The sequence below is a fragment of the Magnolia sinica genome, chromosome 16 (genome assembly GCF_029962835.1).
Source record: "Magnolia sinica isolate HGM2019 chromosome 16, MsV1, whole genome shotgun sequence".
Classification (NCBI taxonomy): Eukaryota; Viridiplantae; Streptophyta; class Magnoliopsida; order Magnoliales; family Magnoliaceae; genus Magnolia; species Magnolia sinica.
The window spans coordinates 58253703-58325791 of record NC_080588.1 but is presented as its reverse complement, the minus strand read 5'-3'; the positions used below and the strand labels follow the sequence as shown (position 1 = coordinate 58325791).

Genomic DNA, 72089 nt, shown 5'->3' with positions numbered 1-72089 from the left:
TGAAAGTTGATCTTCCTACTTCAATAGGCAACTTCATATTGAGGATTTTCTCGATTAGCTTTCTGAAGTTAAGTGATTCTTCAACTATATGGAGATTCCTGAGAAAAAAATGGTCAAGCTTATTGCTTGCAAGTCGAATGGCGGAACTTCAGCTTGGTAGGAACAACTTTAGCTCATGTGGATGAGACAGATGAAAGCGTCAATCCGCACATGGTTGTGGATGAAGCAATTGTTGCACGCACGATTCCTGAGTCGGATTGTCTAGTAGAAAGTAAGGGTTTTAGGTGTGTTTTCTGAGTCGGATTGTCTATACCTTTCACCATCAGGGGTGCCCTTTTTATAGTTAAGAGAGGATGGTGGCATATATGGCGATCTCCATGTTTAGTAGGTGCATATTATAGAGGGATTTGGATCTCGAGCATGTCACGGGTATCTCCCAAGATCCTTCGAGAAAATCTCAGGATGATCCGTGTTGCAATCGTCTTTCGAGATCCTCAGGTAGGATCTCGGGTAGTTACAGTCAAAACCAGGTCAGAACTAGTAGAGGCACGTGGTAAGAGTCTGAGGTGGACGATCATTCCGAAGAGAGAGTTTTGTCAACCTGAATTTTCTAGTTAGTTGTGGTCGAGTTTTCCCTTGGCATCAAGCAGCTTACCGACCTGCCGACCAGCCCTTAGGAGTCGTGTCATAAGGTCATGACCGAGCTCGTTTCCTTAGTAAAATATGGATAGATGAGCATCCTCTTCATTTTGTCATGCAGCCTAGGGTCGTACTTTAGGATCCTTTTTCAGGAGATGTTCAAAGCATCAGCTCGAAAATGTATGGGTCCGTGGAAGGGCTCGGTGTCTGACGAATACTGGGAGACTCCATCTCCTGATGGCCGAACTCGAGGTCGTTCAGTGAAGTACAACAGAGTGTTTTTTATGGCCGTTAAGGAGCTCCTTGGTCATGACTAGCATTAGTCGACCTCCTTGCATTGTGCATATATGTCCGAGTTGGTTTTTCCTTAGTGTCTAGTCCATTTTTACCCATAATAGATTGAATAATTAATTGGTTGGTACTGAAAAAAATGAGCATAACATGCTTAAATAACCCTAAACAAACCCTAAAACGTAATCAAAAGAGTCATAATCAAATAATGAAACAAATTTTGGAAAACATGCAATTTTCCACCATCTGTCAACCTATCGAAATTGCTCAAAAATGTCTAGAGACAAACTAAAAATTACATGATTTTTGACCTATCGACCCAATATGTCGACATGTCAAATAGTATTTCAATCTATCGAATAGTATTTTGACCTGTTGGCAGATTTGTCAACCTATCTAAACTACTAGAAATCAACCAGCAAGCAATCTAGAATTTCTAGCAAAATTTCGACCTATCAACTAGTCAAACTATGCTGAATTTTGTCAATTTCTCCTTAGACTTCTTCCGGTCCATGTGTGTTATGAACGTGCTTGATCCACGTCTTACATCATAGGTCCATATATCATTTCTTAGGATAGACATTGTTTGGCTAGTGACCCCAACACTAGCCAGCTATGTTGTCAAAGCTCTATGGGCCACATCATGATGTATGCATTTTATCCATGTTGCAATTCTCCATATAGGAGATTTCCAATTGAGAAGATCCATGACCCGCGACGAAAAGAAAGATCTATTTATTTTATTTAGTTATTTAGTTAAAAGGAAATGGATGACAATTCGGCACAACATGACTTCAAATTGAAGTATATCCAAAGTTCAAGTGGACCACACCATAGAATTGGTGGGGATAGTGACGTCTACCATTGAAAGCTTCCTTAGGCTCACATTGATATTTATTTGTCATCCAGCCTATTCATAAGGTCACGTAGACCAAGATGAAGGAAATACATAAATATCGGCTTGATCCAAAACTTCGGTGGACCCCAAGAAGTTTTTAACAGTAAGAATTCAATCCCCACTATTTCACATGGTGTTGTTCACTTGAGCTTTGGATCTCCCTCAAGCTTATTCTCTAAAATGAGATGGCAAAATGGATGGATAACGAGGATAAAAGCACATACATCATGTTAGGGGCCATGGATCTTTGACACTGGTGCCCATCAAGTCTTTGAACATGGGTCTTCAGTCAGGTCCAGGTTGGGTCCATGTTAAATAAGGGAATTTACATTGTTGGTCTCACCTAAATGGGTGGATTAGATCACACACATGTGACACATGTATGACATAAACTTTTTGTTGCTAGAATAATTAGTATAATATTTAATAATATTATTAAAATTAACCAGACCCCAATTAAGCTATTTTTAATTGGGTCCAAAATGGTGGATCCAAGTCCAAATCAATTTCTTGATGGACCATGGCACATTAAAATCATGTTTGGTACATCTAGTAGCCACGTGTCTCTTAAGCATGAGGGCCCTGAGAGCATGTTTGATTTTCCAAACCATAAGTAAATATATTGCAAATGGGTAATAATTATTTCCTTCTATAATTATGGCATTGTTAGCAATGTTAGATTTTACGCTTACTTATTGACTCTAAAACCGAGGACATTGTCAAATTATATATAGGCCCCACTTGATGTTTATGGCTTATCCACACCGTCCATCCGTTATGCTAGCTGAATTTAGGACTTGACCAAAAAATGAGGCTGATCAAAACTCAAGTGGACCACACCGCAAGATTTAGGGAATCAAATATTTACCATTAAAATTTTATCGGTGCCACTGTTTCCTTTGGTGTGGGCCACTTAAGTGCCTCATTTTTTGGTCAATGCCTTAAAATGTTACGCTAAAATGGATGAACAGCGCGGATACATCATATATATCATAGTGGAGCCCATAATTTAAACCAATTCTTTTGAATTGATTTTTGAAACAGAAATACGAGTGCATTTTCAAATAGGATGGAGGAATAATAATTACTTAATTCACTAAGCATTTACATAGGATTTAGAAAATCAAACAGGCCCTAATTGTAAACCATCTAAGAATGATGTTTGGCAAGCTGAATGTGGACTACATCCATTATTCCCTTTTACTCGTCTGCTCCTAGTGGTCCTATTTCATGTAATACTCGGGCCTACAACACTGAAATTGGAACCCACAATTTGAATGGCTTGGATTGAGGAACACAAATTGATGAACTAGTAACTACACGTTTACAATCTTTTTAGGGATATTTATTGCAAAACTTTTGAGAAATATGTATTTTACCAAATAATTCCTAATAACAAAAATGCCCTCATTTATTTATTTATTTTTCTTTTAAAAGTAGTGAAACTCAAGACTTACATAAAGATGGAAGAGGGAGAGAAATATTTGATTGAATTGTGGTTTATTTCGTATTGAGCTTTACAAATAAATAGATGTACAATGAGCTATGTATGGAAAAATATACATAAGGCAAGTGGACTAATTTAATTGAGTTCTAAAAATAATCTAATTACAGATTTTGTTCAAGTCTTGATTTTGTGCATGTATGCTAAGAAATCTGTCAATACTCTCCCTCAAGTTGGCGCATGAAAATCCGTAATGCCCAACTTGCATGAAAAATGATGAAAAAGTTCATGTCCCAAAGCTTTGGTGAAGATATCAGCAACTTGCTCACTGGAAGAAGTGTGGACAGCTTTGAGGAGGCCTGAGCGAATTTTGTTGTGAATAATATGGCAATCAACCTCAATGTGTTTGGTACGCTCATGAAACATAGGATTGTGTGCAATATATAGTGCAGATTGATTGTCATAATGTAGAGAGAATGGCTCGGAATGAGAGACATCAAGATCAGTGAGAAGTTGTTTTAACCAAGAGAGTTCACAGGTTGTGACGGCCATGGCTCGATATTCAGCTTTAGCGAAAGAGCGAGCAACTGTATTCTGCTTCTTGGTACGCCATGAGATTGGACTGGTGCCTAATTGAATAAAGTAGCCGGTGGTGGAGCGGCGGGTGGTGGGACAGCTGGCCCAATCAAAATCTGTATAAGTTGTGACATGTGTACTGTTGGATGAAGATGCCTTGGTCGGGGCAGCCTTTGATGTAGCGGAGAACTCTAGTAGCTGCAGTCATGTGGGGGACCCGAGGAGCATGCATGAATTGATTGAGTGTGTTGCTTGCATAAACAATGTCTGGTCTGGTGATGGTCAAATAGATGAGACGGCCAACAAGGCGACGGTAAAGGCCAGGATCAGGGAGAAAGTCACCATTTTGAGTATTAAGCTTCAAAAGTTACTCCATAGGAAAAAAATAGTCTGTGCACCAAGTTGTCCACTATCAGAGAGAATGTCGAGAGCATATTTGCGCTGATTAAGAAATATGCCTTTGGGAGAGTGAGCAAATTCGAGTCCAAGAAAGTACTTCAAGGAACCAAGGTCCTTTGTCTTGAAGTGAGTGGAAAGAATTTTCTTAAAAAACTCGATTTGAGAGATGTCGTTACTAGTAACCAGGATGTCATCAACGTAAACAATGACAAAAGTGATGCTAGTGGAAGTGATGAGAGTGAACAAAGAATGATCCGCCTAAGACTAATGAAAACCTGCATCAAGAAGCACAGAGGTTAGTTTAAAAAACTAGTTTCGAGAGGCTTGTTTGAGGCCATAGAGGGATTTTCTAAGGCGATAGACACCAGTCTCCCCTTGAGGACAATATTCAGGTGGTGGTGTCATGTAGACTTCTTCATCAAGATCGTCGTGCAAGAAGGCATCGTTGACGTCAAGCTGATGAATAATCCAATTTTTGATAGCTGCAACTGCCAGTAAGCAGCGGCCTGTGGTCATTTTGGCGACTGGAGCAAGAGTCTTATGGTAGTCAAGTCCTTCAACCTGAGTGTATCCTTTGGAAACGAGCTGAGCTTTATACCTCTCGATGGATCCGTCGGCTTTGAGTTTGGTTTTGAAAATCCATTTACGCCCAATGGGTTTCTTACCAAGAGGAAGAGGCTCAAGAGTCTAAGTGGAATTATCCTCTAAAGCATGAATCTCAGCAGACATTGCCTCGCGCTAGTGAGAGTGGCGAATAGCATCAGAATAGCATGGAGGGTCAGTACAGGAGGTAAGAGCAATCAAATAAGTAATATGTGAGGAGAAAAATGGAAATATGAAAGAAAAGCAGATAAAGGGTGAGCAGTACCTGAAGCCAGTGAAGTAGGTGTAGATGTCGTGGGCTCCGCATGTAAGGTGGAACAGATATAGTCATGAAGGTAGGCAAGTAGAGTAATGGTGCGGTGAGGGCGAGGAGCTGGTGGAGAGGTGTTGGATAAGGTTGTGGGAGTCGAGGAATCAGGAGAGTCAGGGGAGTCAGGAGAGTTAGGAGAGGTCGGGGGATCAGGAGAAGGAGACATAATAGGTTCAGTGACGGGAAGAGGGATGATAGGAGCGGGAAGGGAAGGAGTATCATGAAGATCTTGGAAAGGAAATGTTTGTTCGTGGAAGGTGACATCTCGAGAGTAGAAGACGGATTGAATATTGAGGTTGTAGAGCTCGTGGGCTTTATGTGTGCTTGGATAGCAAAGAAAGACACATTTTGTGGCACGGGGAGAAAATTTGTTACGGTGAGCGCTGAGAGTTTGGCATAACAAAGGCATCCGAATACCCGAAGATGATCATAGTTTAGAGGTTTACTGAACAAAATTTCAAAAGGTGATTTATTTTGGAGAGTGCAACTAGGGGTGTGGTTGATGAGGTAGGCTGTGGTGAGGACACAATCACCCCAAAAAGGTAGAGGTAAGTGTGCTTGAAAATGAAGACTGTAGGCAACATTTAAAAGGTGCCGGTGTTTACGCTTCACAACGCCATTTTGTTGAGGAGTTTCGACACAGGTACGTTCATGAATGATGCCGTGATTATATAAGTATGTTTGAAATTGATGGGAAAGAAATTCTTGTCCATTATTGGTTCTAATAATTTTGATTGTGGTGTTAAACTGATTGTGGACAAGAGCGAAGAAGTGCGTTAAATGGGTGTAAGCCTTAGATTTAAAACGCATAAGATATACCCATGTGGTGCGAGAAAAATCATCAACAATTGTGAGAAAATAATGAGCTCCACATAAAGATGCGGTACGATAACCACCCAAAATATCACAAAAGATACGATTAAAACAAGAATCACTTTTATTGACATAATTGGAAAAAGGTAATCTTGTATGCTCAGAACGAGCATAAACATCACATTCAGAAAGAGTACAAGGAGAATTAAAAATACTGGAATAGTAAAACTGGAGGGATGTCTTAGATGTTGATGTCATAGGGTCTTATTAGCAGTATATTGAGCAGCAAAAATGACGAGAGGGTCGGGGTGGTACACGTAAAGCCCGTCGCATAGATCACCTGCTCCAATCGGCTTAATCGATTGAGGGTCCTAAAATAAATAAGTGTTAGAGGAAAATGAGATAACACAAGAATTATGAAGGGCAATTTGAAAAACTGAGAGTAAATTGAATGACAAAAGGAGAACATAGAAAACGTGTTTTAATTTGAGAGAAGGAGAGAGAATATAAGAACCCAGCCCTTCGGCTGGGATATCTTGTCCTTTTGGAAGCCGAATGTGGTAAAGGGAAGCAAGGGGCTTTAAATCGGCAAAAACATCGCGTTAGTGACAGATGTGGTGGCTTGCACCACTGTCCACCACCGAATGGAGGCGCCGATTGAAGGAGAAATCAGATGGGGAGAAGAGGTTACCAGTGAAATTTGTAGGGGATGGATCATTTGGAAGTTGCAACGGTGCGAGGAGGCTGAGCAACTTCTAATACAGCTCCGGTGACAATCCATGGACCGGACTTGAAGTGGATGGAGTGAGAGAGACCAGATTCGCAATCGACGGAGGTTGTCCTAAAATGGACGGCCGCGATTTGTTGGTGCGAGGCTCTCGGCCTGGAGGGTACCCGATGATGGTCCAGCAACGTTCACGAGTGTGGCCATCTTTGCCACATGTTGTGCACTTCAGAGGGGGTCGTGGGCGAGCAGTGGTACGAGTAGCCATTGCCATTGTTTCGGAGGATGATGGTTGAAGGTTGAGAAGTCTCTATTGTTCTTCTTGAAACAAGAATGAGAAGACTTTGCTTATGGAGGGAAGTGGATCCATGGCCAGGATTTGGGTGCGAAGAGGAGCAAAAGAATCATTAAACCCGAGATGAAATTGGAAAACACATTCATCATCAACCTGTTTTTGCAGATCTTTGAGGCTAGTTGTGGTTTGGAGATGGCCAAGTTCATCCCAAATATGTTTGATTTGATTGTAATAATCATGGACAGAATTTGTGATTTGTTGCAGGGAGGAGAGGGCTCATTTTAAGTGATAGATGCGGGCATTGTTTCCATAACAGAAACGAGAAGAGAGGTCGAGCCAAACATCGCGGGGATCTGTATGATATTCGAGGGAATTGGCGAGGGAAGGACTAATGGAGTTGAGGATCCAGGTAAGGACCATATCCTTCGTTTGGTTCCACTAAGTGTATTCTGGTTTGGTCGGTTTAGGGGGTGTGAGGGTGCCGTCGACAAAACCAAGTTTGTTATTGGCATTAAGGGCTCTTGTCATGACCTTTTGCCATTTGGGGAAGTTGTCCCCTGTGAGAAGGTTATTAACGAGAATTAAACTAGGAGAATTTAAGGGGTGAAGAATATAAGAGGAGGGGATGGATGGGGTGTTGTTGTTGGTCATGGCAGAATGGGTTGATCTTTTTAGGCTTTTATATCATGTAAAGATGGAAGAGGGAGAGAAATATTTGACTGAATTGTGGTTTATTTCGTATTGAGTTTTACAAATAAATAGATGTGCAATGAGTTATGTATGGAAAAATATACATAAGGCAAGTGGACTAATTTGATTGAGTTCTAAAAATAATCTAATTATAGAATTTGTGCAAGTCTTGATTTTGTGCATGTATGGTAAGAAATCTGTCAATAACTTATGAGCCTTAAGTGGTATGTGTATAATATCCAACACATTAAATTCATACACCACACCATAGCGAGAATACAAACAAAACATTAGGTCATATGGATGACACTTAAATTGAGTTATTTTGAATGGTGTATATTATTTTTATGAATTAGCCTACCTTATGATTGAATTTTCCATATTGTTTATTTATTTAATAATAATGTTGGTGTGCATCTGTTTATAATAAATTTTCACTTTGTTGGAAATAATTAGTAAGGAAGGGCAATAATGTAATTTATCATCTAAAAAGCACTGGTCTTTAACATTGGTTATTACATGACCATGGAGAAAAATTCATTTCCTTGAAGAAATTTGGGTAAAAAATTCCTAAGTTTTATTTGGGGATATGTAAGGGTAGAAGGGGTCCAGCCCAGCCAGGTATATGGGTTTAACTCAAACTCATTGCATTTATAAAACGGGTTGAAAATCTCAACCCCTATCCAACTTATACGTAAATTGGTCAACCCAACTAATCATATCAATTAATTGAAAAATATGTAATAAATAAATAATAATTATATATATTTAGCCAAATGCTCACCTGTGGTTCATGTTCCATGCGAACTTTTTAAGAACTCATCATACGCGATGTGATTCCAAAATCCTAATGGTCTATGTGATGCAACACCTCATGAAACCCTAGGGCGCAACTTTTACTTTAATCAAAAGCTTTGGTGGGCCATGGAAAAAGCAAAAAATTTTCTCCCTTCCATGACACATGTGCATGTGCAAAGGTGAGCACGTGCAAAAGTGCGTAGGTGAGCATGCCTCTTTTATATATATATATATATATATATATATATATATATATATATATATATATATATATATATATGAAACATATTTTTACAACTCTTAATTAATATAGAATCAAACACTTTTTATAATTAAATTGCAACCATCTAACTAAGTCGATATAATCTAAACCTAACCCGCATGGGTAATGAGTCAGTAGACCCAAACCCTGATTATCAGGGTTTGGGTCCGGTCAGCAGGTCAGGTCGAGTTTACCGGCCCAAGGACCTAGTCATGTCATATATGAATATGTAATTTCTGTAATGGGGTGGGGTCTGGACTTTAGCGTCCTTCGTGGACACAGCAAACTCGTTGTTCCTGATCAAATCTGTTGTACACGTTAATATACCAGGACAGTTCATTAGGTGGGCCCTTCTGCAACAAAAAAAAAAAAAAAGAAAAAAAAACAAGAAGGTCCATGGCTCAAAAATCCACAATCGAAAGGGCTATGTGCAGTGAATGAAGGACATGGGTCGTTTGCTGCCACACCTGTTGTAGGCTTGTAGGGCCGCATGTACAACCCAAGCTTGTGGGACTCACCGTTATTGGTGTGTGTGCAATCCAACCCGTCCATCAAAAGAAGACACTTTCTATAGATTGACTGTGAATAAAAAAAAGAAAACTGCATCCAAAGTGGCCCCACACTCAAACCTATGCTCAGCATCCTCTTTCTATTGTACCGGTAGTGGATTGCCTGGGCTGTTTGGGGTCCACAGAGATGTCCGTGACAAATCCACTCCATCTATCTGTTTTGAAAGACAGCAATAGGACATAATTCTTAAAATCAGGAAGATCTAAAACTCAGGTGGCCCACACCAATAAAACAGTGGGAACAACAACGTCCACAGTTGAAACCTCTGAGTTGACCAAGATGTTTATATGCCATCCAAACTGTTATAAACTAGGGCTAAAAGTTGAGTTGGGTTGGTGCTCAACCCTAACCCAACCCAAGGTTCCTATACCTCAATCTTGACCCAATTCAACCCAACCTCGGGTTAGGAATTCTCAACCCAAGTCCAACCCAGGCAAACTCGGTTGAGTTGGTCGGTGGATATATGTTAATATTTTTATTATTACATTAATCTATTATACTTGAATACACTTTTCGTGTGATATGGCTCACATGAGTTTTGGATCTGCCTAATTTTTATCAACATATCCTATTATTATCTTTCAAAACAAAGGGACGGAGTGGATTTATCGCGGACATCTCTATGGGCTGCACACAGCTCTAGGCTAAGAGACAACTTTGTGCTTTGGTCCAGGCAATCCACTCCCATTGTTTCCTGTCACCGTGTAAGGACATAAAAATCCAACGGTCCTAAATCAATGCCACACAGAAAGCAAAACCAATTTAGCCCAACATGTTTCAGCGATCAAACATAGACCCATTTATATTATGCACGGGGGACACCGAGAACTATTCACATTGGAATATTTCAAACCCTTTCACTATTGAACGATATTCATTTAAATATAAACTATCTACTCAACTGTTCATATATCCAGGTCCCAGGATCTTTCAATCTGGAAGATTTTCAAAGCATCTTCATCAGCTACATATGCTATCAGGTCAACCAATTGAATCACAGTACTATGGCCCACATCTACTAAATGGTCCACATAAGTAAAAACATACTCCAAAATCTTTCCTTATATTTTCACCCTTGAGTCTTTGACTTCCCGTAATACCCGTTCCTACAAACTATAATTAAAACGGTTTCTTTTTCATGGTCCATCTCACTCAAGATTGTTAAAATAACCACTAATCAAGGGCTTCCCCTAACTAACCAAACCATAAATATATCAACCCTCCATATTCAATTAACACACCAATCCAAGATTACTCAATCATAATCATATACCTCGCGTAATTATCGATCTGATGGCTACGAACCGCGTTGGGCTACTCATTGCAGGCCTTCTTGTGTGCATGTTAATTGTGCAATTGAATGCCGACGCAGTCAATGAAGCAGACTCGACCATTAGCTATGGAGCTGTTGGGGAAGACAGGAACCCGGGCTGTAGCAAAGACAAATCAAAGTGTATGAGCCAACCGGATCATCCATACGAGAGGCCTTGCAGTAAATCGAACGACTGCGAGCGGCAGAGTGAGGAGGCGACGAAAAAGCGTAGTTTGGGCGAATTCCCTGATGAAATGATGGAGAATCCGTTCGATTTGTCCTTCCCGAAAGTCGTTATGGGTCACTGAACTACCTTAATCTTATTTTTATTAGATTCTTAATAAGATGGAACACTTTGGAGAGATGACTACAAAGCAAGTTTTAAATTACCGAGAAGGCTGCAGTTTTTGCTTTTATTGAATTTATGTGGATTGCTTAGTTTATATGTGATTACGGTTTAATTTTGTGTGCGTGGTGCAGAGCAAGACAAGCTTTGTGTTCAAATCTACTATTGGTTGGTCACAAAGAAGCATTGAAATATGTGAGCTTTGCTGAGCCCATATGCACAGGCACATGTGTTAATGTGGACCTTTTTCTGGGTACACGTATAAACATGTGTGGTCGATATAATCCTAAAATCTCTTTAAGCTGTAATTAATTCTGTTTTTCTTATAATAAAGTGGAGGTAGAATTGATCATACAAACTTGCATTTGAATAAAGGATGATTCTTCCGGAATGAATGGAAAAGCTCAGGAAAATAAATAAATAAATTTAAAGGCATATCTTTGTGTAAAAGTTGTGGATAAAAAAAGAAATAATTAAAAAATAAAGAGGTGAGAGATCAAACAACCATTATGTGGAAATAATTGAAATGTATTTGATCCATAGCATCGCATCACCTTTTTTATTTTTTTCTCTAATTGGCTTGCATTTGCACAATGCCAATTTCAAACAGGGATCTTCAATTTTTGGGACATTCGAGTCATGCATTAGGTGGACCCCACCATCCAGGCAACCCGACTTTGAAATTAGGCCGGTGACGTGTTGAGTGCGGTCACACTTATTGGGAAACAATGGATGTATTTTAAAAAATGCCAATGACCCACATTCACTATGCTATTATGGATTATTTGACGAGTGGATTGAGATAAATTATTTATGTTAGTGCACTTATTTGTATATTTATTTGTCAATTACAAGAATTACTGTGCCTGTGAGTCCATCAAGCCCTTAAAAATTGAATGCCAAAAATGTATGAAAACATGAATCAACAATTAGTGAATAACACCTAAGTCATGAGGTGACTTGATAATCCTAACTTCAAGCCTAAAACAACTTAACCCGAACCCATTTTGAGCTGTAATTTCAGCCTATATATATTCGTTGCACTCGACTCAACTCGGTACTTGTGACCAGGTCAGACTCGGTCCGGATTAGTCCAGGCTAGACCCGGACTCGAATAAGGTCAGGCATGCTGGACTCAATATCAGTCCAGGCCAGACCCGGACTTGAATAAGGTCAGGCATGCTGACCCAGTATCGAGTCGGGTTGAGTTCGGGCCAGGTTTATTTCAAAACCCTATCGGGCAGGATCAGCCCCAACTTGGTCCGACTCGCCTCGATGCCCATGATTATTTCTCTCTCGTGAACACCCCCCTGCCCCCGAAGAGGCTCTTACGTGATTTTACATATAAAAGGAGGGCATTTTGGTAACTTCAACCTAGGGTTTTAGAGGGAAAACGAGCCCGGGTTATCATCATCCGCTCTCTCGCTCTCTCAGAACAACTCAAAAACCCCACCGTTTCCAGCCCAAAAAAAAAAAAGAAGGAAAAAAAGGCCCTGTTTTTTGAGATGGCTCTCCTAAAGCCTCATCCTCTTCCTGTCCGTCTAATCGCCACCCGCTTCTTCTACTCTTCGTCTCTCAAATCCCGCCCCTGCAATCTATCCCTCTCTCTTTCCCGCCCCTTCTTCAAGAGCAGGTCTTATTCTCCTCCTTCCCTTCTGCAATATCTCATTTCCTTATGTTTTCTTCAACATTCTAATTTCATGTAGCTCTTCTTTCGCTGTTTTTTTTTCCCTCACATTTAGGACGGATTTTAGGCTCGGTAGGGCTTTAAGTGGGTTCCCGTCTAAAAATCCGGGTGTTCTGAGGGCATTTATGTCATCTAGCACAGCGACTGAAGCTTTTCAGGAGAAGCCGAGCTCGACTGCTTACAATTCTGACCAGATTCAGGTATGGATAAATTGACCCGGACCCGGACCCGACTGATGGATTGGATCCAACATTGAAAGTAAAACCTGGTCATTAAACAAGTCGGGTCTGGAACTCCCTCTTCCGGCCCGACTGACCTGCAGCTTTAGTTGTTTCTGGGACAATGCGGGTTAATGGGGGCCTGGGCCCACCTTTGGTGGTTTGGAAAGTCTATTTTTACAGTGGATCATACATGATACAAAACGAGTCTGACCCGTCAGACTATTTGCTTTGTGCACTTGTGGATAATTAAGATGATTCAATCAGTGTTTTTTGCAATGTGAGCCGTCCATGGTGGGGCCCACAGGATGGGCATTTTGAAACACTTGAGTTTAGATGCCAAAAATGGTAGAGATCCTGCGAACTGGAATTTTGGGCTTCCCATGGATTGCTAGAGATTACACGCAAAACTAGCTGGACAATGGCGTTATCGTTAGACTACTGCCTAGATGTATACTAGTCAAAGTATGTATGAGAAAGGTTGTCCCACCATGAACAACACCTGATGCAATAACCGGATCGATCCACTCATCAAGTGGGACATGTCATAGAAAACAATGAACAACCACCAATATGTCCAAAGTACATTTGTGGTCCACCTGGGACGCAGTGTTGAACGTGATGAGGTCGATCACTGTCTTCCTCAAGAGGATAACTACTCCGAATCCACGGAGCTTCTCTGGACTCCTCACAGAGACTTCTCGAATCCATGAGGAAAGAAAGCAGAAAATAGAAATAAATTCTAATAAATTCGAAATTGATTAATGAATTTCAATAAACGAGTTCACAACCCTTTAAATAGGTATGCCAAGCAATGAGAGAGAAATCAGAAGCAAACTACAACTAAAACTCCTAGAATTCGCGACTTACTATAAATAGTAAACTTACTATTTATAGACGGTCATGATGTCTACTAGTGCGCAAGGTTTTCGGCCAAAAATAGTGTCTTATTTGGCTTCACCAAACCGTTCTCCCAATTATTCTAAGCTCTTTTCACGTTGGACGCAACTCCTATAGCCCTACGGATGAAGAGTTATAATCAAACTAAAACTTACTATTTATAGTAAAAACGAAATTAAAACAGGGAAACGATTGTCGATCCAGGGATATTTTGCAAATCCGGCTTGCGCAACTCAGCGTAGCGGGGTTGGTTGGCTAAAGTAGCTCGTTCTACCCCAAAATCATATATTTTACGCCCGATAACTCATTCCGGATTGTGAGATACGCCCGATCTAAGGTCCGACGGTCTGGATTACTTCTGTCATTGACCGGGCCTTTTCTGATCCATCTTGGCCATGAAACTGTCCATGACCCGCTCTACATCAACCTGATGAGTGGATCGGCCTTATTATTGTTCCAGGTGATCTTCATGGTGGCAACACACACACACATGAGAGAGAGAGAGAGAGAGAGAGAGAGAGAGAGAGGAATTCTCAGCTACACACCAGTTCTCACGAGTTCTTGTGACAACTTTTTGAGAACTCATTTATGGTGATATGAGCACAAAATATGAACCGTCCACCTAATGCAACATCCCATGAAATCCCTAGGGCTCAACTTTTACCCTGATCCAAAACTTTGGCAGGCCATGATGAAAGAGAGAGGCAAATCAAGGGAGGAAACTATTTCCTTTTGCCATGGCCCACCAGAGTTTTAGATTAGGGTAAAAGTTGGGCCCGAAGGTTTTATGGGGTGCTACATGAGGTGGACGGTTCAGATTTTGGGCTCATATCATCAGAAATGAGTTCTCAAAAAGTTCTTATGAGAACTCGTGAGAACTGGTGCGCAGCTGAGCATTCCTCTCTCTCTCTCTCTCTCTCTATATATATATATATATATATATATATATATATATATATATATATATATATATATATATATCATCAACAACTAATTGGGGTTGGCAACATGAATCCTGTTCCAACATACCACTCGATCAAGGGCCATACCTTCAGTATGCTGTGGAAATATTTTGCGTGCCTGCCGAAGCTGAATGTTACAAACTGAATTTCTCTTTCCTTTGTAAATATATTGGGTTTTATGTGATCAGAATGTGAATATTGTGATCATAGTGAGAGGTTATGGTTGTAGTAAGCATGCTTAGTGTTGAACTGACAGCAGCAAAAGATGGTACATAGTATTTAGGATCATTAATGCAATAAATAAATACTCAACCTGAGAATGTCTAGTACTCTAGTTTGCTAGGATTTTCAGTTTGTACAAGGAGCCTATGTGTGAGTGATCCAAACTGACATGGAAACTTCCAGATTGCAAGATGCTAGCCATCTAATCTTTGGCCTTTTTTTGGCTGAATGTGCACTGTTGCTGTATGTTCCTTTTCAACTGTCTATTCACTTGACTCCATTGGTAGCTTAAAATTTTCCCATCTAGGAGATTTTTGGTGGTTTTCTTGGTTACATACCATCCATAGCTGGGCCATCACATCAATGGTTTGGATAACTGAACCATGGTCTCCCTTGTAGAAACTGAATGGCCCAAGAAGCATGCATTCTTGGGTCATACTCATGCATTGTATAATACCTCAATGTTTTAATAGGAAAATTGCATGTTGAAGTAACTGATTTAGGTAGTGATTAGCTGGCTCTAAAATTGCTTTTATGGTCCACCATTCACTCATCTCCACAGATAATGACAATGAGAGATTCCCATTCCACCGCAGTAGGTCCTGAGAGAAACAAGATAGCTCTCAGTCTTTATAAGATAGTCACTGCCTTTGCATAGTTTGGATGTCCAATTCCTTTTAGCTTCCAGAAAAACCCACCCAAATCGTCCTGGAATGTACCACCGAAAAATGCACTTCTCAGATTTCACTCCACTTCTAAATGAAATGCAGTAATAAACATGAAGGCCGGTATATGCTGCAATATGATCGGGAATGAAATATATTTCGCATAAAAGCAACTTTTCCTGTTATCTTTTCTTTTCTTTTTTGAAAATGTACGTATACCATGTTTCACTAGTATGTTGTACAAATGGAATTTGCTTGCAATACTTTATTTTGGCCATCTTTGTTTTTGCAGTTCATTTTATGGAAAAAATTTCTCATCTGTTCTACGTTGTCATTGTGGTGTTTTGCTTTGTTCAGGTATTGGAAGGGTTAGATCCTGTCCGTAAAAGACCAGGAATGTATATTGGAAGTACAGGTCCTCGCGGTTTGCACCATTTGGTATCTATCTACATCCCTCTCTGGCTGTGGTAGTTAATATTGTTTGATTTGTTAACCTTTATATTTCATTCTTGCATCCAGGTTTATGAAATATTGGATAATGCTGTAGATGAAGCTCAGGCAGGATATGCTTCCAAGATAGATGTAGTTTTATGTGCAGATAATTCTGTGAGCATCACTGATAATGGACGTGGGGTATATGCCTTTTCTTTCTTCCTTTTCCATTTTTTTTTAAATTTCAACACTTAACAAGGAATTGAAGCGACATGTCCCTCCCAATGAATATTGGTGCTACCAAACTGGGATTCTGTTGCTGCTAGCTCTCACATCTTTTTCACACACTGCTTTATAAACCTCATTCTGAGAGTTCATGTTGCAACTATAGTTGTCGCCACCTCCTGCTCTGCACAGGTTTCCCACATTGCCTGCCCAAAAAAGTTAGTTTTGTGGATTTCCCTCACATAAGGAAAACGGACCATGTGGTGGGGCTCTGCCCTCCGCATATGAAGCAGATCGAAATCTCGCTAGTTCCATTTGTTAATTTTCTTTAAAAGTCATGGACAGACTTGGTTTAGGTTTTTTATTTAGTTGTTTCTTTTTGGTCATGTATCTTGAAGCGGTTCTTTCCTTAATAATAAAATGTTATTCTTGGACATTTAGGGGCTGTTTGGTTTTCCAATTACAATGGTAAATGGCTGTAAATGGGTAATGATTATTTACTCTTGTAATTGTGTACTCACATCACTTAACATTTGACTGTAATGATAATTTTGCTACATTGTTTGTTTCACCTCGAAATCACTGTAAAAATGGTTGTTTCATGGTGTGAAAATGTAATGGTTACAATTTACTTTACCCACTACCTTTACAGGTGTATTTGACTCTCGATTTATGAGCTATAATTTCTGTTTAAACAAACACCTGGAAATGATAATGATGGCTCATTTACTTTGCATTTCATAGGAATTTGGAAAACCAAACGGGCCCTTATGAAAAGGAAACATTTGCAACATATTTTCTTATTTCCTTAGTATCCTCTCATCTCCCCTCTCTGCATTTGGTATACTGTTGGTGAGTAATTACAAAATTAGCGTAGATAAAAGTATGTATGCACAGGAATATACATATAGAAATAAGCTCTATACATAATATAGATGTAATACATGTTATATGAATTTTTTCCCCCCATTTTAGTTATTAGGTGCATTCTGACAGGGCAGCTAGGCAATTTGGAGACCTTGGCTGCAACCTGAAATCGTATTGTGTCACTGCATCAAAGTCGCTTCTACTTGCTGTCATTGTATTGTGAAGTGTTGATACTTGTACCTGTTGATATCTGGTTGTTCCATGTGTATCCCATTTAACCAGACTTGATTTTTATTACCCGATAATTGATACGGACGCTAAGACCAGCTTCTCATAGATAAAAGTTTACAGTACACTGTAGACCTTTTCTTTTTTTCTTTCTTTAAAAAAAAAAATCTTTTTGTACTGTAAACCTTTTCTTTTCTTATCTTTTTATTTTTTATTCATGGTAAAGCTCTTCATACTACTATAACTTCTTTATTCCTTTTCAAGGAACTCATTTTGTTGTTCCTCTGCAGATTCCTACAGATTTACATCCCAGTACCAAAAAATCTTCTCTGGAGACAGTTTTGACGGTACTATTGCACAAATGATCTTTTTCTATTCCAACATTATGAAACAAATCATAAACTGTGTAGATGGAATTTGCCTTGTTATATCACTCTGTATTTTCCTTTTCTCCAAACAAAAGGAACATACATTTCTAAGTGTAATAAATTGCTTTGTTTATGTTGAGCTTTGTGCTTATTGCATCAAACTGGTGTGGTTCATTTGCCTTTATTGAAAGTTTTCAAAAATGAGGCAGGAAAGAGGTTACTTATGTGCTTAGGCATGAAGTTTACCTATGAAGAGCAATCTCATGTCAATTTCTTTCTGGTTTCTGCAAGACAAAAACTTTGATGCACAATGGACCAATAGATCGTCTTACAAAACATGGAAATACGTGAGTTTTAATTTCTTGTGGAACTCAAACTTGTAATTCGAATACCTGAAAACTTTGCTCAATTCCATGTCCATTAGTGTCAAGCCGAGTCAAAGACTAATTGAGTCTTTACTTAAAAAATAAAAATAAAAAATCAAGTCTTTACTTAACTTGACTTCATATTTAATTATTAAATGAAAATATTAGCAAGTAATAAATATTTAAAATAATCATTTTTACGATATAAATGTGCAGCGCGTGGCATGCTGCTCACAGACCTTTACTTCCCTTGCTCAGGTTGTGAATTCGAAACTCACTACTTCTATGTTCTAACTTTTATGAAAAAGGTTCAAACAGGCGAGTGGCTTGCCTCGAGTTACCATGAGTTGCATCTAGTCAACCGAGTCTGCAGACTGACTTGACGGGTCTTGTTGATTCCGGACCGAGCTACACTCACAAGCAAGTTTCCTAACAACTTGGCTAAGTTTCAAGTCTAGTTGCTTAGTGTAGGAGTTGCCTACGCTCCTGATCAGACAACTTTTAACTGTAGTGCCAAATCATGGATGTAAGGATGATGTGGGACAACTAACCACTTGCTCTAAAAGCTCGAACCGATAGGTTGTGGTGAATTAATCCCTTTATCTCATAGCCCAGGCCCCACGTCCCATGGGTTAGGTCCTCGGCCGAACCCTCCTCGTGGGCACCACATCACATAGGTTCCGCCTCACATGAGCCACTCACCTCACATGGGCCAGTCACCTCGAGTGTGCCCTTGCATCCCACAGGATACCCCACTTGAGCCCGGTGTGAAAATGCCCCTGCATTAATCACCCTCGGTGAGGAGTCTCGAACACGAGACCTCCATTTCTGATACCACTAGAGCTGGGTATGTCTGATCCAATCCGGTGGATCCGACCCGATCTGAATCGAACTGACGGCCTGGATCGGTGCGGATCGAGTTGGGCCATTCAGATCCGAATGTTTTTCGGATCAAGTTTGGATGGTGGTCAATCCGGACCGATTCGATCCGAAACCCGATCCGAATGGATCTGACTCGATCCGACTTGATCCGGAGCGGGTAGTCGGTAGTATAAAAATGTTTTTTAGTTCATCCACTGTGGGGTCGATAAGCTCAACAGCTCTGATCATTGGAGCATGGCCCACTTGTAAATTCAAAAACCTAAGATACTATACACTACATATTGTCCTTCATATCTCTTGGGCAAGATATGATTTTGACGAGGAATGCTCAGCTGCAAGCCAATTAGCACGAAAGTCCTACGAACTTTTTTGAGAACTCATCATGCGTGATGAGTCTCGAAAATCTGAACGGTCCACGTGAAGTAGAACCTCATGAAACCCCCTGGTACCAATTTTTACTTCGAACCAAAACTTTGGTGGGCTATGAAAAATGAAAACAGTTTCTTCCCTTGATTTGCATTTATCTTTTCTATGGCCCACCAGAATCTTAGATTAGGGTGAAAATTCGTCCCTTGAGGTTTCATGAGATTCCGCATCGTATGGACCGTTCGGATTAGACTCCCATGACACGTGTGCAAAGGTGCGCAGGTGCGCAGGTGAGCATGCCTCTGAATTCTGATTTTGTAATGGCGCCAGAATTAATGTGTCGTGCACAGCATGTCAACATAGGAGAAGCGGATTGCACAGTGAGGAACTCACTACGCTTAGCGTACTGAGTAAACTCTGTGAGGTCCACCATGATATATGTATCTGATCCGCTCCGTCCATCCATTTTACTAGACAATTTTAGGGCCTGAGCCCAAAAATAAAGTATGTATAATGTTCAAATGGACCACACCACAAGAAACAGTTGAATTGAAATTCTACCGTTGAAAAAATCTTGGGGGCCACAAAAGTTTTGGATCAAGCTTATATTTGTGTTTTCCATTCATCCATGTCTATATGATATTATGAACAGGTTGGATGATAAATAAACATCACTGTGGGGCCTAGAAAGATTTCAACGGTGGAAATCATCATTCCCACTGTTTACTGTGGTATGATCCATTTGATCTTTGGATGTTTTTCAATTTTGGGCTCAACCCCTTAAATTAGATGGAAGAACGGATAGACAATGTAGATAGACCACATACATTCAAGGTGGGCCCAACTGAATTTACTTAGTATGATAAGAGCTACTGAGTAACTCAATACGTAATCCAATTCCCAACACAGGCACAGCTGTGTCTGTGTAGATACGTGTCGTCCAAAGACGAGTGGAGACACGCCTCGAGCTCCGAGTTGTACGAACAGCTCGAATGAGATCAAAATTACATGGGCCCCACAATGATGTATTTATTATATCCATACCGTTTATCCATTTTTCATGATCATTTTAGAGCATTTGAAAAAAAACTGAATCATATCTAAAGCTCAAATGGACCACACCGAAAATAGCAGGGAGGATAATGATTTTCATCGTTAAAAAATTCGTAGGGCCCACCATAACGTTTATTTTCTAATCTGTTAATAAGGTTAAAAATACATGGATGAAGAGGAAAAACAAATTTCATATTAATCCGAAACTTCTGTGATCTCCAAAAGGGTTTTAATGGTAAATGTTCAATCCCCCACTGTTCTTTGCAGTGTGGTCCAACTGATATTTAGATTTGTCTTATTTTTTGGCTCAAGCCTTAAGACGAACTCTCCAAATGGATGGACGGTTTGGATATAGCGCATACCTCATATTTTGACCCATAGACCCAACCCAATCCGAACCATACCCAACCCGATCCAACTCGGTTTCCCTGACCGAGTCGGACTTGGTTCGGGTTAAGCCAACCATGCATCGGATCGGTTCGAGTCAGATGTCCTGGACTCGGTCCCGGATCGGATCGAGTTCAGGTTAGCCCATGTAGATTTTGGACCGAATTGATTTGGACCCAATCTGATCCGACTCGGTCCGATGTCCAGATCTAGATACCACTTTGATGCATGACATGTAACCACTTGCTCTAAGAGCTTGAATTAAAAAGCTTGAACTGATAGAGCGTGATGAATCAATCCCTTTATCTCATAGCCCAGGCCCCTACATCCCATGGTTTAGGTCCTTGGCCGAACCCCCCTCTTGGGGCCCACATCACATGGGGTTTTGCCTCACACGAGCCACCCGCCTCACGTGGGCCGCCCACCCTGAGTGTGCCCCTGCATCCCACAGGCCACCCCACTCGAGCCCGGTGTGAAAATGCCCCTGCATTAAAGGACTTCCCTAGCATAGTTCGTGCACTTGGCGTTTGGGGCGGCACGGAAAATGCAACCTGGATTAAGCAGTTATGTTTTTTCCACTTCACATTGTGGTTGAGATTAGAGTAGGATGGGGAGGGTCCCATTCTTTATCAATCATGAGTTGTGGCTATGAATCCTGTTGGCCTTGGGAATCATGAAACACAAGCATACCCTTAATGAAGACCTTCTTCCTTTCCTTTAGATATAAAATTTTGTGCTCTCAACATTGAGTGTTGATCTGGACATTTGCATGCAATAATTTTTTTTAAAAAGGTGTTATCACCTATGATCCTGTAACGGCCAACTGGTGTTACCCTTATATAACGGTGCCATTGGTAAACGAAAGAACAGGAAAAAAATGACAAAAACCGAAAATGTCCAATGCATGGGAAAATAACACCTTTTTAGCAAAAAATGATGCCTTTTTTTTTTTTATACTTGTAATGGCATTATAATCTTTTTTGTAATCCCACTATATTAAGGAAAACTCTTGTGTAAATAATGGCTCTTACTCAATAATATAACAGCAATTGCTGAGAAAATAAACAACTGATGAGTTAACAAAATAACTGCCATTATTTTCATTATATACCACAACATAGAGCAATTTCCCCATTACAAATGGTGTTATGACTTTTTCTATAAAAGAAGAAGAAGCCTTGTTTGCATGTTACCATTGTTTCATTCTGAATAGCATTATCCTGTTCAAGTCCTTTTGTTGGTTGATTATTCTTGTTGTACAGACCTTAAAAAAAAAAGACTATTGTTGTACAGTTCTGTAAAAATTGAGGAGAAATTACCAACCACAGTTCACAAGAAAGCAATTGAATGTGCTGTACTCACAATCATTTATCAGAAGTAGCTGACAATTATGTCCTATCCAAGATTGTTGCTTACAAAATTTCGAAGACCATTCTGGTCTAATTCTTGTGACTGAGGGAGGTGATGCAGAAGGATGGGTTAGTATTGGGAAACACACAAAAACATACGTTAGTACTCTCCTTGTTTTCTTGGGAGGATATTAGTTGATGATCTCTTTTTTGATAATTGACAAAGGGGAAAGCATAATTTTCTTTGTTTTCCACTGGCTGACTCCTTTTACTTGATCTGTGAGTATTCTTTTATGAAATATAGCATGCCTTTTTTGTGGTCTTTTGATCAAACTTGAAGTCAAATATTGAAATAATTTGTTATTTTGAGTTTTTTTTTTTTTGGAAATTATTTTAGTAAATTAATTGGTTGCATTCAAAATTGCATAGGTCTTACATGCGGGGGGCAAGTTTGGTGGTTCAAGCAGTGGCTACAGCGTCTCTGGGGGATTGCATGGTGTGGGCTTATCTGTTGTTAATGCCTTGTCTGAGGTGCTTAATTTATTCTTATGTTCAGTTAAATGATTTTTTTCCTTGCTAGTCAGATTTAAGGTGAGTTCTTTTTGATTGGCATGAAATGTATTGAGTTAAACAGGAAAGGAGAAGACGCATCCATTACAATAATGGATAGATACTACCAATACCTACGGAAAGCCTTGAAACTCTTTAAGGCCGCAGAACGTCCACTGCCGAGCTTGTTTCTTTAGTACATGTTAGAAAGTGATGTGGGGGCATAGTGTCAAGGCCTTATTCAGTTATTCTTGTGTATGATATCACGAAGCTTCCAAGGAACATCCACTAATATCATTTTATCCTGATTAAATTTTGAGTGAATTAACAGATGCTTGTGCACAGTGCATTATCTGTCATCATGCACTAGCAACGGCCTTACAAACAGTCTGTTTTCGTTTGTTTTTAAAATCTGTTTTTTTAGATATTTGTGAAGTAGGTAGATTAATGGGATTTCACATATAAGTATATGACCAAATGAAGAGAAACCTCATTTCTAATCAAGATATTGCATAATGGTGTTGGCCAGCTTGCTGGTTGATATGATACAGGCTGTATCGTCTTATATGGCCTTGTAACAGCCTAGTTCTTTTGGAAAAAAAATAAGTTATTTGTAAAATTTGAAAAAAATGTGAAAATCTCAAATATATATATATATATATATATATATATATATATATATATATATATAGTCTTTTTGGTGGTGGACATGTATTTGATGGTGTAACGGGCCATTCTTTGGTAAGAATGCTGTGCGTCATGCAATGTTAGCATGAACTGCTAAAGGTCGACCGAATAGGCCCTAAACGAAAACAAATCAAGCATGATTTAGTGGATTAGGGCGTGTTACATATAAATACAATGAGAAAATGATGGAAAAATGAAAAAAAAACTGATAGTTTACCTCTTCGTTTGATATTTCTCAAAATGGTTACTCTGCTTCAGTTCATCGAATTCCACTCTCTCTCTCTCTCTCTCTCTTTTCTTCTTCTTCTTCTTCTTCTTTTTTTTTTTTTTTTTTTTTTTTTTTTTCTGTTTTTTGTTTTAACCCTCTATAGGGTTATATCTAGTATAAAATTAGTTTCTAAGCTTCTTTCATGGTTGAAATGAATAAAGAAGTAGAAAATGAGAGAACAATTGAAAATAAAAATTTCAACATGGCCCCTCAATGTCCGTATTGGCCTATAACGGTCATATCTGCCTGGTAATGGTGCTGATACTGTGTGGATTGGCCCATATTGGCCAATACTGCCCTTTTAATAATGGACCTATTCACCCCTGTATTGCGTAATGGAAATTTTGTTACTAAGAGATTGAAATAATAGACAGATACAAAAGGGCCTGTGATTGCCTAATAGTGAGGACGGTCTACAACTCCCGCAAGCATGTCAGCTACCTTGTTAACTTCATTCAAACTAACTTTTATTTTGCTCGTGGACAAAATAATATGCAAACTGGCTGTCGTAGTTGCAATTCCCTGACTCCTTATCTCCTTACGTTGAGCAGAGCTGTAAAAATACTTGTCTTTTTGGCCAATTCAAGTGCCCGATATTTATCAAAACACACACACACACAAAAACAAATTGATGTCATTAGCCAGTAAAATGATGCTTGAGCACAAATGATATTTCAGCTAAAACCATGATGCCCGGTCATGTCACTCCCCAATACATGTTGAAATGTGTCAGGGGAAATGTAGCTTTTGTGATTTTTGTGTGTTTCTAATCTTTTCATGGTTGGTGCTTAGGCATTAGACGTTACTGTTTGGCGGGATGGAAAAGAATACCAGCAGAACTATTCCCGTGGAAAGCCAGTGACATCTCTTATATGTAAGAAGCTGCCTGCTGCATCAAGTGCTCAAGGAACTTGTATCAAGTTTTGGCCTGATAGAGAAGGTTTGTTTTATTTCTGCATACCCTACTCAATGCCCTTTCAAGGGTGAGTTGTTTGACTTTCTTGTCCAGTCATGTGAAAGATTGGTTGCATCTGAGGATATGCAGTCTATGTTTACTTTATTTGCAGTGTTCACCACGACAGTTGTGTTCGACTACAACACAATAGCTGGGCGTATTAGGGAGTTAGCTTTCTTGAATCCGGAGGTAAATTTATTGCAATGAGCAGGATATTCCAGTTCTGTAGTGTTTGCAGTGCAATATTATTATAACATTTAGTTGTCTCTGAGAAAGAAAAGAAGGTAACTGGGAGCTCCAAATGGTTTACCTGAATCCTGAAGACCTTTTCTGCAAATACTTTGGCTAAGGACCTTTATAGTTTACCTGTTTCTAAGAAAATACCATTGATGCTCTCCGCAAGTATTTTGGATATTCATTTTCTTTGATGATTCAAACAAGGTGGAAGATTATGTGGTGTGATTTATTCATTATAATTGTAAATAATAAGATTGATGAACAGCTGTGCTGAGCACTCTTGATGCGAATCATTGAAGGCAAGGAATGAAGCTACTATGGGGAACTTTATTCATTATCTTTTCCTTCTTAAAAGAACCGTATTCATTTGTCTTATTATCATCTATTAGTGTTCATCCCGAGGCCTTAACTAAGGTGCAAAATAATCGTCCATAAGTACTCATATTGGTGTTTAAATGTGGTTGGATTATTCTATTAAAGTAATGGATGCCAAATTACTGAGTTATTTTTTGTTTTTAAGGTTTTTCATATGGAAGTGCAAAATTAGTTTAATTTTGAAGTGTATGTGCTTCGTTCTGATAATGCCAAGGTGTATGTCTCTCAATTTTTAACTCGTACTAATCTGCAAATGGCATTTTACAGCAAACATCGATAGTCACACCCCATAGGAAAATGACATAGCAGAAAGGAAGAATTGTCATATTCGTGAGGTGACCCTGGTGTTACTAATTCATATGAGTGATTCAAAAGTCTTCCGGAGTGATGCTGTCCTAACTATGTGTTACTTCAATAGGATGTCTTCTGCGATCTTAGGAGGTTAGTCACTTCATGAAGTTTTGTTCCTTGGTTCTCCATTGTTTTCTTTGCCACCTAATGTTTTCGGGTGTGCGTGCTTTGTTCATTAGTTGGAGTTTGGTCATGATAAGTTGGATTCTCAAGCAATCAAGTATGCCTTTCTTGGGTATGTTAGAATGTAGAGGGGCTATAGATGTTATAGTTCCAGTCAGTGTTTGCAGTATCGATAGTTTGGCCGATACTATCGATATTGCTTGGGCCCGATACGAAACATGGGGGAAACTGTAAAATTCCATTGTTTGATAAAAAATATTGCATGTGTTGTTCGATATATTGTCAATAGATGGATATATTATCGCAATACTCCTTTACAAATATTCTTGATATCGTTGAACATAAAATATATAGTGATGATATCGAGGCCGTGCACCCCCTGATGTAGGCCTACAACTCACCGTAGGGCCCATCGTGTGGATTTCGGGCTGTTTGTTGCAAGATTTGGGGCCTAAAATTTAGAGATCACATTTACTTTTGTGGAAGAAGGGGGCTGATATGGAAAATATGATTGAAGATTTTTGGGGTACTTGATGGATTTGTTTTGCTATTTTAGGCCAAATCTTTGTTACTAGGTTTTATTTATTTATTTATTTATTTATTTTTTTTAATTTTTATTTTTATAAATAAACTATATATTGATTTGAAATCAATCTAGTGGATCTTCATTAAAGATTCATGGGGATTGTCTATAGGGTTTGTAAAGGGGAGGGGATAGGAGGTAGGGTGTTACACATTTTGTGAGTTTGTGAGTTTTCTTGAGTATTGTAAGAGAAGAAGTTTGAATATCAATGAAGTTATTTCTTCTTCTTTACTCAAACATTCTTGTTTATGTACTCTTCTCCCTTTATTTGCTATTTGGTTTTGAGATCCTCATTGACTCTATAATCGAGTTGCACCATTTTGGTATTAGAGTGGGTGATCGTTGGGGGATTTTTTACTTTGTATAATTTTCCAATGGCTTTGAAAGGAGTGAAGCAAGAAGAATTTGGCAAGTAACCCATCAAATCCGCACACTCACAAAACAAGTAGATCAACTCAGGCATATGAGAGGCAATCTAACTAATCAAGTGGGATAGATCCAGGGTGGAGGGAATCCAAAAACCGAAGTTGGAGCATGATGACATGTAAGTGGAGGTCCTAATGAACAATGGGTGGCTCCGACTGATGAAGACACCAATGATTGAATCTTTCAATTGTTGGAACGTGATAGAGAGCCCAAAATTAAGGTGGAATTCTCAGAACTCCGTGGTCTTTTGCATGTTGACAATTTCATCGTTGGCTAAGCAATGTGGAAAAGGTGAAGTAAATGAAATCGTGCACAATCGAAAAATTAAATTAGCAGTAATCAGTGTTCGAAATATCGGTATTGCGTTATCTATCTCATCCTTGGGATACATATACACATCGGTTATCGCACAGGATATATTGTTTGTATCGGGTAATTTATCGCACTTTTTGGGAAACATGGGGAAACATTGGGGAAATGGTTGGATTTTTCAATGAAACTTTAGGGATTTAAAAAAAGACCTTAATACACTCTTTAAATCATAACATCTCAAAAAAGAAGTGCGCATAATAGGTTTCCTTTGTATAGGGTCCTAAACTATGCATTGTCTAACTGAACTAATGCAACTATATTCAAATTGAATGCATAATATTTAGAGTGTATGTGATGATCATTTCATCAAACACTCCTAAAAACTTCGAAATTAGTTTTAATTGATAGTTGGTTGAAGGGAATTTTTTTTAAAAATAATTTTTATTAATTTTTAATTAGTAAATAATTTTTATTTTCTGAAAATTGACAAGGACTTAACAAATTAGTAGACCAGCCCTCATAGATGCTTGATTTTATGTTTGGAGTGCAAAATTTCAAGTAATTTGGGAGAAATTGGCAAAAATTTGAAAATTCCCCAAATTTCCCCAAATCGGACCACCTATACTCAAAATTTGAAATTAGAGTGTAGATCAAATACTCCTAAATACTTCAAAATTAGTCTCAATTGACAGCTGATTAAAGGAAAATTTCGAAAAAAACATAGAGAACATGAAGAACCAATGGATATCGAAATCAACGCTCCAACTCCATGATTTTTCATGAAAAACATGAATAACCAATGGTGGATTTGTAACCTTGTGACACCGATTTAACATAATTTCAACAAAAAAAGGGATCGAAAATTGAAAATGCTTACCGGATCGAACATGTGGGATATATCGGCACTACCTGTGCGTTTCGTATCGCACAGGTGGGATACAAGATATATCGGCCAATATCGTCGATATTTAAAACACTGGCAGTAATGAAGTTTTTCAGTCACGTCATCACGTGTTAGTATGGTGGGACGATCTCCAGATTGAATGAATCTGTCAAGCGAAGGAGAAAGGAAATTCTTTAGAAAAGATGAAAAAGAAATTGAAACGGAAGACTCGTGACTTATGTCCGTACAATCTACATCAAGGGAATAAATCGGTGAATGAATACACGGAGAAATTCCATGCCTTGACATCATGGGCATGGTTTCTGTCAAACAACCATTTACTCCAAAAGCTTAAGCTGTCAGAGTGTGGTGTATCAATGTATATCAAGGGACTTTATCACTTCAACACCCCCCCGCACGTGCGAGGTGGGAACTCCGCACGGGAACATATTGACGAAGGTGGAGGGACACTCACACCATAAATAGGCCGGGCTTAATTTCCCGATCCCTGGGCCGGACCTGATTTTCCTGACCCCCCGTGGGAGAATAATATATTAGCGAGGTATATTTGTTGCTCTCGAGATTCGAACATAGGACCTTCCGCTCTGATACCATGTCAAACAACCATTTACTCCAAAAGCTTAAGCTGTCAGAGTGTGGTGTATCAATGTATATCAAGGGACTTTATCACTTCAACAGTTTCATGAGTTCGAAGATCAAAAAAGATTTCAAGATATTTTGATGGTTTTAACCTAGATGAAATGAATTGTCTTTCAAAGATGTAATCAAGATGTTCGTTGCATATACACTTGCATTACAAATTGAGGAGATAATTAATTGGGGACTTGGAAGATGATTTGATAACTTACGAGGTCCGCCATTGGTGATTGGGCTAGCATGCTAACTTCCGAAGTAAGGCGCCCACGGGGCCTTCTAAAGGTTAAGGGATAATGGCTAATGTCCAACAATGAAGCTAAACCTCAACTCGGGGGAGGTGGCTATGGATGAGGGGCTAATGTACTCGAAAAGATGTAAAATGACAAGCATACCCCTCTCACTTAAAAGTTATTACAATGCAATAGCCCATGGGTCTAAAACTAAACCCATACACATGTTTAGGCCCAGAAATAAAACCCTAGTGTATGAGAACCAAGAATGATTCACATGGGCACACACATGACACGTGTGGACCCTACGTGTGATTTCAAAGGCCATCAACAAAGGTGAATTTGGTTGTAGAAGGAGAATATGTTGAAGATACTTTCGCCTGTATGAAAATCGAGGTGATTGAGAATATAAAGAACATGCATGTGAGGACGGGGTGCATGTTGGAGAAGATGTAGCAGGTGCGTATAGGGGTGAGTCGTTGGTTATTGAACTAACTATGCTATCGGTGCCTCGGGTGATTGATGAGGGTTGGTGGTTGCGACATAATATCTTCCGTACCACTTGCACTTCTGGTGGGAAGATATGGATAACTTTGGTAGACGGAGAGCAATGAGAACATTGTCTCATAAGAAATGATGGATTAAAACTCAAAGATCATAAGCATTCACGTCTAGGGTTGTCAATGGGATGGACTCAAGCTGGGCAAAAATCAAAATTTTGAATAGGCCTGGTTTGAGCAATTCAAAATCTAAGCCAAATGCAACCTTAGACATGGCCCATTGACAACTCTATTCATGTTCATACTAGATTTGTTGGTTCAAGAAAGGGTGAGAAGTTTATATTAATTCCAAATGCTCAGTTTCATTTTCTATTGTATCTAGGTGCAAGGACAAGGTGTAGTGTGACTTGGTACCCATGGATGCATGCCACATTTTGTTAGGGAGACCATGGTTATGGAAACCGAGATATGGTGCATTTGACTCGGTATAACATGTATTCCCTTGTCAAGGATGGTGTTAATATCACATTGCACACAATGAAATCCAACACCCAAATTTGATAAAGACAAGTGCAAAGATCGCTTATTATAGAAAAGTTTGAAGAAGAAAGTGTAGACATCTGCGTGTGGGTCTGTTGGGCTTTTGGTCCTTGGTTTTTTCTCTTTAGTTATTTAATTTTCCTACTTTGCCCTCTTTTCTCTCGTTAGTGCTAAGGGCATATTTGTAATTGTACATCTCATATAATATAAACAAGGGTTGGATGTCCAGCCCTAGTGTGCCTTTTCCTCTCTCAAATTCTTTTCTTCTCTGACATAGGATCAGAGCAAGGAAAGCTGTCTTCTTGATCTCTTACTCCTTTCCTTCTTCCTCCTCTCTCTCTCTCTCTCTCTCTCTCTCTCTCAGGAGTTTGGTTTGAGAGTCATTGCTGCCTATTTGGCGATGTGATCCAATTTTTTGAGGAGGGATCTTGCAGCTGCTTAGGAATTTGTGATAGGTTGTTGATTATTGGGTTGCGACTTTTTAGGTTTTTTTATTCAAAATTCGGGAGTGTTTCTTTGCCAGTTTTCTAAAAAAACTGGTTGCGGCAGATAGGTTTTGCTGGATTTCCAGGTTTGGACAGATTTTCCTCAAGGTTTCTTCCAGTTTTTTTAGAAACTGTTTTGCATTGGCTAGAGTTTGCTGGAATTTCTTATTAAGGCAAAGTTTTTAGGTTCTTTTCATCCTAATTTTCAGCAATCTATGTGAGGGCAGCAATCAGGTAATTAAGTCTTGTTTTTCTGCTAGAAGATGTCAAGATTTGTAAAGACAATCAAGCTTTGTTAGTCGTAAGATCCATTTCTCTTCTTTTCTGGACTAGTTTGGAGTTCTTTTGAAAATTTTTTAGAACTTTGCTTGTCATACTTCTGGTTATAGCCGATTATAGTAATGACTTAGTACTGGTTGGTGTGAGGCCATGCTAGTTGTTATTCTTCTATTTGTTTGAGATTTACTATGGTTTCATCTTCCACATCTAAGACCATTGATCCCATCAACTCCAAAATAGAGAGGTTAGTTATTCATTCTGAGAATCTTGGGTTGCAGATTACAACACAGAAACCAAAGTCCAATAATTTTCTTCAGTGGTTGAAAGCTATTGAGATGTTTGTTGGAGGAAATAGAAATTGGGACATATATGGATGGCAGTATATCAAAACCACCTAGGACTGATCCCTCACATGGTGAATGGAAATCAAACAATTTGTTGGTTATGTCCCAACTCTTAAATTCTATGGAACCAAAAGGTTTGAACCAAAAGGTTAGTGAAGGTCTTTTATTCCTATGCACTGCATGTGAGATATGGTTGATGGCTTGTGAATTGTATACTGATTAGAACAATATGGCCCGCATTTATAATATTTATCGTGTGATTAGTCATTTAAGATAGGAGGAGATTAATGTTTGATTATTATGCCAAGATGCGTGGTTTGTGGCAAGAATTGTCTTTCTTGGGTGATTTTCAATTTGGGCGTTCCATAAATGCAGAGGCATGTAAAATAAGTAATGAAAAGAAAAGGATTTTTGCATTATTGGCAGGTCTTAATCCTGAGTTTGAACCTGTTCGCGCTCAGATCCTTGGCTCACCCTCTTTATTGTCACATAATAGCGTATATGTCTTATTGTTACGTGATGAGAAGCGTCAGACTCAAGGTGTCTCATATCCGTTATGATACGACCGTAAAGGCCGATACGTATAGGTAACAGACATGACCGTTACGCGATACACGGGGGAAACGGGGCCGTTGGTTTTTTGGAACTATATCGGTTGTTTTGGGGGCCATAATGGCCGTTAGGGGCGTAATGACCATTACTCCCGTAACAGTCGAAAATGGCCACTTTTTATTTTTAATTTTCTATTTAAATCCGTTTTCTCCTCAATATATATATATATATATATATATATATTTTTTTTTTTTTTTCTTTCACTTTTCTCATTCCAAAAACTCTCGTAGATCATTCTAAAGTAGATTTCGACCACTCTTATTATAGTTTTTAGAATTAAAATTGTAGATTGAAGCTATTTAAGTGAATAGAAGCTCCAAGGGTCATTTTTTCAAAAATTTGAAAAAAAATAAGGTGTGGGAACCCTTTTTTAATTTCTAGTTTTAATGCTTATTGTAATGTGTAAACATTAAAGACGTATAACTATATTAATAAATTCACCAGGCAGCCTGATTCAAAACTCTCACCAAAGGGTGGACCATTATGCTACCATGAACATGTTTAAAATAAAAAATGAATACATATTTGGAATATTTAGATTATTCTTAATTTTCTAGATTTTTTTTTCTAAATTTTTCGGGCAATATTTTTTTCAATTGTTACGGGGTTCGTAACGATCGTTATGCCTTCGTATCAGCCGTTACGGTGCGACACCCGTATTGGTAATGGTAGCGACCGTTATGACCACCCTTACCGTTACGGACTCAGATTGCTATGGGAACAACTGTGGTTGAAAAATATGCTTTAGTGACATGATTCAGAAATCTTGATAATGCTGGTGCTAGTCGTGGTAAAGGTACGAGAAGAGGAGGTCGTGATGGTGGTCGAGATTGTGGCCGTGGTTGTGGCATGGATCGATTGTGTACTCATTGTGGGAGACATGGATTGTTGATTATTGTTGGATCATTCATGGTTGACCTTAGGGTTAAACAACCAATTCTGCAGCTTCATATGACACAGGTGTTGGGACATGATTCCTTACCAACTTCACCCGTGATTCTATCTTTAAAAAGCGAGTATGGTGCCTTGTTAAGGGATGCCACTCAAAATAAGGTCTCCTTGTCTTCTTTCTTGGATCAGACATGTAATACTATCATTGCTCTTCACACTACTTTTGTGTCCAATCTTTGGGTAATTGATTCGGGTGTCCATTGATCATATGACAAGCACATGTCTTTTTCTTCATTTATTCTCAATCCAAATTTAGTTCATCCAAACTTAGCATATGGTACCCTAACTCCTTTGGGGGAAAGGGTATTGTTTTTGTTTCTTCGATGTTCTCGTTGTCTTCTATTTTATTGGTTCCTAATATTTTGTCTAATTTATTATCTGTTGGTCAGATTACAAATGATCTAAATTGTAGTGTGACCTTTAATCCTGATCATTGTGTCTTTTAGGATATGTAGATGAAGAAGCTGCTTGGTGGTGGACATGAGAAGGATGGATTATATGTTCTTTATTTGAATAAGTCAAGGTAGATTAGTAAGTGTTAAGAAAGAGTATCTAAGTGTCTTCTTCCTTCGCATATATGGAGCGATCACTTGAGTTCGTTGCTTATGGGGAGTCTGTATGTTGGATAAGGCAATATATGGGTTGAAGCAATCTCACTGTGCATGGTTTGATAGGCTTAGCAAAGTATTTTTGACATATGGGCAGTGTTCGAAATATTAGTATCGCGTTACGTATCGTACCCTTAGGATACAGATACATATCGGTTATCGCATGGGATATATCGTTTGTATCATGTAATTTATCGCACTTTTTGGGAAACATGAGGAAACATTGGGGAAATGGTTGAATTTTTCAATGAAATTTCAAGGATTTTAAAAAGACCTTAATCCACACTTTTAAGTCATAACATGTCAAAAAAGAAGTGCAAATAATAGGTTTCCTTTGTATGGGTCCTAAGCCATGCGCTGTCTAACTAAACTAATGCAATTATATTCAAATTGAATGTATAACATTTAAAATGTATGTGATCAAACACTCTTAAATACTTCAAAATTGTTCTCAATTGACAATTGGTTGAAGGAAAATTTCGAAAAAAAATTAATATAAATATATATTTTATTTTTTATTAATTTTTAATTAAAAATGATTTTTTATTTTTCGAAAATTGACAAGGACCTAACAAATCAGTAGATCAGCCCTCATACATGCTTGATTTCATGTTTGGAGAGCAACATTGCAAGCAATTTGGGAGAAATTGGGGAATTTTCAAATTTTCTCCTATTTTCCCCAAATCGGACTACTTACACTCGAATTTCTAAATTAGAGTGTATGTGATGATCATTTCATCAAATACTCATGTTCTAAATACTTCAAAACTAGTCTCAATTAATAGTTGGTTGAAGTAAAATTTCTATTAAAAAAAAACATGGAGAACATGAAGAAGCAATGGATATCGAAATCAAAGCTACAACTCCATGACTTCTCATGCAAAACATGAAAAATCAATGAATTTGTAACCATTTGACATTGATTTAACATAGTTTCAACAAAAAAGGGATCGGAAATTGAAAATGCTCACTGAATCGAACGTTTGGGATATATCGACATTGCTTATGCGTTACGTATCGCACAGGTGGGATACAAGATATATCATGGGATATATCGAAGGATATCGTCGATATTTAAAACATTGCATATGGGTTGCAATGAAGTTGAGATGATCATTCCATTTTTGCAGAAGCGTGTTTGGGATAATTGTGTTGGTTGTACATGTGGATGATATTGTGGTTATGGGTAATGCCAGTAAGAGGGTTGAAGCAACATCTGTAAGACCACTTTCTAATAAAGGATTTGGGCCATCTTTAGTACTTCCATGGGATAGATGTTGCTAAATCAAGAGAAGGCATTGATCTATCATAAAGCTTGTATTTTTATGGATTTGCTTGAAGAAACAGGGGTCCTTGGTGCTAGACCAGTTGGGACACCAATGGATCCAAATTACAAGCTAGTTGGTGATCAAGGCGAGTTGTTTGAAGATCCAAGATGGTACAGAAGAATGGTGTGAAAACTCTTTTACTTGTGACTATCACTAGACAAGATATATCAAATGCGGTGGGTCTAGTCAATCAATTCATGAGTTCACCTAGAATCCCACATGTGGATGCAAGTGCTCAAATTCTTCGTTATCTCAAAGGAGCACCAGGCTAGGGAATATTGTATAAACCACACGATCATCTTCATATTACAGGATACTTTAATGCAGATTGGGCAAGTTCTCCTATTGATAGGTTTTACCTGGAAGAGTAAGAAGCAGATTGTGCTTGCATGGTCTTGAGCTGAAGTTGAGGAATGAGCAATGGCTCACACCATGTATAAGTTAGTTTAATCAAAGAGGCTTGCAAATGAAATGGGATTTGCGGTGGATACTCCAATATAGTTGTTCTATGATAATCAAGCTGATGGGGACATCACGCGCACACGCACGCCCTCTTATGCACGTACGTAAGGAGGGCCCCACCATCGATCTGGATCGATGACGACGTTCAGGGAGGGCCTCCTAGTTAGAGGACTGCGTTTTGGTTCCTTGAGTGGACCCGACCGGCATGTGAATCCCACCATGGGTTCTCATGATCGTGGCCCACTATTCTAAATAATCTAGTACTTTGGGTTTTGCTTATTATTGTTATTAGGAATATCATGAAAGGTTTAGATTGCTTTGATTAGTTGTTATTTTTGATTACTTCGTCTCGAAGTAATAGGTTGCGCACATGGCGCGAGTTTTGTGGTATAGGGTTTTATTATAAATAGGCACCCCTTGTAGTCCTTTTTTTCTCAATGAAGATTAATAAAATTGCTGCGTTTTTCTTCTCCTCTAAATTTCTGAGTCGTGGAGATTCAATTGGGTGCGAAACCCTCAATTCCTCGAAGGGCTAATTACCGTGGTGCGAAGCCACACTTATCCCGATTTGCCCCCACCTTCTTCCATCCATATTTCTCTTCTTCTACAATCATCTATGCTTCAAATCCATCCTCTATTGCAGCCGTTTTTCTCTCTACAACAGATTTTCAGAATTTGGCCCTACAGGAGGGCTGAAACTTTGGTGGAGCACCACGCACAAACCATGCTTCGGATTGAGCTGAGATTTAGGGGTTTTGGAGTCCATCCTTTGCCGACCAGGGCCAAGGTGGTCTTTTTCTGTATAGTGGGCCCCACACACGTGCGGCCAGGATCACACGCACGTGCGTTTGGGCCATTGTTGTTGGCCACATGTGCGGTACTTCTCTGGTTTGTCTCTCTCCTCTCTTTCACTCCTCTTTTACCGAAAATCCCTAAACCTAACCATAAATTACTCGAATCCCCAATTTTGTGTCATTTCTTCAACCTTAGAGTTCCCCGAATTGAAATTTCTGAATCCCTTGGATTGGGGGAATTATTTATATGCATGTGTGGATGAATTTACTCTCCTTTAATTCTTGTTTGGTCTATAATTTTGATTGATCTGGCCCTAAGATGTGTAGACCTGGATCCGCATAAGATTCCCCTTAATTGAGTGTTTGAACTTTTGTGTGGGATGTGGAATTTTGTGTAATTATTTCTGAACTAGTGTGATCTAAAGCCTGAGAATCTTGCACATCATACTTGAATTTCATGTCCTGCATCACAAGTGGCTACTCATATTGCAAGAGGTCAACTATCATTTCATATACGAGGTCTTGAGTGGTAAAATTTCTATGCTACATATCAGGTTTCAAGATCAGCTAGCTGATGTATTCACTAATGTTCTTAGCCGAAGTCATTTTGAATGTATCCTTTTCAAGCTGAGCAGCTTGGGCATCAATGTGGGCCGTCAATCATGTGGCCCACCTAGGTGACTATATTATGGACCGTACACTTGGACAGTCCATATTCTCTCTTTTCTTTACCATTGTGGCCCCTTACTCAACATATTTGGTAGCCCTAGGGTGCTTATATTAATTTGCAATACGTGAGGGCATATTGGGTATTTTTGGTTTTTTTTAAACTCAACTGAATAAAAGCAGGGGGGGGGGGCGGCGCGGTGGAGCACACACTCTCTCTCTCTCTTCTTTCCCTTCTTTTCTCAAACTACATTAGTTATACTAGTCATTTAGTATTTTTGGGTGAAACTTAAGTCACGACCAATTTTGCAGATGGAACTGTTATATAATATTATGATAGTAGAATGACATTTTTAACTGTGGACCATTTTATGCCATGAATGTTTTGGTAGAATTGTTGATAAGGGCAATTTGGTTTTTATGTGGTCTATGGGCTTTTAAAGTTACTATCATATTATGGAGGGGAGACACACACACACACACACTATATATATATATAGGTAAAGAAGAACATGTTCATAGGGTGTCTGTTTGAAATGAGGATGGTGGCAAGATGAGGAAGGATAGAAATAGAAATGAATGCGTCCAAGGGAACCTAGGAGTAGCACTAATTGGTAATAAGATGAGGGAAAGTAGGCTTAGATGAATTGGTCATATGCAACGGGGACCAAGAACCGCACTAATTAGGAGTGAGTTGGTACAAGTTAAAGACTCTGAAAGGGCAAGGGTAAAGCCCCAAAGGACGTGGATGGAGGTGGTAAGAAAAGACTTTATGATCTATGGTCTAACTGAATGTCTGGTCCTTGATAGTGTGGTATGGCAGAACAAGATTCATGTAGCTGACCCCAATTAATTGGGATAAGGGATAGATGATGATGATTCATATTTTGGTTACTTCGATTTGGTACTGTGGCTAGGGATGCAAATGTGGGCCAAGGCTTCTCTATGCCCAGGCCGAGATCTAAGCATTATGTGTTGAAGTTTACATTTTTTCAGCACCTTTCACGCATGGTTGCTTTTCTTGTATGGTATTAATTTCAGTTATGTTAGTTGTTCTTGCTTTTTTCTTTATCTGTACTTTTCTTCTCAAACTATTTCCTTAGTGTTTCGCTCACTGTTATGGATTTTTTTCATTTTCTTGCTGTGGTAGATTCTCAGATCATTGTTTTCTTGTACCTTATTTTGCAGCTTACGATCGCTCTAACTAAGGAGGATGCTGATCCAAAGAAGACACAATATAATGAGTATTGCTATGCTGGTGGATTGGTTGAGTATGTGAGATGGCTAAATACTGATAAGGTATGCACGTTGCATAGCTTTGCATATTTTGATGATTGGAATTAAATAAATGTGAACCTAAACACCAAGCATTTCTGCAGTTGCATTATTCTTTGCAATCATTTTATTTCCAGTATTGTTTTGCTGAAAAAGGATTGTAGCCATCATCCCTCATACTAGGTATTCGGCCTTCCTGTCAGTGGAAAGAAGAGATCCCCATGGGAATGATGGGACTTCACCATGAACTGTGCAGGTCCCCACTTATAGAATTTAAGGGGAAGGGCAGAATACATTGTGGCTGGTGACCTTTATATTGTTGTTCCAAAGTTTTTTGTAATTTTTACTTGCATATGTTACTTCTAAATTAATCTTTGGAAAGAAAAGTTACTTCAAGTTATGGAGATGGATGATCAGGGATGTATGCTACCCAAAAGTTACTTCAAATTAATCTTGCGTATGTTCACCTTGTTAACTAAGCAGAGAATGAGTCAACTGATCCAACATGGAATGGTAGGACAAAGAAGATGGATAATCAGGCATTTATGCTACCAAAAGAGAAGGGTACAATAGCGTTCTCAGTCCATTAGAAAAGGTCAGACGTCATCAACATTCAGATCAGGTACCTGCTATGTACATATACATTGATGAAATACCACCAACATGAGTCATACAACCAACAATAACTTAAACCCAAGTGTATTCTTCTAATTCATATTGTCCATGCACAAGCCCACATTGACCTTGTCACATAGAAATGAGGTGGTTGATGAATACCCAAAATACAAATGGTTAGCTCATGTGGTACCATCGCAGATTGGAGCACATATGTCCGATTGCACTGTCCTTTCATCCAAACACAAAAGCTGTGTACCTGATCATGGCCTTAAGACAAAAGTCGGAGTTTAAGATAATAAAAGTTTAAATATAGCTCACACAATAACAAAAAATAAATGAGTCAGCACAAATTGAGCATCTGACTGAAGAACATATGGGATCTGGGATTCGTCACATAGATACTATGCGGTGGGCTCAGACCAACATATGAAGCCAGTCCAACCTCCTGTTCACGCGCAGATCCAGGAAGAGCGCAGCATACTGCTCGTCTTTTATAGGATGTTACTAGTAGACAGGAAGTTCTCGTTTGATAGTCCTTGCACCTGTTCCAACTCCATCATATGCAACATGTCCTTCCCCTTTGTCATTGACAAGGCTGAAGATTAGCGACTTGGTCAATCGATGTTCCAAATAACATCACATGGGCATCCAAGCTTAGTTTTCTTCCTCGAATTCACTGTGTTGCTGGTATTCTCAGACATTGTCATGTTCATTATGGGGCTTCTATTTTATTCGTGATGAGCATTTCTGGTGTCAAATGACCAGTGAATGTCAGAACTACTGTCGACATGGTCATCGGATGATAGTGGTAATGTATCTTGGAATTGCTGGCCATAATTGGGTGATGAGTTATCTGCTTCCCTTGTCCTATGCATACCCGCGAGGGGTAATGTACCCTGTATGGGTGTAACGACCCGTCGCTTAATCTCCTATAATGAATGCAGGATCCTCGTACCGTGGAATAGGCTTCCCCCATATGTTGGCCCTGTATAGGTGCAATTATTGCAACATAAAGGAATATATTAGCAAGGGAAGAATGTTTGTAGTACGTTACAGTGTAAAGAAAAAGATATATCGTTCAACAACTGAATAGAATATGACTTTACCTTTATGTACTCATCCCAAACGTCGTTGGTGGCTAGGACAATTTCACTTCCGAGTCCCAGCCGAATCCGCATGCACCTAGCATATCTTTGACAAGCGTAAACTTTCTTCAGCATACGTAGGCAGTTCTGCACATAGAGTGAGTCAATGTAATACTGACATTGTTTTCTATGTTAGTCAAGACAGCCTTATAGGTGCCCGCTTTAAATCTGTTGTCTCCTTTACTATCAATCCCTACTTGTTCCATAAGTGCGTCAATCAAACTATTATCCATATCGTCCATCCACCACACTTCGAGCATCAGCCTGTACTTTTTGATATTGATTTTGAGGTCGACTTCCTCAGAGACTTTCTCATGGGTTTCGAGAGAGATTTCCCCGATGTCTTCATAGGGGTGAACGACATGTTCCACTTTGATGTACTCATGGCACCTATAGTCGTGACGTATGTTGAAAACGTGACTCGTGATACATATAGCTGTAAATATGGAGAAACAGGTACACTTCATTTGACAAATGCAGAATTAGTTCAGCTAAGATAGCCTTCATCCTTGGGAACATTGTTTTAAATATCAACGATATCGGCTGATATATCCCACGATATATCTTGTATCCCACCTGTGCGATACAAACGCATAGGTAATGCTGATATATTCCACATGTTTCATCTAGTGAGCATTTTCAATTTTCGATTTTTTTTTTTTTGTTGAAATTATGTTAAATCAGTGTCAAATGGTTACAAATACAATGCTTCTTCATGTTTTGTATGAAAAATCATGAAGTTTGAGCTTTGATTTCGATATCGATTGGTTCTTCATGTTCTCCTCTAATTTTGAAATTTGAGGCTAGTTGGTCCATATTGGGAAAAATTCAAAATTTCCCCAATTTCTCCCAAATTGCTTGCAATGTTGCATTCCAAACATGAAATCAAGCATGTATGAGGGCTGATCTACTGATTTGTTAAGTCCTTGTCAATTTTTGGAAAATAAAAATTATTTTTTAATTAACAATTAATAAAAAATTAGTAAATTTTTTTTTTTTTGAAGTTTTCCTTAACAATTGTCAATTGAGACTAATTTCAAAGTATTTAAGAGTGTTTGATGAAATGATCTCACATACACTCTAAATGTTATGCATTCAATTTGAATATAGTTGCATTAGTTCAATAAGACAACACATAGCTTAGGATCCTATACAAAGGAAACCTATTATGTGACTTCTTTTTTGAGATGTTATGATTTAAAAGTGTGTATTTAGTTTTATTATTATTATTATTATTATTTTTATAACAATTTTTGAAGTTTCATTGAAAAATTCAACCATTTCCCCAAAAGTGCGATAAATTACCCGATACAAACGATATATCCTGTGCGATTACCGATACCTATCTGTATCCCAAGGACGCGATACGTAACACGATGCTGATATTTTGAACACCGCTTGGGAAGGGGAATCGGATTTGATTATGAATGGATGTATGGTGTGGTGATAGGGCTCTCCAGGATTACTTCTTAAGATTAGTTGCTTCTGCTTCATATTGTAGCATTGTAGCCCCTCAATGCTTCTCTACTTGTGGCGGTTTGGTTGTTTGGTGTCCACCATGTCATAGGAACCTATCAGACGATAATGTTTTGGAGTAAATTAGTTTGTTGGATCATCTCAAGCTTGCTGCTCCTTCGCCTCTAGAAGAAGATTCAATGATATGGAAAGGTCATAGATTCTAGAACTTTTCTGTCTGTTCCTTTTTTTTAGGATTTTGGCTTAATCCGATGGTAATCTCGACCCCTTGCATCTGTTCCACCATTGGTTTTACAGTGCTCCTCGTATAGCAGTTTTTGTTTGGTTGGTGGGTCGAAAGAGAGTGCTGACCATAGATAACCTCCAACGAAGATCCCTTGTTCTCCCCAATATTTGTTTGTTGTGTATGGCGGATGCAAAATCAATTGATCATCTGTTCATTTACTGTACTTTTACTCCGAAGGTGTGGGAGTCTTTTCTAGCTGCATTTCAGATGTCTTGGGTCATGCCAGGATCTGTAGATGTTCTTCTATGTGCGTGTCATGGAAACGGCAGTGGGAAAGATGGGAAAATAGTTTGGAGGCTCCTCATAATGGCCATCTTTTAGGTCACTTAGAAGGAGAGAAATGAGTGTTGCTTTAGGAATGACGAGACCTCGATGGAAAGAGTGATATGGATAGTTAAAGGTTTTGTAAAGAGTTGGGCTCCTCATGTCATTGTAGCTAAAGCTGCTTTTGTCTCTTCTTTTTTGGGGTGTTGTGTTGAGTTGTATTCTTTTCTTGCCTTTTGGCGGGCTTTTCAATAAATTTTAGTTGCCTCTAAAAAAAAACCCCACATCATTAAAGTCATGTACGAGGCACTGTTACAAGATTGAGAACACATGGTGACGTTAATGAATTCTTAGTAGTTGTAGGCCTTCATCAATAGTTGGCATTGAGCCCTTTGTCCATTAACATTTTGCACTTTTTATAGATGAATTAATCACTAGCGTCTAGGATGAGATCCCTTGGTATGATGTTTACAAATGATGTGGTGTTGGTTGAGAAGACTATGGAGGGGTTAATAGGCCTGAAGTCCTTTAGGCACTCGACTCCCTTTAGCCTCGAAATAAGTGCAATGAAAGAGTTCCCCAGCTCATTTAGAATCGAGCTAGAGTAAGAGAACTCGGAAGCAAAGTTTAAAAGATCTAATCTGAGCAACTCTCAGAAGGCTTGGAAGAAAGCTAGGTGGAACTCAGTTGGACCTAGAGCTTTTATCTCTGCCTAGTGTTGACACTGCTACCTTGACTTCCTCCTCTGACATAGGACCTTGGAGGGCAGCTGCATCCGCCTTCAATATCCTATCGAAATCTAGGTTATCGAGGCTTAGATGCACCTACCCCTCACTCAAAAGGTGCTTCAAATAGAACTCTACGGCGCATTGTAGATTTGGCCTTTGTCGTCCAACTTTTCTGCTGTCCACCAAAAGGGAAGAAATCCTGTTGGCCCTAATGTGAGTGTTGGCTATTCCGTAGAAGAACTTGGTGTTCTTCTAATGCAGGGGCATTTTTACACCGAGCTCGAGTGGGTGGCCTGTAGGATGCGAGGGCACACTCGGGGTGGGTTGCTTGCAGAACCCATGTGATTTGGGGCCTGTGTGAGGCAGAACCCATGTGATTTGAGGCTCACAAGGGGGTGGAACCCATGGATTTGGGGCCCATGAGGAGGGTTTGGTCGAGGACCTAACCCATGGACATGGGGCCTGGGCTATGAGATAAATGGATTAATTTTCCATGCTCTATCTGTTCGAGCTTTTAGAGCAAATGGTTGATTATCCTGCATCAAATTGGTATCAAAGCAGGAGGTCTCGTGTTTGAGACTCCTCACCGGGGGTGATTAATGTAAGGATATTTTCACACCAAGCTTGAGTGGGGTGGCCTGTGTGATGCATGGGCACACTCGGGGTGGGCGGCCCGTGGAATCCATGTGATTTGAGGCCCATGTGAGGCAGAACCCATGTGATTTGGGACCCATGAATTTGGGGCCCACGAGGAGGGTTCGGCCGAGGACCTAACCCATGGATGTGGGGCCTGGGCTATGAGATAAATGAATTAATTTGCCATGCTTTATCAGTTTGGGCTTTTAAAGCAAGTGGTTAATTGTCCTGCGTCATCTTCTCTCCCTCCTTGAACTAGGTTGTCCTAGAGTGCGGACGCCATTTAATCTCCTTCTCTTCCAGGCGGTCTCTGTATTCAAGGGGGAGCTTTTTCTTCTTAGCTTTCTTGGCTTCCAACAACATCTCGCCTTCTTCTTTAACGTTGAGCTGTTGAATAGCCTGCAATATCCCGTCCATTTGCTCCCATTGACCGAACACCTTATTCTTCCACACCTTGAGCTTGGCTTTGACCATTTTGAGTTTTTGGAAGAGCTTGAAGCCTGCAGTGCCTTTGACCTCAAAGGAAGATGGGGACATCTCACACACGCATGCCCCCCTACGCACGTACGCAAGGAGGATGGCCCCACCATCGATTTGGATCGATGACGACGTTCAGGGAGGGCCTCCTAGTTAGAAGACTGTGTCTTGGTTCCTTGGAGTGGACCTGATCGTCATGGGGATCCCACTATTGGATCTCATGATCGTGGCCCACTACTCTAAATAATCTAGTACTTTGGATTTTGCTTATTATTGTTATTAGGAATATCATGGACGGTTTAGATTGTTTTGATTAGTTGTTATTTTTTATTACTTCATCTCCAAGTAATAGGGTGCTCACATGGCGCGGCTTTTGTGGTATAGGTTTTTCTTATAAATAGGCAACCCCTTGTAGGATTTTTTTCATTGAATATTATGAATAAAATTTTGCCTACTTCTCTAATTTTCTGAGTTGTGGAAATCCAATTAGGTGCGAAACCTCCCTTTTTCGAAGGGCTAACTACCGTGGTGTGAAGCCATACTCATCTCAAATCGCCCCCATCTCCTACAATCCATATTTATCTTTTCCTACAATCATCCAACCTTCAAATCCACCGTTATTTTGTAGCCAATCCTTCTCTACAACTGATTTCTAGAATTAGGCCCCGTTGGAGGGCTGAAACTTCGGCGGAGCACCGTGCTCAAACCAGTCATCCGTTCGATCTGAAAATTAGTGTGTGGGTGGCCCATCCCTGGCCGACCAACCCCTTGCTGGCCCTTTTTGGGTTTGTGGGCCCCACACATGTGCGGGCCACACTCCACACATGTGCATCAGGCCTGCTTGCTGCTCACGCGTGCGGATTGGTTACAGGTTCTTTCCCTCATCTCATTCACTCCTCTCTCACCTTATTTCCATAACCCTAACCCTAGATCATCTCAAATCCCCAAGTTCTATTCTATTGTTGCAACCCTAGGGTTTCCCAAATTAAAACGTATGAATCCCTTGGATTGGGGAAGTAATCCTTTGCATGTGTGGATGAATTTACTCTCCTTTAATCATTGTTTGGTCTATAATTTTTAATTGATCCAGCCCTAACATGTGTAGGCTTGGACCCTTGTAGATTCCCCCTTGTTGAATGTTTGACTTTACGTGGGATGTGAAATTTTTGTGATTGTTTAAATTAGTATGATCTAAAGTCTAAAATCTTGCATATCATACTTAATTTCCATGTCTTGCATCAGGAAGACCACCAGCCCGAAACGAAATCCCTAAAACCTTCCACCTCAAGCCACGCTAGCTCGAAGTGGAAAGGTTTGGGGCCCTTACTATCCTCAATGACCTCTGGAAGTACTGGACAATGGTCAAAAACTGTTTTGGAAGGCTTTACATAAAAGTGATGGTTAAGAGACACCTCAAAGCTGTATGTTTCAATACTTGGTTCCTTTTTCAAAAGGTTGAGGAGATCGATGAGGTTGTATCCAATAGAATTAGACTTGGGTGGATGAAGTGGAAATGTGCCTTTGGAGTGTTTTGTGATTGACTCGTGCCTTTGATACTTAGGGCCTCTTTCGGACCTTGGAAAATAAAAGGAGAGACCGGGATTTTCTTGGAAAATAACTTTCAAAGAAAATGTTCCAAGAAAATGGCACTCCTTTTATTTCCCAAACTTCAAAATAGGTCCTAAGTCTCAAAGGCATGAGTCAATCACAAAACACTTCAGAGGCCTTCAATCTCAAACCCTGCCCCTGTTATTTTACTCTCTCTGCATGCTTTCTTGGAAAATAACTTCAAAAGAAAACGCCACTTCCTCCCAGTGTTGTCATATGCAATCACATATGCCATTTTGGGAGGATGGACCGTGTTGCTGCTAAAATCTGGGCCACTCTCCATTCGGATGCAAGAACTCTGATCCGCTTCAGAGACCTGAACCTGCACAACAGTGGTGAGCAAAGGAGACCCTGACTTAAACAGGGGACCCTTCGATGCCTAAGTTAGGTCAAAGGAATCTGGGTCTAAGTTCGAGTGTAGAGGGAGAGTGTGAAATGTTGCGTACCTGTTTCTTCCTCGCAAGATGCTATATATACCGTCATGCTTAGGACAAACATGTCTGCATAACTCGGCGCATCTTAGGGCATTTACCACATCATGCAGGTGATTTGGCCACCCATCGTTGTATAGTCATGCGAATGTGGGCGGTTGAGTAACTGTAACTAATTGTGCGATAATGGGACAACTCATGATCCTCCTCATAAGTAGACTCCGACCCCAGGCCCAAACCGACTACCTCGGCGTTGGATCACTCCGAGCCGAGTACTTCGACCTCGGATCATCCCAAGATCCCGCTCCGAATCCTAATTCGACGGCTTCCTTCTGGGAGCTCGGAGTAAGCGCATAATAACAATTGGATTGGGGGTCCAACCCTAGCCTACACTCGATTCCAAGTTGTCCTATGCTCCGAGTCGGCTTTAGATTAGTTCGGAGCTATGACGTCTCTGATCTTCCCATAACAGAAGCCCCCTACTCTCCGAGTACGATTGCGGACTCAGAGAGTAAGCACATGCGGAAGATTGATAGCGTCCACAATTGTACCCTCAAAGCGTATGGTCGCAATCATAGTTTCCATATTTGGAAAGGTGCATACTTGGGGTTTCCTGTCGGCGAGTTAACCTCCAGCAGGCACGTGGCGATGGTTAAGATCTCGAATCGTCAGAGAACCTATGAGGGATCGCCACGTAAGCCACGGGATACGGTTGAGCGACGTTTCCACTGCTCAGAGCTCGTCGCCCGATATAAGAGGCACACGGCCTGGCAGTGCTTGGGCCAGTGACGCTCGACCACGTGTATTCCAAAGTCGGCTCGCGACGGTTCTATGACGGTCATCATATCTCGCCATTAATGCGAGAATCATCCACAGGTTATAAAAACTCAATGCTCGGAAGCGCTCACATTTTTGCTTTCTGAACCCGTGTTGCTGTGGGCTACTTGAGGAGGCGATTTTTGGCGATTGCGATTTCCGGCGAAGGTGATTCCGACTGACTAGGAGTTTCTAGTAGAAGCAATTACCAGTGACCGTCCGGTGGGTCTTCCCTCTCGTTTCCAGTTTACCATTATTTCCTTCGCTTCTGTGGGATGTTGGACGATTCAAATATGGTCCGAGGCGATTATGATATCGAAGATGACTCCAGGCTGGGAAGCTCGGATGATAGAAGAGGGGCCTCTGAAGGCCCTCTTGAAGCAGTACCCCTCTTCCCTCCACCCAGGAGGGGCAAAGAGGCAGGGGCTCGGACGCTCCGTAAAGGCGGGAAGAAAACCTCTCGAGCCCCCCGAGACTTGACGGGGGGCGGTGCGGAGATGCCTGCGAGCGGGCGGGCTACAGAGACCATCCCGGGAGGCTCTGTACTAGTTGAGTCTCAGATGGGATGGATCCGATCGGAGTTCGAGATTCTGAACTCCGTGCAGATACGGGCGCCAGAGCCCCTCGATACTGCCGGAGCTCCTGTCGAAGGGGAAGTCACGATCTTCCTCTGCGCACTGCAATGTGGGCTCCGGCTTCCCATGCACCCATTCGTCCGAGCCCTGACAACTTATTTAGGACTGGCTCTAGGCCAGTTTACCCCCAATTCTTGGAGGGTTTTGATATCTTCATACATCATCTAGCGCCAAGTTGGGAACTCGGAACTGACACCAGAGGAGCTGATAAGTTTATATTTGATCAAGCACGATAGCCAAGAGCTATGGTACTATTTTGCGACTCGCGGCAGTAAGGGCTCGGGGTTGGTCCTGCAGCTTCCATCCTCTAATAAGGATTGGAAGAACAAGTGGTTTTGGGCTTCGGGCGAGTGGGAGGCACTGGCAGCGGAGTTCAGGAATCTAAGGACTCGGGTCTACCCAATTTACCCTTCCAGGTCGGATCCTGAACAGTCTCCTCGTGATGCTTCCTTATCTATTGTGGTCTGAGCGAAGTCTTCTTTTCATTTTTGCAGACTTCCCGAGGGGCTCGCCTCTCGTCAACTCAGGCCAAAAGAACCAGATTGCCAAGGCCAGGGCGCGCTCGGAGGACCTACGATCCTGGTCGGGCCTGATCACTGCCGATAATCTTTATCGGTCTGGGCTCTGCAAGTCCAAGCAATTCCCCACTTCATTCAATAAGTGCCCCTTTATTGTGATGAAATTGAATGTCTCTCAGCTCGGACATTAACTCATTATCCTGTATACAAGTATGGCCAAGGCCTCTGGATCTTGAAAGAGGAAGGTTGCTCCGTTTGTTGAGGAGATGCTGAGGGCCGAACCTCGGACGAAAACAACTGTCCCGAGGAGGCAGGCGACTCCCCGCGGTGGGGGTCCCTCGGCTCCAATTCCTATCCTTGTAGCTTCGACTCCAGCTCCAATTTCTATCGCTGTAGTGCCGTTTCAGCTCACATTGATGTCGGGGTTGCGGTCGACCACGCTCCCGCTCCCCCCCCCCCCAGTTGTTACTCGCGTTCCTGATGCCTCTCCACTCGCCCCCGAACCTTGTATAGCCATCCCATCTTCCTCCAAACAGGAGGAGGCCATTCAGATGGCCGACGCGATGCTCTCTCCTCCCAAAGCCGGGGATGACCCTAGAGCTGAGGCCCAGGCTTCAGCGGGACCGAGGCAGGGGAAGCGATGGGGTTAGCTCGGGTCGGAGACAGTGGGGACGCACTTCCGTCGGGCTACCATATGTCAGGGTTAGTTCACTGGGCTGTAAAGCATGCTCCAGAGAGGGAGATAGCAGCCCTTCTTACCAAGTCGGAGGAGTCCTTCGTCAACGATATGGCCTCCGTCTTCTACTCGGTATTCTACTAACCTCTCCTGTCTTGATTCTCTTCTCATCATGTTCGTACGCTTATATTCCTTATTATGACATGTATATATTTTTTGGCCCAGTCCATCCTCAAGCGCGTCTCCTAGTCGAGCATTGTCCTTTGCGAGCTTGTCGGCGTGGGCCATTGCTCCGGTCAGCTCAGTCGCTGCGGTAGAGCAACGTGCCTGAAGGTCGTCTATGACCCCTTGGAGTTGCAGCTCTCGCGCTTTTCTATCATCAAGCTACCGGCACAGTTCTGCTTGCTCAGGGGCGAGGTTGGGACTCTTCGAGAAGAGGTTGGAACCAGACTATGCTCGACTAGGAGACGCGCTTGAGCAAACCAAGGCCGAGGCGGCAGAGGAGTTGAGTCGAGCGGTGACACAGGCGAAAGAAGCTCAACGGGCTGAAGACGAGGCCTCCCTGGCTTTGGCGGTGGCCGCTGCAGTGGATGCATTCAAGTCTTTGGAGGAGAGGACCGCTGAAGCTACCAAGTTCTATAACTGCGGCTTTGACGCTTGCATTGACGCGGTCCAGGAGCTTTATTTGGATCTCAACCTCGAGCCCTTATTTCCCGAGGATGCGGGGGAAAAACCTGCTGAAGGTGTCCCTTCGGGCCTGACTCCCGCCTCTCAGCCCCCTCTGACTAAATAGTTTTCCTTCTCTTTTAAACAATTATTCAATGGATGATTGTGGATGATCTTTTTGACCCACTGGAGAGGTCGTGATAATCATGATTGATTTTTTTTTGGATGATAATTATTAGATGTTAAGTTGTTGATTGTCGAGCCGATTCCTTAGCAGGTCGGCTCACTTCAATGCCATTTCCCCATACTTAAGGGATCTAAGACCCTTAGTCGTTTTGCAGAATTTTATGATGTTAAAATTATTAAAGCCGACCTCCTGAGGAGTCAACTCCTCCCACGAATGGCAAGCGGTTTTTAGTAGATCCGTCAGTCGCATGATGAGCCGACTCCTTTGTCGAGGAGTTGGGTCATCTACGGGCTTTTCCCTTGAATATGAAGGGATCCCTTGGCGAGTTTTCGTGGGATAACGTACTAACCCCTTCTTAAAGGGATCAGTCCGTTAAGTCGGCCCCTGCTTCTTCATTAGTCGATAATTAGTTCAAGTAGATACGTAGAAACATGGATTTTATTGAAAACCTTAAAGGCTAGTAGCTTCGAGGTGTACACATATTGAGGGCCTTCAGTGGCCAATACATCAGGAATAGTAGATTTTCAGGTGCTCGGCATTCCAGGGGTGGGGGAGCTGACGGCCTTCGAGATCCTCCTAGTAGGAGTTGGGCTTGGTTGATCGGACCATGCGATAAGGCCCCTCCCAATTGGGTCCGAGCGCCCTAGCCCCTGGCTCTGCTGTGTTGTGGAAGACTCGGCGAAGGACTAAGTCTCCCGGACGGATTCGTTTGGTCTTGACCTTGGAATTATAGAACCGTGCCACCTGCTGGTGCCGAGCAGCAACCTGGAGTCTGGATACATCTCTAGCTTCCTCAAGTAGGTCCAGGTTAGCGACAATCTGCTCAGCATTTTGATCTTCTTGATAGTTCCTAACCCAAGCTGTAGGGAGACTGATCTCAACCGGCACCACCGCTTCCAAACAGTAAGAAAGCGAACACGGGATTTCCCCAGTAGCTGACTGAGGCGTAGTCCTATAAGCCTAGAGGATGAACGGGAGCTCCTCGGCCCAACTGCCTTTCGCTTTCTCTAATTTTATTTTAAGGTGATGCTTGATGATTTTGTTAACTGCCTCCACTTGTCCATTGGGTTGCGGGTGCCTAGGCGAAGAATATGCGTTTGAAATGCCGAGCCCCCGACACATGCATTGGAACTTGTCGTTATTGAACTGTCTGCTGTTATCAGATACAATAGTGCGCGGGATTCCGAATCGGCAGATGATGTTCTTCTAGACAAAATCAACCACCTTCTGTTCTGATTTTTGCGACAGGCTCAGCTTCAGCCCACTTGGTGAAGTAGTCAACTGCGACAATAGCGAACTTGACCTGCCCTTTCCCTGTGGGCAGAGGTCCGATAACGTCAATCCCCCATTGAGCGAACGGCTATGGTCCACTCATGGGATTCATTTCTTCCGCAGGTCGCCTCGGCACGGTCGCATACCATTGACACCTATCGCACCTTTGAACGTAGTTTTTCGAGTCCTCCCTGATGGTCGGCCATAAATATCCTTGGCGGAGTATTTTCAGAGCCAGGGCCCGACCACCAGAGTGATTTCCGCAGATGCCTTCATGAATCTCCCGAATCACGTAGTCTGCTTCATCGGGCCAGAGACACCTGAGGTAGGGCTGCGAATGTCCTTTTTTGTACAAGATCCTGTCCAAGACTACATACCGTGACGCTCTGACCCTCAGGCGCCTAACCTCCAACTTGTCCGAGGGGGCCTCACCAGATGTGAGGTAGTTGTAAATTGGGTCCATCCAGCTCGGAGCGTCTTCTACTGGGTTGACCGTTTGCTTCTCTGTTTGGTTAATGCTCGGATGTTCTATGAACTCAACCTTCTACTGGGTTGACCGTTTGCTTCTCTGTTTGGTTAATGCTCGGATGTTCTATGAACTCAACGGGAATGACTCGTGGGATCTTTCCTTCCATGGCCGAGGCTAGCTTTGCTAGGGGGTCGGCCCAGGAATTCTCCGCCCTAGGGATCTGATTGATAGTGCAGCTCTAGAACCTTTCTATCAGTTTCCTGGCTTTGGCCAGGTATGCCACTATCCAAGTCTCCTTGACCTCATATTCGGTGGAGATGATTCACTACCAGCTGAGAATCACATCGTACCTTGAGAGACTGGACCCCCAGACTGGCCGCCAGCCTGAGTCCAGCCAGCAGAGCCTCATACTCCGCCTATTGTTAGAGGCTTTGAAACTAAGTCTGATCACATACTGGATAGGTGTAGAATCAGGTGCGACCAGGACAATCCCTACCCCGGCACGCTTGGCATTGGACGACCCGTCTACATAGAGAATCCATCCCGGCTCAGATACTGTCTCTTGATTGCTTGGAGGAACAGGCGAAGGAGCCATCTCTACTTCAGCGCTGATCCCCTCTTCGCTTGTGGCAGTGAACTCCACAATGAAGTCAGCCACAGCTTGACCCTTAATCGCGGTCCTTGGTTGGAACTGGATATCGAACTCCCCGAGTTTAATTGCCCACTTAGTTAGCCGACCCAACACTTCGGGCTTCTGGAGGACTTGCCTGAGGGGAGAGTCGGTCAAGACAATAATGGAATGGGTTTGGAAGTACGGGCGTAACCTCCGAGCCAAGACAACGAGACAAGAGTGCCAACTTTTCCAAAGCCGGGTACCTTGTTTCGGCAGGTACCATCGCGTTACTCACATAATATACGGGGTGTTGCTTGCCTCTCACTTCTTTAATCAGCGCCGAGTTGACGGCTGAGGCCGAGATCGCAAGATATAAGAACAAGGGCTCGCCTTCTTCGGGGTTGGACAGTACGGGCGATGAGCCCAAGTACTGCTTCAACTGCTGGAAGGCTTGCTTACATTCCGATGTCCACTCGGCCTTCTTATGACCCTTTAACTGCTGAAAGAAGGGAAGACATTTGTCAGTGGCTCTGGATATGAACCGCCCGAGTGCTGCAATTCGTCTAGTGAGGCATTGTATCTCTTTAATATTCCGAGGCGAGCTCATGTCGAGGAGTGCCTTGATCTTGTTAGGATTTGCTTCAAGGCCCCTCTGACTGACCTAAAACCCAAGGAATTTGCCGGAGCCAACTTCGAAGGCACACTTCGTGGGATTCAGCTTCATCTGGTACTCTCGGAGGATGGAGAAGGTTTCTCCGAGATTTGCTAGGTGGTCGGACGCCTTGGTGCTCTTAACGAGCATGTCGTCGACATAACCTCCATAGTACGTCCGATCTGCTTGGCGTACATTTGATTCACCAATCTCTGATACGTGGCCCCGGCGTTTTTCAAGCCGAATGACATGACCTGGTAACAGTAGAGTCCCTTGTCAGTGACGAAGGTAGTCTTCTGCCTATCTAGGGGATGCATCGCGATCTGGTTATACCCGGAATAGGCATCTAGGAAGGAGAGTAGTTCGTGCCCCGCTGTACTGTTTACCAGCTGATCGATCCGAGGCAAGGGAAAGCTATCCTTAGAGCAGGCCTTGTTCAGATCCGAGTAATCCACATAGACCCGCCATTTCCTGTTGGCTTTCTTGACGAGGACCACATTTGCGATCCAATTTGGATAGTGTATCTCCTCGATGAAGCCAACGCTGAGCAGTTTAGAGACTTCGCTGGCTATGACTTCATACCGCTCGGCGTTGAACGGTCTCCACTTTTGTTTCACAGATTTGTGATTAGGGTCCACATTCAGCTCATGAACCATGACATCAGGAGAGATCCCTGGCATGTCCTCATGTGACCATGCGAAGACGTCTCTGTGTTGCTGTAGGAAGGCCAACATCTCAGACTGTTGCTTGGAATTCAATGATGTTCCGAGCTGAATGGTTTTGCTCGGATCTGCTTTGTCGAGCGACACTACCTCCAAGTCTTCTACAGATGAGTCCTTTGTAGGTCTCCTGGGATCGAGGGCGTTGATGGTGAGGGCTTGCTTCACCGACCCTTTCTTTACTGCTATCGCATAACATTTTCGGGCCTTGCGCTGATCACCTCGAAGATAACCTATTCCGCCTTCGGTGGGAAACTTCATCATTAGATGATATGTGGACACGACTGCCCTCATTGCATTGAGAGAAGGTCTGCCTAGAATGACGTTATGCACTGATGACACATTAACGACGATGAAGTCCACCAGGAGGGTAACTTGATGCCGTCCTTCTCTCGCTGTCACAGGGAAGGAGATGGCTCCTTCGGAGATCACTCTTTCTCCGGCAAAGCCAGTAGGGGGGTCTTCACAGGTCTGAGGCGCGACCTTCGAATCGCCGTTCTTTCAAAAGCTTTTGAGTATATAATATCAACTGAGCTTTCGGTGTCTACCAAAATGCGATACACCTTGTGGTTGGCTATGGTCATAGTCACCACTAAGGCGTCATCGTGCAGATGTTGAATTCCGCGCACATCATCTTCTGTGAAGGTCAGACTGCACGGGTTGACTTAGAGCTCTTTGCTTGGCCTCTCAGTCACATGGACGTAGTGTTCCGGATCGGACTTCTGAGAATGGGCTTTACGGGCCCTGTTTGAGTCTCCTCCATCGGATGAACCACCAAAGATGGTACGGATTTCAGCCGGCTCTTCTGCAGCATTGCTCGGCTGCCCTTGCTCTTCTCTCCGAGCTGTTCTCTCCTTCTTGGTGTATCGGTGTAGATGACCCTTACGGGTGAGGGTCTCGATCTCATCTTTGAGAATCACGCAGTCAGTCGTATTGTGGCCGTGATCACGGTGGAAACGATAATACTTATGCTTGTATCGATGATCTGGGTCGGCTTTCATGCAAACGGGCCAATTCAGTAGCTTTTAGCCTCTGATGTCCAGTAGTATCTGTTCGGTAGATGTGTTAAGGGGAGTGTAGGAACGGAATTTGTCCTTAGGTTATTTGCTCAGACGACAATCATGAGGAGCGCGGTCGTCTGGTTTTTTACTGGATTGGGGCTCTTCGTTCCTCGGCCTTTTCCCTTTGTTAGTCGGCTCTGCTGCTCGAACATTTTTGTGAGAGTTGGAGAATTCCTTCGCATTATTGTATTTCTGAGCTCTAGTGACGAGCTTAGCCAATGTCTTTGGCGGATTCTTTCCAATGGAGAAGGTAAACTTTCCCTCTTTCAAACTGCTAAACACGGCAGAGAGCGCCATTTTGTCGTCGTAGTCCTCCACCTGCAATGCTTCCTCGTTGAAACGGGCGATGAAGTCCTTCATCGATTCTTTAGGCCCTTGCTTGATGGTGAACAGATGAGTATTCGGCTTCCGACTCTTCTTACCACTTATGAATTGGGTAAGGAATAATCTACTGAGCTCTACAAAAGAACCAACGGAATTGGGTTTGAGTTGTCGGTACTAACTCCGAGCGAATCCAGTGAGTGTGATTGGAAACCCCCTGCACATCATCGCGTCCGTTGCTGTCTGGATTTGCATCCACGAGCGATAAGCCTCCATGTGCTCGGATGGGTCGCCAGACCTGGAATACTGGATGACGGGAGGTATCCAGAACCTCTGTGGCATCACTTCGCTCATGATTGCAGAGGTGAAGGGAGGTTCGGTCTTCTTCCATCATTGCTTGAACGGCAGTGGGAACAAACGAAGGCTGTTGGTTCTGCTGCAGTATCAGAACCCGGTTATTAAGTTTTGCAAACCGCGCTTCCCACGGATCTTTGTTTTCAGCCACTATCTCTTGTGGAACCTCTACTTCAGGAGTCCTCCTTCCCCTCATCTCTAGCTCATGACGGAGATCCGTCGGTGCCAGAGCCGAGGTAACTGAAGCATTCGTCGGAGCACGGGTCGTCGTGTTCCGAGCCGGAACTCGGTTTTGGGTCGAGGGAGGATTCTGGATTGAAGCTGGAACCCGAGCGGATTGATGTTGAGATCCCTCGGGTCTCATACTCCTCGGCGCGGACTGGACTTCCACCACTGGTCTGATCATTTCCTGAACGGGATGCGGTTGCTGTTCCTGTCGCTGTTTCATCTGATTAATCTCGTCGCGTGGGGCTTGTATTTCGCTTTACATAGCTCCGTACTTGCTTGCTCGATTGCGAGAACGCTGGGAAGGTCCTGGAGTTGACTCGGCGTGAAGTAATGAGGAAGACCGAGTTTGATCATTCGGCTCCGGTTCCATAACTGCGGATTTCTTCTTTCCTCTTGCCATTGTTCTTGAGAATAGGAAACTGACTTTTCGTATTAGCTTCCCACAGACGGCGCCAAAAATGTTGCTGCTAAAATCTGGGCCACTCTTCGTTCGGATGCAAGAACTCCGATTTGCTTCAGAGACCTGAACCTGCACAACAGTGGTGAGCAAAGGAGACCCTGGCTTAAACAGGGGACCCTCCGATGCCTAAGTTAGGTCAAAGGAATTTGGGTCTAAGTTCGAGTGTAGAGGGAGGGTGTGAAATGTTGCGTACCTGTTTCCTCCTCGCAAGATGCTATATAGACCCAAATGCTTAGGACGGGCATGTCCGCATAACTCGGCGCATCTTAGGGCATTTACCACATCATGCGGGTGATTTGGCCACCCAGTCGTTGTATAGTCGTGCGAACGTGGGTGGTTGAGTAATCGTAGCTAATCGTGCGATAATGGGACAACTCATGATCCTCCTCATAAGTACACTCCGACATGAGTCCCAAACCGACTGCCTCGGCGTCGAATCACTCCGAGCCGAGTACTTCGACCTCGGATCATCCCGAGATCCCGCTCTGAATCCTAATTCGACGGCTTCTTTCTGGGAGCTCGGAGTAAGCGCATAATAACAATCGGATTGGGGGTCCAACCCTAGCCTACACTCGATTCCAAGTTGTCCTATGCTCCGAGTCAGCTCTGGATTACTTTGGAGCTGCGGTGTCTCTGATCTTCCCATAACAGACCGCATATGCGAAGATGGTATATGTGGTTTTTTGGTTGTCGGGCTTTATGTGGTCACACAAAGAAGTATGCGACCATATTCCCCCTCCCCAATTTTCCTTTGCGCTCTGTTTCTCTCTCTCTAATGCAACTATGCAATCTCTTAACTCTTACTCTTCTCCGATATCCATTCTCTCCATCTCTTACTCTCACTCTGATACTAGAGTTGGACACGAGCCGAACCGAGTCGAGGTTGGCACAACTTAGCTCAGTTTGGCCAACAACCTACTCTAACTTGAGTTCGGCTTTGGTTAGTTCTCAAGTTTGACTGGCTAGCTTGACTCAGTTCGGTCACAAGCTCGTGCCAGTTTGAGCCAAGTTCGAGCTCGAGCTTTCGAGCCGAGTTCGAGCGTCCATAGATAATCTAAAAATCTTGGGACGGCCGGGTGGCCATTGATAGTGATCCGGCTGGACGGTCAGGTTATCAGTTATGGAGAATAGGGATGGCCGACCATTGACAACGGCTTGGTGTCCAGCTTGGGTGGGCACCCAAAAATGGAGAGAGAGAGAGAGAGAGAGAGAGAGAGAGAGAGAGAGAGAGAGAGAGAGAGAATTGAAAGAAAAAGCGATGAGCGTTTTTATTTGAAGGGTTTTTTTTTTTTTAATATATAATTAAAAAATTAAAAAATATATAATTAACTTATAGACCGAGCTGAGTTGAGCTGAAATAAACCAAGTTGACTTCGAGTCAAGCTCGGAATTTTTTTGAGCTCAAAAAAAAAAGAGGCTCTACTTGCTCCGAACCTAGCTTTTGATCCGAGCCGAGTCGAGCGAGTTTGAGCTAGCTCGGTTTGTGTCCATCTCTATTTAATACTCTCATTCTCTGCTAGATCTCTTTTTCTCTTACTCTCTCATCTCTTAAAGTACTTGTTAGTTGAATTGTTATGGTTTAATAGTCTAATAGATGCAATATATATATATATAAATAATGAAATTAGTAATTAAAAAAAAAAAACAATTCCCCACATTTGTAGTGTTTTTACAATTTTTTTTTTTTTGTAATATTTTTCATTTCTCCTCAAATTTTTTTATTATTTATTTATTTATTTTAAAAAAATTTATATATGTTTAAAAAAAATTTATTTATTTATTTTAAAAAAAGAATAAAAGTTTAGAGGGTTGTATGTCCGCATATGCGACTATGTCATCGCATATTTGCACAACCCCCCGTAGTGTCGCATGGGATCGCTTATGCCATTTGATAACATTGCTTCCTCCTTTTATTTGCAAAGCTCCGAACTAGGTCCCAAGTGTCAAAGCCATGAGTCAATCACAAAACACTCCAAAGGCATATCGCCACCGCATCCATTGGAAATTAAAGGATAGGGTGACATTTTTTTTGGAAGTTATTTTCTGAGAAAGCATGCTGAGAGAGAACAAAATAACAAGGGGAGGGCTGGGATTTTTTTTTTAGGGCTTTTTCTATGAAAACACTTTCATGGAAAATGTATTCCAAAAGGAAAGAGCTCCCAGTTAGAGGAAAATAACATTTTCTTGGAAAGTATTTTCCACCCAAATACATCTCAAGCACCCAAACAGGCCAGCAAGGCGAAATTTTGTAAGACAACCCTGTGTGTTGGGTAGTTAGAAAGCAACATGGGCAAAGACAGTTTTGCATAGATGGCATTGTGGTGAGGGATGTGTAGGAATTCTAGGAAGGATAGAGTTAAGATTTACATCATCCAAAGCAGCCTAGGACCCTAGGTGTAGTCCCAACCAGAGATGAAATGGGGCATGGATTGAGATGGTTCAGTCATATACAAGAGAGTCCAGAGATGACTTTTGGAAAGAGGGAATGTTACTAGGTTTGAAGGGCCTTAAAAGAGGATGAGATGAAGACCCATAAGGACTTGGATTATGGTGGTAATATGGGATATGACGGCTTGTTCATTTCTCAAGGGTAGGACCATAGGATTAAGTATTGAAACAGGCTTCTTATGGTTGATCTTAAAGAGTTGGGACATGGTTTTGATGATGACGTTGATGATGACATTTGTGTTAAAAATTTTGTTAGTATGCTTTACATGTAAGAGACTCTATTTTTTTGATACCAGTGACCCTTAAACTGAATTTTCTATCAAATATAAATATGATTTTGTATTACCTGTATCTAATCAAGATGGGCATTTTTTTGGTAGAAACCTCTTCATGATGTTCTAGCTTTCAATAAAGAAATGGATGGAGTCACAATTGATATCGCTCTTCAATGGTAAGTATCTATCCTCATGCTTATTCATAGGGGTTGATTGGCTATATGGAACTCTTCACTTGAGATCTTGAAATCCGTGGAAACTCGAGCATTCCAGCGATTGGGTACCCAGAGGATTCCATGGAAGTGTTCACTTAGAACTCAAGTTCCAGTAGAGGGCCTAATGGAAAATGAGTTCTTTAAAAAAAGCAAGTCCATGGAACTTGAGTGGAGAATTCCATGCATATTATTGACCCCATAGTCTAAAGTACATTTTATCTTCATTTCCTTCTCATCCGATTCATATTGTTATAGTCAAAATTCTTTGGTAAACACTTTGTTGAATTGGATTTTGTCTTATTTATCAGTTGCCTGATGCACTCTCATAACTGATATTGAGGTCAAAATTAAATATCCATGATGATGGAAATAATCATGCGGATGCATTAGAGACTTTCATTTCATGAAACAAGTTTCTCGTGGCGAACTGATATTTGTTAGAACGCCTGCTGCAGTGCTGCCTTTTGATAAAATTTCATTGACAAGGTATATAATCTTAGCTGTCTTGGTTGTCATCTTTATAAGGTGTGCAGATGCCTATACAGACACGATGCTCGGATATGCTAACAGCATTCGTACAGTTGATGGCGGTACCCATATAGATGGCATGAAAGCTTCATTAACAAGAACTCTCAATAACCTTGGCAAGAAGTCCAAGATAATCAAGGTGCATCCTTCAATCTTATTGTTACATGCTTGATAGTTGCCGTATAAAATTTGATTTTCTTCTGTTGGATTTCCAGTTCCCAAGTATGGGAACTACTTTGCTAATTAGATGTCCTTTCTTTTTAGCATGCTTCTGATTGAGTGGTGCAAACATCTGAATCTTAAGGAAAAGGTCCCTTGTACTTAACTAACACAGAAAATAAGGATTATTAGGTTGCAGGCTGGCAACTGCGGATTGATTGGCCTTAAACCAACATGCAATTGGAAGATAGAGATTCTAGAATAAACACCTGAATTTGATGAAAGGGCATTTCAATTTTTATTAATTTATGCATTTTATTTTACATTGTTATATTCTAAAACAAGGATTAATTTTTGAGTTTTTATTTTACTCTAGTTTTTGTTCGAGTCTTCAAGTTCACTTGTTCCCGTGGACTTCTGAACCAAGTTTTGGGTTTTCAAACCATGGTACATGTGTACATACCAGCTTAAGTCACGTGTAGCCTAATGCTATGTAGCTCATGAAACTAGCTTAAGTCACGTGTAGCCTATGCTACATGCTAATTTTGCATTTGCTACATGCTGCATAGCCTATGGTACACGCTAAGTAGCTTACACTACAATGTATTTTTTCACTAAAATATTAAATCAATTAATGTTTTCAATTATTTGTTACATTTTTCATTTTTAATAAAAAAATAGTTAATCTTTTCAATGATTTCAGTAAAATAATATGAGTAATAGTACTCAGTGTTTTAAATAGCAAATAACGTGTAGCGTAGTGTTCACCCCTCTGAAGTGTGAGGCGTAAGCTATGCTACACGCTACTTCTAGACTTTTTATCAAGGTTGCATTGGGTTGCACCAATTTCATGATATTTTGCACCAAAGTAAATTGATTAATAATGAAATTTAACAAGATTTCATGATATTTGGTTCAACCAGACACAACCTAAAGTAATAGGAAAGGGCATTGATTAAGTATAAAGGTAAAGAATAAGCAACAAAACTGATTTAATACTGTTACTTATATTATTTTACTAAAAACATTGAAAAGATTAACTAATTTTTATTAAGAATAGAAAAAATTAACAAATCTTTGAAAACATTAATTGATTTTAATGTCGTAGTGAAAAATAACTTGTCATCTGAGCTATGTAGTGTGTAGTGTAGTCTATGTAGCATATATTGTATCCAAATTAATCATGTAGCATAGGCAATGTACGACTTGAGCTATTTTCACGAGCTATGTAGCGTAAAGGCTAAGCTCTGCTACATAGCGTAAGCTACATGCTGCACAACGTAGCTATTTAAAACACGGATAGTACTAAATCAATTAGTTTGCTATTTCTTTTCCTTTATACTCAATCTTTGCCTATTTTTCTTAACAATTTTGGCTACCTTTGGTTGCATCATATGTCATTAAAATTTATTGAATTTCATTATTAATCAGACTAATTTGTGCAAAATATCATAGAATTTCATGATATTTGGTGAAGCCTTGATTAAAAATCTAGAAGTAGCGTGTAGCTTATGCTACACACTATGTAGCTTAAGCCTTATGCTTTAGAGGGGTGAATGCTACACTACATGCTATTTGTTATTTAAAACACATGCATACACATGTATGTGTGTATACACATTTGTCTGTACATACAAAGATGTACCTAGAGATGTAGATATATCATAAAAATAATAAAAATAAAATAATTGGTGTAGATGTAGAAAAAGTTGTTGTCCTCTTGCTCCGGAATGGATGTCTGATGTAGTTCTCATTGATCAGGAAGCTGGAATACCAGATTAAAAAACCCAGTAGCTAAGTACCAACACAAATTTTGGTGAAAACAAACAAGAATTGGGCAAGAGCTTTGATTGATACTAATAACCATTGGACATAATTCTGTTAGTATTCATTTTCCAGATTCATGAATCCTTGAATAGTTCCATTTCAGGAGAAGGATATTAGTTTAAGTGGTGAGCATGTAAGGGAGGGCTTAACATGCGTGATCTCAGTCAAAGTTCCAAGCCCAGAGTTTGAAGGACAAACTAAGGTGCGGGCTTTTTCATCATTATGTTTATGAACAGGTTATGCCAACGTCTTTGGCACACTTTGTCCTATTTTTTTCTGGATAACACCAGAAACAAAATCATACGATATAGACATCTTTAGTTCCTGGTCTTACTTTGTAATTGTTTATCATGTGAAAGACAAGGTTGGGGAATCCAGAGGTTCGTAGAGTGGTTGAACAATCCCTTCAAGAACATCTTACTGAGTATTTAGAGTTGCATCCTGATGTACTGGATTCAATTCTCTCCAAGTCTCTCAATGCTCTAAAGGTATTCTCGTTTCAAGTTTATATTTTACTGTATTTTCTCATAGTTCGTGGTCTTTCTTGTATGGCAGCTTTTAACTGATAAATGCCCTTGTGCCTTATTCAGAGAAGCTATTTTTTCCCATATCTTTTATCAACTATGATAATTTATGCTAGTTTTTCAGGAATAGCTATTAGCCTGTGTATAGATTTTCTCTAGAAGTCATGCACTTAAAATGCATTGAGTGGTTTCCAGTAGAAAACAATGCATTGATAAGATCACAATAGCAGCCCAAGTCCTCTCCAATGAAGGCTTATTTATCAGCTGAATGCTATTTATGAAGTTTGTGTTTTATTTGATTTTGATTTTTTTTCTTTTTAGGCAGCTATGGCAGCCAAGAGGGCAAGGGAATTGGTGAGAACAAAAAGTATCCTGAAATCATCTTCTCTCCCTGGCAAACTGGCCGATTGCTCAGCCACAAATCCTGAAGAAGCTGGTATGTTTTACTTTCTCACTTGTTTGGGATTTGAGCTCCATAAAACAAAGTTAGTTCTGACTTAATGGTTCTTTGGATGTAATCATAGCTACTCCTCTATTGATTATTAGCCGCTTGACCCCAGCTGAGCAGAGTCACACAAACCCAGATATTGTTGTTATTATTATTCATGGTGTGTGGGAAGTCTTTGGGTTGAAGGTTCTCAACAGCTTAAATCCCCGTGAGCTGGATTTTCGTTTAAGTAATAGAAGGAGACAATTTTTTTTATTGATAAAAAAAGAAGAAAAGAAAAGAAAGAAACCATTTTTAGACCTTGGCTTTGCTTTAGTAAAATAATTTGACTAATGGCATCAAATGAGACCCATGATTCTAACTAATACTATGATTGCCAGCTTAAATTATTTAAGAATAAGACACGTGACCTTTATCAGGTAAATTTGGTGTCTTCTTCCTTTTTGTGTGGTGAATTGTTTCGAGGCATTATTATTATGAATAGCCAGTGTCACATAGACCTCATCAAAATTTTGCAGAGATATTTATAGTTGAAGGTGATTCAGCCGGTGGTAGTGCAAAGCAAGGTCGTGATAGGCGTTTCCAGGTGAAATATCAAGCTTATATTTATAGGTAGTCACATAATGATTGTATAGATGTTATCAAGCGAAATCACTGCCTTACATAATCCAAGAGTTTGTGGTGATATTAGAAAAAGTTGTATGAAAGCTGGCAGTTGCTTATTAGCGAAATGATGCTCAGTAAGAGTCGGTTTAAATGTGATGAATGATGAAGCATTTTGGATGTATATTTTAAAACCTAATATGATCTGCTGCATATTTTTATGAATGCACCTGCATCTAACTTTTCACTTTAGGTACTTTGCCTTTTGGTTTGCAGTACCCCAATTCTTCTAGTTTTCATTGTTTCATAAGCAGCTTATGGTTGTGCCATTTCTGCATGTCATGTTTTTGAGATTTGCTAGTTAACCTTGCAAGTTACTTGATTAATGAAATGTTTGGCCTAACCACAAGCAACTTGATTACATCAAAAATAAAACCCAGATCCACAGCTCCAAGTCAGCACCTCTAAAGAAGAACCCTCCACAATTACTAGCTTTGTAATGAACTGGAGATGATTTGAATTCCTTTGGGGAGACCCTATGCTTTAGCTTCTAGGATGTCACTAATCCCTGCTGGGCCAGATAACAGCCTTGTAGCATTGCCTTATTAATCATTATAATCCCCCCATCCCGGCAGAACCTTTCACTAGGGACAAAAAGCATTTGATACTTCAACTTGCATACTTCCGTTGGGGCTACAAGCTCTCTCAATGAGTGCACCTTTTCTAGGGCATACGGAAAGCAGTATGTTTTCCAATTGGAGTAGAAATTTGATGCCGCAACCAAGGTATTCAATAACGGTAATGGCGGATGTTAACGGCTGTTATGGTATCTCTCTCTCTCTCTCTCTCTCTCTCTCTCTCTCTCTCTCTCTCTCTCTCTCTCTCTCTCTCTCTCTCTCTCTCTCCTTCCCTCCCTCCCTGTAACAGCCCTGTAACGTGTAATAGTTCCCACTGTTACCATTATGTAACCTTTTTTCTTTAATAGTAACATAACCCTTTGCAACACGAGAACCTTATCATCAAATATCAGCCTGTTCCTTTTTTTTTTTTTTTTTTTTTCAAATGGTCTATATAATAGCATAAGGGAGCATTTGCCACAACAAATTCCCTCTTTCCCTTGGAAGGATCCATTGCCAACCTTTAAATATACCACCGACTATCTTTTGGTGAATGCAACATACCTTAAAGACGCTAAAGAACCTTGTATGGGGTAAACTACTCCCCCCCTTGGGCAACTGTTTTTTTTGTTGGATATGGCTATTGTGGGGACTTTGCAGAGAAATCTCCCTTATGAGATCACTTTCAGATGCTTTTTTCCTCCCGGGTTTCTATCACTGCCAGGTTCTTCAACCCTTGCTTGGAAATTAATAAACAACACAATCTCCTATTCCAGACAAGCTTTCCCCCTTCACCTCCTAACATTCCTTAACCCACATGGCCATGCCTCCTTTCTGCTTCCCACCCTATAAATCTAAGGAAGCGCCAAAGGATCATTTCCCAACCATGTATCCTCCTAGAAGCTAAAGTCGTTGCCCTTCACTACCCTATTCCTCATCCCTCCGTGAAGGGTCGCCATCTCATTTAACTCCTCTTCTAAACTTAAAAATGCTCTTCCATACCACTGATCATCCATGTGCCCATCCCTCAATGCCCAACTTCTTTCCTTGATGCTATATCTGCTTCGAATTATTGTCTTCTACAATGCCTCCTTTTCACAACTAAAACACCACCACCACTTTGATAGGAGATTCAATTCCACTCTTTGATCCTACCTCTGCCCAGGCCTCACTTTCATTTTTGAACATTATTCCGTTCAACCAAATGATACCGCCGTCTTTCACCTGACCTTGCCATAAGAAGCTCCTCTTAATTATTTCTGATTGTTTAGCAACTGAACTCAGGATTTTAAAAAGGTAGAGACAGTAGATCGGGAAATTTGCCAAAGAGGATGTAATAAGCGTGATCCACCCCCCCAGGAAATATGCTAGATTTCCATGACACCAAGCTTTTATTGAATTTGCCCATGGTAGGATCCCAAAAGGCCGAATAGTGGGGATAAGTACCAAGCAGGAGACAATAATACATGACAGGCCACTTGGTGATCTTACACCAAAGGATGGAGGTAAGCCGAGTATTGAGAATTGATTTGATTTCCCATTCAAGTTAAGCACTTTTACCAAGATTAACTCTAAGGCCAAGATCTGTTCAAACCATCTTAGAATCGACCTAAAGGTTCATCACTTGCACTTCTGAAGCTTCACAATGTACTAGAGTGTCATCCATAAATTGAAGGTGCGAAATGGAATATGCATATTACCTACAACAAAACCTTAATGTAGATTAGAAACCTCCATCTGGCAAAACATTACACAAGACCTTCTGCCACCATTGTGAAAGAGAACAGATGTAGATATCTGTAAAACCCTAGAGCTGTTGAAAGATCCTGAATGACTTCCATTCATCATGATAGAAAATTAAGTGGTCATAAAACAATATCGGATCCACCTTCTCTACCTTTCTGTAAAACCCATTGGAACTAGTATATAATGTACAAACCACAAACCCCCAATTAACATGATCTTAGGCTTTTTCCATGTTAATTTTATAGAGGATCCCTGAATCTCTTGACTTTTCTCTCAAGTGAAGTTAGTGAACAGATTTGTTGCCAACAAGAATCCCATTAAGAATATGCCGATCCTTAAAAAACACCCCTTAAAATGAAGATACAAGCTCATGCAAACAACTCCAATGCCATTCACCAACATTTTAGCAATGATCTTATAAATGCTACTCACCAAATTTATTGGCTAGAAATCCTTCAAATTGCATCCACTGTCTCTCTTGGGATTCCCAAGTAATGAATGCCAAATTCACCCCTTTACAAGGAATCACACTAGCATGAAACTCTCTCATGACTTTCATAGGGTGTTCTTCGAAGAAAGCAGAGACCATGTGAACTTGGAGCCCTGTCTCGTCCCATTTCGAACACTAGCTTCTTGATTTCCTCGTCCCCAAAATCTCTCTTCAATCTCATCGGTTTTTTTTTTTTTTTGTTGAGGTAATGGAATTGAAGATACAACCTTCAGACGATGTTACATTTCCTTGGAGTAGAGCTCTTTATAGAATTCCACCCCCACTTTCTTGATTTCTTTGGGATCTTCGTACACCTCCCCCTCCCATGTGATCGTACTGAAAGTATGATTTTCTTCTAGCTGATACGGAAAGGCCATATTTTTACCACCCTCTTTACTCTTGATCAAGGTGTGCTATAACGGCCACAAAGGGCTATAATGACCGCTACGTAACGGTAACGGTGGCAACCATTACATGTTAGGGTCATAACGGCCGTTACCAAAAAAAAGAAGAAGACCCGTAGCGGTTTCTCTCTCTCTCTCTCTCTCTCTCTCTCTCTCTCTCTCTATATATATATATATATATATATATATATATATATGTATAGGCTGTAATGGCCATTACAGCCCATATCATAACAGTAATGGTGGTGGACTAGAGGCAGTACGGACACCATTATGGACTACCATGGTCATGATGCATTCAATTTTTGTCTCCACAATATTTCTTCTCCTAATGCTTCCTCGAACTCCCTTTTGAAGTTGAATTTTTTTAGCAGCTCCCTTTGTTCTCAATGCTCTCGATTCTTGCACCCTATTGAGCATTGCAATTTCATTCAGGGTCTTCATTTTTTCTCTTCCATGAGACAGAAGCATTACTTATGCCATTGTTTTATTTTATTTTTAGGCTTTGGAGCTTACGAGAATCTGAAACCAGCCGAACCACTGGCCATTTGAACTTGTTCACCTTGCTACGAACATGTTTTTGAACTTGAACTGGTGAGGGCCCCACGAATTTATCTTCCTCTAAGATGGAAGAGGGTTATGATCCAAAATGGAATGCAGGAGTATGGATTGAAACAACCCCAAAAGTGGTTCTCCCAATCTCTTGATATCATAAACTCTCCAACGACACATCCCCATACTTTCTTGATCATTCAACCAACAGGCAAGTCCGCTAATCAAGCCTACTGACCACCCATGGAAATCTATGTACACGGAGTCCTAGAACCTCCACAATTTTCCATTGGAAACCATATTACAATGAACGTGCCACTAATTCACCACAAACTTTCATTTGTTTGCAATCTCCAAGTCCATTATACTGATCTTATGAATCGGCCTTAAATAATCGAAAGCATCCATCTGAAGCTAGTATCCGTCATTGCAAACCACAATGACAATGAATAACTGTCCCTTATTTAGACATCCCCATTGAGCAAGTCCTCGTTCCATATTACTAACAATCACCCTGATCTGTCTCTAGTTGGCTCAAAAACAATCCACAATAACTCTTACCCCATTATCTCTCTCATATTGGATTCATTCACTGTATCCAGGTCTAAGTTAGTCCCTTGGATTAGGGATGCGACTTCAGTGGGTTGGGTTGGGTCAAGGGTCAACCTCCTGAGCCCAACCCGACCTCAAGAGGACCCAACCCCCAACATAATCCAACCTGAGGTGCCCAACCCGAATCCAACCCAAAGTGCTCTAGAACCGACCAACCCAACCTGACTTGACCCAAATACATGTGAGTATTCCCAACCCGACCTAACCTGACCCGAAATTGCTAAATCCAAACCCAACTGGAATTCAAATTGTGTTGGCGTTTCTCAACCCAAACCCAAACCGAGGACCTTGACAACCCGACTTAAGCCTACCCAAACGCGGGTTGGGTCAGTTGGGTTCAGGTTAACCCAAACCCAAGTTGCAGCCCTACCTTGGATTTACGGGGTATTAATTTTCCTCCTCCATCTAGCCTAACATAGCTCCTTTTCTAATCGACCATAGCCTCTGATGGAGTAACAAAAAGATGGGGGTGGGAGTGGGTTCTAACTGAAAACAGAGGAAGAAATGAAAAAAGAAGAAGAAAAAAGGGTACAAAATGAATAGTTTTGCTAAGCCTACATGCATGTGCAATAAAGCTCATGTACGTGTCACATATGTGCCAGCATGGCATGCTAGGTCCAAGATCCAATCCATCCATCAGATCAGCACCACTGTATTGACGCCCTAGCCCACGAATCAGGTTGATCTACTGGTCAGGTGGGTCACAGTTTGCAAAACAAATGTACGGCTCTGAAAAACTTGGCTGTAGTTCTCTAATCCATCTGCCTGTTTCCTTTATTGGGGCCCCCATGCTGATTGGATCAGATTTTATTTTTGCGAAAACATGTAAAAGGTTGGACCAACCTGATGGATGAATTCGATCTCGTACGTATGTGCTATGCTGGCACATGGATGGTGTGTACATGAGCTTTATCGCACACGCACGTGCACTTAGCAAAGCTCCAAAATGAAAATGATGATATAGAGAAGTGTGGAAAAAAGGGTTGAAATCCTTTCGAGTAAAATGCGAAATCGTCAGAAATTTCAGTAGAGCAAATCATCCTTTGTAAGATTTTGAGTGGAGTCGCATGTTGATATCACACAAATAGATAAATAAAGATCATTGCTTGTGCGGGTGCAGAGTACATGTACACTTGATAAATCCACGCTTCATTAAATAGCTTTGTTACTACAAGCAGCCGGTTCATCTTTTGTCAATGCCCGCAATTCATTTTGCTGATTCAGCATCACTACCTGCAACCATCTCGTCTTGTACTCCCTTTTGAATTTGTTTGGATCTGTGCCTTCTATGCCTTTGATAACTGGCTTCTGTGTATTCCTTTTTCTTAAGCTTATAATATAAAAATAGTAAGAAACAATAGTGTTTTTCCATTCCTTTAGAAGTGTGCCAGGGATCTGATCTGCTAATGTTCTCATGCAGGCTATTTTGCCCTTAAGGGGTAAAATTCTGAACATCGAAAGAAAGGATGAAGCTGCAATGTACAAAAATGAAGAAATCCAAAATCTTATTCTTGCTCTTGGACTTGGAGTGAAGGTTATTCTATGTTATTTCCTTCTCTTTTTATTTATTTATTTTCCTCCACCCTTCTGGTTTAGTTCATTGACTGTTTCCTCATAACAGGGAGAAGATTTTAAAAAGGAGGCCCTTCGCTACCATAAGATCATCATTTTAACTGATGCTGATGTGGATGGGGCTCACATTCGAACTCTTCTGTTGACATTTTTCTTTAGATATCAGGTAAAAATGGAAGCTTCTTGTCATTTTCTCAAAAGTAGTAGTTTGCTAATCCCACTTGCATATGTTGCTTTGGTCCTCTACATGTTGGCATATGTGCTACATATGTGGTGAGTGACCAACTTGTCCATCAGGTGGGTAAACATGTAGATGCCCTGGCCCAAAAAAGCAGGCTGGTCCCCCTGTCTAGCAGGCCATTCTGTACGAATCAAGTGGACAACTGAGAAAAAAAAAAACATGCTGAACTCCCTGTAGTCAGTACATTGTGTGCCAACTAATGGTTGAACTTCCTTGATTTTTGGGTGAGGTGTTCTACATGGTGTGGCCTGCCATGGATAGATTTGATGTTCACAAGAAGTGACTGCTCAGCACATGTTTGGAGCACCAGCATGTCGAGTGGCTGGGCTATACATACGTGTGGGATAAACAAAGCAACTGAAAAATCAATTAGTATAAACTAATGTTTAAGATAGCATTTGTTTTTTTTTGTTTTTTTTTTGTTTTTTTAATGATTCAGATTCTTTCAGTATGACCTGACTTATTTTCTCTTTGCCACTGCAGAAAGCACTATTCGAAGAAGGATGCATCTATGTTGGTGTTTCACCTCTTTATAAGGTTCATATTTTCATCAGATCAACAGGTTTGAAGAGTATCCCAGCCTTTTAAGCTCCCCTTACCTTTTTCTCCTGAAATGCTCAGGTTGAGCGTGGTAAGCAAGCACACTACTGTTACAATGATGCAGACCTTAAACTCCTCCTGAACACTTTTCCTGCGAATGCATCCTACAGTATCCAGCGGTTCAAAGGTAAAAGATAAAAATGGCTAGATGTATGTGTATGAGGCCTAAATTTCCAATTTCATTCTCTTGCCGTTCCTTTCGTCGCACAAGTCATGCATGCAAAAAGGACATGCATAAACATACACACATTCACATACATATGCACACATGCGCATATAAACATGTGAGTGTGCGCGGCACATATAGGGAGGGAGGGAGGGAGGGAGGGATGTGTGCACGCTTATGTGAGAACTCATCGCACGAGATGTGTGCACTGCATCCAACCCGTCCATCAGATGTGTCACCTCATGAAACCCCTATGCCTGAAAATCAGTAGGATCCAAAATTCAGGTGGACTGCAGCAAAGGGAACAAGGTGCATGGGGATGCCCACCCTCTATCATCACCAGGGTGTACCTGAGTTGCAAAACAGGCTGATTTTTGCCTGACCCTTCATCCAAGCTAGATGAAGGGTCTGTGTGGCTAGGATTGCATATATGGTTTTTTTTTTTTTTTTTATCTTTTTAATTTTAATAGCGGGTTTGCAAGTAAAAGTTTGTACTCAACATGCATGGACAGTCATATACTGCGGTACTCTGTTTTTGTTTCTAAACTTTTGCTGCTATTGATTGAATGAAAGGCTTAGGAGAGATGATGCCTGTGCAATTATGGGAGACGACAATGGATCCGGAGAAAAGGACGTTAAAACAATTGGTAGTTGAAGATGCTGCAGAAGCAAATGTCATGTTCTCCTCTCTCATGGGTGCCCGAGTAAGCTTAACTCATCTTTCTCAACTTCCAGTTAACACTTGCATGCTGTTGAATCTCTTGTTCATGAGGGCTCTCATCCATCTCAACAAATGATCACACGTGTGGGCTGCAACGTGTAGAAGAACCATCTAAAAAATCAAGGCCAGTCATCTCATCGGGTGGGCTGCCCATGTATGGAAACAGTTGTGGTTTAAAGATTTGCCAATAGTCCACATTCAACCTGCATGTGGGGTCTGCTTGATGAGCGGGACTGATTCCTTAGCAAGTTATCTGCGTTGTGGGGTGGGTTCCACGTTATCAATGGCTCGGATGATTCATTTGCACGTGGCCTTGTAACTCTAGTTATGAAATCTGTTTTCAGGTTGGTGAACCTTTTTGATTTCTTGGTGAACCTTTTTGATTTCTTTATCCATCTAACTCTAGTTATGAAATCTGTTTTCAGGTTGGTGAACCTTTTTGATTTCTTGGTGAACCTTTTTGATTTCTTTATCCATCTAACTCTAGTTATGAAATCTGTTTTCAGGTTGATGTTCGGAAGGAACTGATACAGAACTCTGCAAGCATGATCAACCTGGAGCATCTGGATATTTGAGGATGATTTGGTGAACGACTGTAAAATCTTCTACCTGATGCATGCAGTTCAACACAGGTCTTGATCAAAACCTTCAGCATTTCTGTATCTACCAGAAAAGTTTCTTTCAGTGCATGCATATTCATTTTCCATAGTGAGGCAGCTCAGTGTCATTTTAAGGGGCACTCGCTATTTTTTTCCAGCAGGTGCGAAAGCACTTCGTTGATCAGATTTTGGAGTGGTTACAGAAGGTGTTGCATGAATGTTACTTGGAAAAAAAAAAAAAATGTTCCTCAACATGGGTTTAGAAGGGTATAAGGTAGGCATTCGATTACATAAGGTGTGTTTGGTTGCACCAAATATCATAAAATTCCATGATATTTATGGATTAATCAATCTAATTTGGTTCAAACTATCATTGAAGTTCATGATATTGTGTGCAACACAATGCACAATGGAAAGACCATCGGGGTTGGAGAATTAGAAATTGATGATTATCGTAGGACAGGACCACTATGATACCACTTCTGCTGGAATTTTATGAAACGCGGTGGAATTTAAAGTGTTTTTTTCAAAATAAAAAATAAAAAATCATATTCTAATTAACCTTAGGATCCCCTTTTTTATAATCTCATATTTCTAAAATAAAAAAATTTAGTCGATGGACAGTTAAATTTTACTTGAATCATGCACACGATGTAGAAAGACGAACTGTTGCTGATGCCGATCTTCCAACAAAGGAAGTCTTTTCCCAATCTGTCCCAGATGGAAAGGAAAGTGAAGAGCTTCTTACATCAGCACTGGTATAGGGCCAAAGGAGCACACGTCCATGCCAAGTGGACCCCATGTCTATGCATATACCCAGGTGTTCAACCCGACATTGGGTTGGGCTTGGGCAGGATGTATTGGGTTCAGTCTCGGGCTTGGGCTATTCAAACACCAACCCGATAAAACTTGGGCTGGGCTCAGGTTGCCCAACCCAACCTGAACTTGATCGATATATAAGTTACTTATAAATTATAATTGTGTGTGGATTTTCTATGTTGAAGGCACAAGACGTTCCAGTGCTGTCGGGCTTCATTGGTCCAAGTCATTTCTGATGACTCAAGCTGACAAGATACGTCGGATTTCTCTCCCAAATACACTACGAGCTAACACAACAAGACTATTAAAAGGGTAGTTGTCCTATATTGTAGCTTGTTTATCTAGAAAAATTGAAGTTCTTTATGACAAATAATTACATATATAATTAATAAAATCATAGGTACAAAAAAATAAGATGTGTATTGAAAATATAATAGACGAATGTAATAATGAAAATATTGGCATGTATCCACCCGACCGAGCCTGCTTGGGTTGGGCTTGGGTTGAGAATTCCCAACCCAAGGCTTGGTTGGGCCGGGTTAGGGTTGAGGTATAGGTACCTTGGGTTGGGCTAAGGTTGAGCACCAACCCGCCCAAAGTTTCGGCCCTAGTTGGGACTAGTGTTATGGGAATGCACTACATATGGTGTTCCCTCATCCTACAGTTTTCTATTTGCCCCAGCCATTGGAACCCTATAACCTTAGTCATATCTTTACATGTGATCTAATACCTACAGTAGCCATCCATCAAAGACCTATAGGTCAAGTCGATTAAATGGTGGACCATTAGATTATCATCATGTATGATTAAAACGGTTTTAATGGTTAAAATAAAACTCCAATGATGGAATGTTTTCATGAAGCCTTCTAAAACCATTCAAGTACTGGACTTGGTGCAAAAAATCATTCAATGAACTTTTGATCTTTTTTATCTCGGTCATAAATTAATCCCTAGGAAACCAAAGGCTCCCTTGTTGGCCCA

General features: G+C 40.9%; 1 protein-coding gene across 7 annotated transcripts; it reads left to right on the top strand.

Moving 5' to 3' along the window:
* Window positions 1–12374: 12374 nt before the first annotated feature.
* LOC131228594 (DNA gyrase subunit B, chloroplastic/mitochondrial-like) lies at window positions 12375–71098 on the top strand. Of its 7 annotated transcripts, none has more exons than XR_009163014.1 (22): window positions 12377–12603; window positions 12713–12857; window positions 15982–16062; window positions 16144–16257; window positions 17667–17723; window positions 22576–22677; window positions 24443–24590; window positions 24718–24794; window positions 37540–37650; window positions 57771–57841; window positions 58406–58547; window positions 60498–60596; window positions 60754–60882; window positions 61240–61354; window positions 61885–61952; window positions 67811–67924; window positions 68012–68128; window positions 68687–68740; window positions 68825–68930; window positions 69543–69673; window positions 70197–70322; window positions 70947–71098. XR_009163014.1 is itself a non-coding variant. In XM_058224358.1 (21 exons), the coding sequence occupies exons 1-21, from the start codon at window positions 12476–12478 to the stop codon at window positions 70263–70265; spliced, it is 2166 nt and encodes a 721-aa protein (XP_058080341.1). In that variant the 5' UTR covers window positions 12376–12475; the 3' UTR covers window positions 70266–70541. The 7 variants fall into 7 exon arrangements, 3 of the variants coding, with proteins under 3 accessions (XP_058080342.1, XP_058080341.1, XP_058080340.1); XR_009163011.1 differs by lacking the exon at window positions 70947–71098 and adding an exon at window positions 70451–70541; XR_009163013.1 differs by lacking the exon at window positions 70947–71098 and adding an exon at window positions 70448–70541.
* Window positions 71099–72089: the final 991 nt, after the last annotated feature.

What these genes read in the sequence shown, in the direction of transcription:
- LOC131228594 (XM_058224357.1), top strand. Translation starts at nt 12,476, where the DNA reads ATGGCTCTCCTAAAGCCTCATCCTCTTCCTGTCCGTCTAATCGCCACC. An exon ending in TCACTGATAATGGACGTGGG is followed by an intron (nt 16,258 to 17,666) that starts GTATATGCCTTT and finishes GTTCCTCTGCAG; the next exon opens with ATTCCTACAGATTTACATCC. An exon ending in CACAAATCCTGAAGAAGCTG is followed by an intron (nt 61,355 to 61,884) that starts GTATGTTTTACT and finishes AAAATTTTGCAG; the next exon opens with AGATATTTATAGTTGAAGGT.